Source organism: Nipponia nippon, unplaced genomic scaffold (assembly GCF_047370975.1).
Source record: "Nipponia nippon isolate SJK-2023a ecotype South Korea unplaced genomic scaffold, ASM4737097v1 scaffold_3, whole genome shotgun sequence".
Lineage (NCBI taxonomy): Eukaryota > Metazoa > Chordata > Aves > Pelecaniformes > Threskiornithidae > Nipponia > Nipponia nippon.
The window spans coordinates 73,250,865-73,322,953 of NW_028262347.1; the positions used below are offsets into that span (position 1 = coordinate 73,250,865).

The 72,089-nt window shown below is 38.9% G+C and overlaps 2 protein-coding genes and 1 long non-coding RNA gene across 5 annotated transcripts; 2 read left to right on the forward strand and 1 right to left on the reverse strand.

Moving 5' to 3' along the window:
- Window positions 1-4,776: 4,776 nt before the first annotated feature.
- LOC104017959 (solute carrier organic anion transporter family member 1A2) lies at window positions 4,777-26,695 on the reverse strand. 2 transcript variants are annotated; one of them, XM_009471041.2, is made up of 15 exons: window positions 26,672-26,695; window positions 22,846-22,957; window positions 21,568-21,709; window positions 19,265-19,397; window positions 18,224-18,330; window positions 14,778-14,924; window positions 14,378-14,476; window positions 13,663-13,896; window positions 11,353-11,517; window positions 9,615-9,810; window positions 8,692-8,857; window positions 7,151-7,335; window positions 6,525-6,589; window positions 5,844-5,961; window positions 4,777-4,951 (listed from the first exon to the last, which is right to left on the reverse strand). In XM_009471041.2, exons 2-15 carry the CDS (start codon window positions 22,903-22,905, stop codon window positions 4,792-4,794), a joined length of 1,977 nt encoding a protein of 658 aa, XP_009469316.1. In that variant the 5' UTR covers window positions 22,906-22,957; window positions 26,672-26,695; the 3' UTR covers window positions 4,777-4,791. The 2 variants fall into 2 exon arrangements, with proteins under 2 accessions (XP_009469316.1, XP_087620957.1); XM_087764831.1 differs by lacking the exons at window positions 21,568-21,709; window positions 26,672-26,695.
- Window positions 26,696-28,133: 1,438 nt separating this feature from the next.
- On the forward strand, window positions 28,134-32,998 carry LOC148054699 (uncharacterized). The gene is made up of 4 exons (XR_015706165.1): window positions 28,134-28,165; window positions 31,568-31,626; window positions 32,587-32,660; window positions 32,848-32,998. It is a non-coding gene; the product is annotated as an uncharacterized LOC148054699 (long non-coding RNA).
- Window positions 32,999-41,119: 8,121 nt separating this feature from the next.
- Window positions 41,120-45,166, forward strand: IAPP (islet amyloid polypeptide). 2 transcript variants are annotated; one of them, XM_009471042.2, is made up of 4 exons: window positions 41,120-41,378; window positions 41,793-41,889; window positions 42,038-42,172; window positions 44,706-45,166. In XM_009471042.2, exons 2-4 carry the CDS (start codon window positions 41,810-41,812, stop codon window positions 44,896-44,898), a joined length of 408 nt encoding a protein of 135 aa, XP_009469317.1. In that variant the 5' UTR covers window positions 41,120-41,378; window positions 41,793-41,809; the 3' UTR covers window positions 44,899-45,166. The 2 variants fall into 2 exon arrangements, with proteins under 2 accessions (XP_009469317.1, XP_087623159.1); XM_087767033.1 differs by having other exon boundaries at window positions 41,797-41,889.
- The last annotated feature ends 26,923 nt before the right edge of the window (window positions 45,167-72,089 follow it).

Consider the following 72,089-nt stretch of genomic DNA (forward strand, 5'->3'; position numbering starts at 1 on the left):
ATTAGTTTACTACCTACAGAAGAAAGAAAAATCGTGTGCCAGACAGCATGCAGTTGCCGGCACTCTGGCTTTCCAGAGAGTCGTCTTGAAACAATAGTAACAGCAAAGGTACAGCATGAACTGGACCACTTTGTGTTTCATTAATCTCAAATGAGAAGTTTGGTTTTTTCAAAGCCTGTTTTGGAACCATTTAAATTATAACATTACAAAGCTAGGCAGCCTTTACACAAACACAGGGGGTCAAGGCCTTTTAAAAAGCAAAACCCTTGTAATGAACTACTTCTTTTACACCACCATTTCCCACCTGTAATGGGCTTTCCGCCTTCCAAGTGAGGAGCTTCCTCAAACGCTGCACAGGTGATGAGGATCCTCCGGTAAGCTGCCACCTATGGTCGCGTTTGTATTCCCTAAGCACCTCTTTTGGAAATTAACAGGCATATACCACGCTTCTGGCATGGACCTGCCAAATGGTCTCTTCTCGAAGGGACATTAGGCATTGCAATACCCAAGATTTCACCTTCTAAGGAGATCTACTACTTTTTGTCCTGTAAGAAATTAAGAAATCTATACCCTTGACTCCCTGAACAAAGCAAGAGGGGCAATTACCTAGTAATTTTCCACATTCTCAGAGAAGGTCCTAAACAATGAAAGTTCAAAATCCCAACCAGGAACACTTTATGCCTTATTAAGAAAGGAAAAGACTAACAACAATTCTGTAAAAAAGCAGCAGTAGCCAAGAACTTGTTGCTGGATATATCCAGTTTTTATCGCATGACCAAACTTACATAAACTAATAAGTGATTTGTCTTTTTCGCATGCCAAATCCCATCCCAGGTATGCTCAGGGTGTTCCTCTCTCCACATCCACAGGTTGAATTAGCTCCTTGGATAGCTTGCTTAGATGAGAAGAGTATGTAGGGAGGAGTTATGTGCTAAAACTCAACTTGAGATAGAAAGGATACAGAAACAGCCTATTGTTCACTTTAGATGAAATGACTGAAAAAGAAAGCGAACTTGAACTGCTAATAATACTTGTCCAAAGCTGTAATGTTCATGTATTCAGAAGCTATACATGTTAACATAATACGTTTGTATCAGAAACACAAAGCCAGCATTCATATCATAAATCAGACAGTCATGCCCTCAGCCAAATTATTGTGTAATGATGCAGCCTTGGTCACCACACCTCCCTTATGCCCACTAATTAAAATCAACTTGCCAGGTAACATTTTTTTCCTCCCAAATGACTAATTTCCTCTCAAAAAAAAAAAAATCATAGCTTGAACAATATGCATAATCAGAAATTTTTAATTGTGCATCAAGAATAGGTTTCAATTCTTAAAAGTTAAAAGCAGCAGGGAGGCAATGAAGCTTATAGAAGACAGAATTTTTTAGGATATATATAAAAAACTGTTAATAATGACTTTTAAAATACTGAGATACTTGGCAATAAAGTCGCTGTTGAAATTAAAAGTTGATACAGAGAAAATAATGTAAATAGGAAAAAAAACCATAGCCTGCCTATGCACAGAGATGTGGTTTTTTACAAAGCATTGCCATTTTTGCAGTAAGATACTGAAGACTTTTTTGTTATTTCTTTGAAAATAATGGCTCAGAACCTGATCATGGTCAAAAAAACCCAATGGAACATCAGGGATCATTGCAAAAGGCATTGAGTACAAAATGGTAGATAAATACCTGTGTGCACAGTTTGTGCACCATTGCCTTTAAAATATCTCCAAGATGGTTGCACTGGTCACATTGCCAGAAAAACATCAAGTGTTTGTTTCTCAGTGTCTGGTAGCATCTGTATCCAGGCACCAGCACCTAGCCTTCCACTTGGTAGGTTTAAGGATCAAAATTCAACTCATGGGCACCCTTTACTGAGTTCAAACTTCATTGACAAAGAAACGTGGTTGATTGTACTGTGAAAGCCATCTGCTCAGCTCTCAGGCACTCAGAAAATGAACTTACCACCCATGTTTATTAATTTGATATTGGACTTAATCAACTCATATTCATATGCTACTGCTTTATAAAAAAACTTTACACCTACTGTTACTTCTATTGGTATTATTCCCATTTGTGGCTTGTGCTACCCACAGTGCTTATATAAGTCTTGGTGCTTGAAACATCAGACCAGGATCAGCCCAAACTTTCAAGCACAGTGAATATCATCTGAGTACCTACTGTAACCCACAGAAAGTAGCCTCTGTTCAAATGAGTGTCATAGCAGTGGCAGTTCAGGGCTCAGTCTTGAAATGTCTGATATCACCTACTTAAACAATAAACATCAATAAGCCCACTCATTTTTAAGTTAAGTGCATGCTTAAATGCTTTGCTGAATCAAGGTCAGCATGCTCAAAACTTGGAAGGATCAAGTCTGAAATTTGGCTTTACATTTGAAGGAATAGCTCCAAGAGTATTTTTCTAATCTCCCAATCTAATCCTAGGAATGTCTGTTGTACCAGACATGGCATATCATAAAGGTTTTATGACAATTACTTTGGCATGACCTGCACTCTCTGTTTCCTGATTTTGCTCTGGAGAAGTAATGTTCTCACCATAGGCTTATGCCAAGAAGCCTCTCTACCACGCCATCACCCAGCCAGCTCTCCAGTCAGCACTGTCTGAGTTGATAAACAGACTGAGTAGCAGGCTAATGACTCCAAAGATTTAATGAAGGTAGCCTGTTTCACTGCTACATTCTCAAACAGATGAACTGCAACAATTAAAAAGAAAGTTAATGTATCTACTAAAATGCTAAATTTAAAACTTGGAAGCCTTCCTATCTGCTTCCTTCCATTTCAAAACAGTGACTTAACTAGGTCTGACTCTTTGGCAGTGGTCCATCCAAATGGCACAGATTTGCCTACCTAACAAAGCCCTTTTGTTTGCTACAGCTGTGAAGCTTCAGTGCACTTAACTTTTCACATTTCCCAAGTTACCTTGGCACCAAATTGTGACTAAATGACTCCAAAAGATTTTTAACTCTAGCTTTGGAGGAATATAATATCCACAAGGAAGAATGATGGCTTTCAGTGAGTGCCCCATGGTAGCAAGAACAATGCTGAAAATCAGCTGTGCTTCAAACGTTCACGAAGCTTCTTGAAGACCTGTGGCTTAATAGAGAACTGCACTCTCTGCTCTGTTACAGGCTGCATCATGTTTGTCTTTTCTTCTGTTCCCCTTCCTCACGTTATACCTGTTCAGCTCTATCATCTGATGCAAAGGGAGGAAGGGGCTGTAACATATCTTTTCAAAAGAGTGAATTGTAAGGACCTCCTGCATTTGAAGAAAAAAAAAAATTCTAGAGCTGATTTCCTGATCTCTGGGAAGAAATGGATCTTTTGTCATTGATTCCGTGAGGGCAGGAAGCAATTCCAAGTACATACATGTATGGTGTTAATAACACACCTTAAAGTAAAATAGAATAAGTAAAACTTAACTAACATAACTTTGGGGAAAAATTCTTCCCATTTTTCTGTGGCTGCAGAAGGTCCCAGATGGATAAAATGGGAGTAAGTCTGTGTCATACAGATTAAATGGGTAGGAAACACTTGCAAGTGCTGGACCACTGGTCTATGGTAAAGTTCCAGAAACTCCCTCCATGCCTTATGCAGTAGGGAATAATAATCAGGAGGGTTTTTTTTATTTCCAACAGCTGTAATAAAAGGCCTTGAGAAGTTATTGCATGGCCACCTGCAGACAGACCTAAATGTGAGGCAGTTCCAATCTAGAAGGTAAACATGAATGCACTATACTCAACCAAAGACACCCCTAGTGTGACATATACCCTTATCAGCTGGGTTTTCTGTATGTTTTTTTTCCTGGGACATGCAGGGTCTTTTACTGAGACATTTAAGACATCCTAGGGCAACAGCTCACTGTCAGTGAACCCTGAATGGATACTACATTCATTGCAGCATCACCTCTGAGAGAAATAAAAATTGGATAAAGACCAGGAAGAGCACATGGATGACTGTGGTTATGTACTATTCAAAAAATAATTTGACAAGACAGGAGAAGGTATAGGATTTAGCAGACAGCAATATGATGGGCAAAATACTCACAAGTATCATTCTATCATGCGTAATGTATGAGTTATTCCCCTCTAGAGTGAATGCAAATGAAGTAACAAATCCTGATAACTTTTCCTTGTCCATGCTCTATGTAAACCTTAAAACACCACCATAACACTGCATTTTTTTAAAATTTCATTTTTTCTTTTCTTATTTGTGATTATTACCACAGCACCCAAGCCGTGTCATAGACCAGGTTCCTAATATATTGACCATCTACACTATGCAGAATAACGAACAGTCCCTGCCTGAAAGGACTAAGAGCAAAATTCAATAAATTTATCAAAAAGTCAGGCTCAAAAAAGCTACAAATCCTGTCTACAGTCAATGAGAGAAGCTGTGGCAGAAGCCACTGGAGAATTCCAGGATGAAATCTGGCATCACTGGAGTCAGTTGCAAAACTCTCAACCTTCAGTGAAACCAGGACTGAAAATGTATGTTTCTGCTTCATAGCCCTTTGCTCAGACAACTCAAACCTGGCATTTCATAAGTTTTCGTATTTCTACTCCTTGTTCTTTTGCACCAAACACATTTTTCCTGTAACTTCTGTTCATGAACTGATATTTTTATAATATAATCAGGATATAACTATGTCTAATTCTATTAATCTCTGTCCAAGTGTTCACTAGTTAAAGTATGAAATCTTTCACAAGGATATATCCAAAATTTACACTTCAAGATTTTTTCACAACACATCCTGCTTTGAAATGCTATTTCAATGCTTCTTGTACTTTATCCTGCATTTCTACTGGTGCATTTAATAAGACTTGGCTTTCAGATTTAAGTTTCTTCTTTAAAATAAGGAGAATTAGTGCACTTGGGATATAGGACACTCCACGTAGTATTGCTGGCACGCCAAGATAGAGCCACCTGAAATAAAGGATGAGCTTCATTAAGTATATAATTCGTGAAAAAATAGCAAAACTATGCAGCATACATTGTTTTGCAACAATTGCCCAGCTGCTCTAAAGCTTGTGCCTTGATCCTTTTGGATCTCACAGAAGAGGAATCAATATGAGAACGGAGAAGATGTCAGTGTCAGTGAAATGGCTATTTATATCACCCAACTTCAGGCAACTAATTTAGCCAGCAAAGTTAGCCACCTGGTACCCTTATGGCTTTCTCCACAGGGGAAAGAGAGAGCCCTAAAAAGGGCAGCTCAGACCACCTGAGTAAAACTTCTGGGTATTCATGAGCTAGCACTCTTCCAAATCAGCCTCAACACAGTATTAAAAGGAAGCAGCCTGAGGCCATTAGTTCAACAAGACTTCTCTTCAAAATTCCCACAGTGCTCTTTGAAGGACTACAAGAGCATGAAGCGTAGTATGCTGGGGCAATTTCCAACTTGGGTAACTATATCATCTCTATAAATTTCTCCTATATTTTAATTCAAGTACTATTTCAACCAGTCTCCGTTCAAAGATATTGCATAGTCAGCTGTTAAACATCTGACATTTTTCCCACAAGGGCTTACTAATTTTAATTTTTTTATCAGAAATCAGTTTTTTAAGGTCTGTTCTCATGAAAGGCCATTAGTGAATGTAATTATGGCACCAGAACATTTCTGTTCAAAGGGGCTTCCAACATCTGTGGCAAAGGTTGCACCTGACAAATAAAGCCAATGCCAAAGAAAAATGTTGTGTCAAATCTTTAACACAGGAGCAGTTTGTCTAGTAGGAAAAGATAAAGAGCATTCAATTATATTTCTATGCATGTAATAATACAGTAAGAAGGAGAAATGAAAATAAAGTACAAAATATACCTATATGTGACAATGTTGTACATCCTACACGCTCCTTCTCCGCCACAAGTCATAGTACCCCACTTCAAGCAAGTGGTATCTATCAAAGCTCCAAAATAAATGGGAGATGGAATTCCAGCTAAAAAGGATATTAGCAATGTTTTTGTGAATAGCGTATTTTTTTCTGATTAGCAGATAGACTATAGAACCTATGCTGTTTCTTAGTTACTCCATCCATCCTGTCCTCTTGCAGCATGAACCATGTTCTCTGTATTTCTTATGTTTGCTCTTCTTCCTTACCCACTTACCCTCAACCAAAGGTTTTCTTTCCTGTTGCCTGTTTGAGAATATATACCTGCTACAATATGGACTGTGATTCCTATTCAAAAGTCAACATCTTCTCTCATGACTGAGAGTGAGTGTTGTGTTCAATAAACATATAACAAGAGCAATGAAATGTAAAATGGCTTTCAGATGAACAGCAGATGTAGTCAGCCTATTACCCAGTATAAATAAATGCAAACAGAAAGCTGTTCTCATTTGTCATGCTGCCTAGATCTGTAAAAAATCACAAATTCTTCCTGATCAAAGGCACTCCGTAGAAGTACACTCCTCTGCCATGCCCATAGCCCTAATGTGATCCTTATCTCACTCTAGAACAGACCTAACTGTGCTTCTGAAGTGTGTTAGAGCTTTTCTTACCAAATACTCTTGAAGCTAGTCCATGGATACCCACTCCAAATGACTTTTCTTCAGGCTTTAGAGACCTGTATGATAATTACATTGTACACCAATTAGTAGAGGTGACATTAATAAGAAATGTTTACCTCTGTTTTTTTTAAATCAAACTCTTCATCGTATTAGGCCCAAACCATTCTAATTAGAGCACTAGTTGAAAGAGTTCGTTATCCTCATTAGGTGACATTTACTGAAGTTCCTTAACTAAGACTGCCAATCACAAAAGGAAAAGCTGTTGCCCAGGTATCACCCCTTTGGACTGAGGCCAGTGCAAAGTGCAAGATAGTTGTGCCTTAATCAATGTCATGTTGATGTGATCAATAAACACATGGGTATCACACAGCTCTCAATATGTCAGTGCACTGACTCAGCGGTCCTACGTTAATTCAGGATACAGCTGATAGCCAGAAGCAACAACAGGTTATAAAGTTGATATGACACTAAACCTTCACACAGCATAGAAATGACATAAGATCTCTCTATTCTTCCTCGCTCCATACACAAACTAACATACTTTTAATTCCTGGGGGTGTTTGACCTCAGAATAAAAAGTCCAGTAGGTTTCTTAAGATAAGTACATTTTACTGTACCTTATTAAGACCATATACCCAGGCATGGCTGCTAAGGAAAAAATGGAGCTGCAGACTAATGACAATATTAAAAAATAATGAAGCATCTTGTCACAGTTTTCTTCTCCATCACAGTGGCCCAGAATTGCAGAGACATTTTGAGATGAAAACCCTGAGGCTGCAACACAGGTGCAGTTTTCAAATACCTGTCAAAAGAATATTTTAATCACGCAAACTTGTCAAAACTCACACAGCGAGTGTGAAACTTGCACAGTTGGCACCTAGCTCACTCTCTCCTGAACACGTGTATGTTACACATGTGCAGCACTGCACTACTGCACTGCAGCCTCTCTCCCAGTCTGCCAGGCACAGGTCCAACCATCATTTGTATGTGGCATATGGGGTTAGAGAACGGGAGGGAGCTATGGTCCTCTTATGCAGCTGGGACTATGCTTCCTCAAGGAGGCCATGATCAAGAGAGCCCTCATATTTCTCAGCACAGCCTGGCTATGTGGTTCTTCCAGTGCCAATAGATCTGACCCTCTTTTTCATAACTTAGTATGTGGTCTTCCATATGCCAGAAGAGAAGAAACCAGAGATGTTTGATTGAGGCTGGGTTGCCATATTCTCAGTCAAAGACTTGCTTCTACTGAAATCACTGAGACTATTGCCAGAATAAGGGGTCTCAAATGTCAGCCAAGGGGAGCAAGGGCATCAGTGTCTGGCCCTTACTATCATCTAATACTTCTCTAAAATATTTGTGAAGTACAGAGGCTTTCTAAAATCTGGATGATTTGGGATTTTATTGAACTCATTATTTTTGTTTGTTTTAAGTCTAATTAGAACTTACTTTTTTTAATGGAAAATGTATTATTAATTAAGATAATAAAAGTTCTATAATACCTGGTTACTTGTTTAAATCTACAAGGTAAAAGAGATTATTAAGTCCATGCTACAGAATTTCATTTTGGCTGAAATGTTCTTGTGCACTCAGGTTTCCAACTGGCAATACCTTGAGAATAATTTCTCACTCCATTTTGAGCATTTAAGATTCCTTCAATTATTAGAAGAAAAGGAGGCTTCTTCATTAACTCAGGATATTCTATGATTCTATTGGCAGGAAGATATGCCAGGGGAGGTTTAGGTTGGATATTAGGGAAAGGTTCTTCACCCAGAGGGTTGTGGAGCACTGGAACAGGCTCCCCAGGGAGGCAGTCATGGCGCCAAGCCTGGCAATATTCAAGAAGCATTTAGCCAATGCCCTCAGACATATGGTGTAAATTTTGGGGTTGTCCTATGCAGGGACAGGAGTTGGACTCGATGATCCTTGTGGGTCCCTTCCAACTCAGGACATTCTATGATTATATTCTTTAATTTAAACTTAAACTAGTTTCATATTTAGTTTGGAATTTCTGTTGCCACTCAATCAATTTGTCGAACTATTTATCACCTTATATATCCAATTAAATATACATGTGTGGATATTTCCCACCCTATATTGATATGGATATTTCTCACCTACTATATTTCATAGTTACAGCACAATAAAATGTATGCTTTACCACACTTTTTCCAGTTCCTCTTGAGGCTTTACACCCAGCAAGACAAGGTGTCACATATGTGATTCCATTGTTCCCACAAACAGGGTCCCATATTTTAAGTGGGCAATCACAATCCCTGTTGCAGCCAGCAAGTAGAGTATTTTCTGCATATGAAACTTGCTCTATTCTGAAATACATTTAGAAGATGAATAAATATTTCAGTAATGAAATACCTACAGTAACCCCTGTGATGTTCCAGATTCTGTTCTAGCTGAAGTGTTGATCCAGGACACAATCCTACGTGCTCCTATCCTGGAGTCATGCCTTTCTATCTTTCTATAGGATGTTATGTTATATTAATATTATAAATTCATAGATAGGTATGCATACCCCACAGCATTTTTCTCATCTATGGCATGTATGTTCTTGATTGTCTGTAAGTGTTACATATACCTACATGTGCATTTTACAGACACACAACCCCTCCCAGTGGTTAATGGCAGGCTTCAAATCAAGAAACTGCAGATAAAATATCCTCTGATAACTCAATAGAAACCAAATTCCAGTAAACCAGTGTAAGATAAAGAAAGGGTTTTGTCCCTCTCTAATTCTGAAATTGCATTCATGTATGCCTAATTTGATCAACAACAACTTATTTTTTCCTGCAGTTACATGACTTGAATGTATAATTATATTACTGAAAGAATTAACATGGGCATGCAATTGCATGAGTCTTGATGTAGATATCTTTTTTAATACACTTTATTGTTTAAAACAGGGATAACAGAAGATAGACCTATTGTCTCATGCAAGTAAAAAGCCTTGAGAATTTAGATCATGAAACTAAAATGTTGCAAAACTATGGAGTCCCTGGCTGATTCTTGACAAGAAAAATCATTCCAGTGTCTTAAGATTTAAGTCCTCTTGTGTCTTAAAGAACATACCCTTCATAGGAAACTGTTAGGCCAGCAACTGGTGAAGTATCACAGACAGTCCAATAGGCAGCAAAGTAGAGAAGGTATTCCAGTAAAGATACCCAAAATGCTATGTTCGCAGCCTGATAGATATTTATCTTGAATTTCTTCATGAATAAGCCTCCAAAAAAATACCCAATGCATATAACTGGTAAGTTGTAAACACCTATTTAAACAAATGAAACTTCCATGTTAAAATAAAGGAGGAGACCATCAAAGCTACCCATAAGGGAAGGCTGTGTTTGGCAAAGACTCATTTAGTGCCTGTGACTGAATAATTTAACTACAGTTAGAAATGGGTCTCTACTAGTTCCCTTGCACAGCCAAAACATCTGCCAAAGTCAACAGCAGTTGGCAACTGCATGAAGAGCGAGCTAGAGGGTAAGACTGAAATGATTAATTGGAAAATTGCAATCTAGGGTTCCAATCTAGTTCCAACACACACACACACAGACACAAAAAAAAAAAAGGCAGGGTTTACATTACAGGCTCTCTAGCTGAGAGAGAAACTCAACAGAAAGATAAGCTAGTGGAGGACATTTGGTGCACATTGAGCATGACAAAAAAGAGGAACAGACTTGCAGTTTTGATATGAGATTACTGAATGTGCTCTCACGCTTCTTTGCTGTGTGATACTTTAATGAAGCAAAGACTGACTGAAAGACATTTAGGAAGTATCTGTCTGAACAACAGCCCAGCAGTGCAATGTCAAGGCAACACAGATAAGATGTAGGATAGTTACACGCCTTTGGATGCACAGCTTCAAAACACTGGTAACAGAGAGCAACAGTAATACATATAAGGTCTGGGACATTCCGTGTGGCAGGTTTTAAAGAAAATGGTGCAGCTACTGTGAAATATGAGCACTGAGTTAAGGAACAGAAGTAGATGTACTTTAAGATGTTTCTTCTATAATGATTAGATAAATTTTAGTCTAATTAAGTCACTGCAGTTAAACAAGGGAACTGAGAATTTAAGACATGATAAAGTGGAACCATAGAAAGGCTCCTACAGTTTCAGGACATTTGCTTTGTGCTACAACTACTTGCCATTACCATTTCTCAATGCATGACACCTTCTTGTCCTCACTCATAAAAAAAGACAAGCTGATAAAGAAGAGACAAAAAAAGACAGCTATTCGGTCAGTGCTTTCCTTCCACAGAGTTATGCATATGGAAGTGGATCTGAGGCTTTCAGAAGGCCCAAGACCAATACTTGAGGAGCGGAGATGATGGGAAGTGTTGAAGATCACTGGCAATTTTAGCTGTGCATAGGTTCAACCCATCTGTATCTTAAGAGTTCTAGCGATGTCATTTTCATGAACATGAAATCCACCCTCTGTTTTATAGTAAACTTTTTAATCAAGATAATATAATCAAGATAATTGGGCCCACACTCTCTTGATGCAAATTAGCATATCGTCTTTGAGATCAGTGGTGCAAGTTTTAAATCAGCTGAACTTTCTGGGCCAATTCAAAAGATGGGAAGTAGATTATTAAATTCTGCACAGAAAATCAGGAGATGCTTAGCAGAAAATGCATGATTATTTAGAAATGCTTTGTAGTGTGGAATCTCTCATTTGTAGGAGCATTTGACCTCAGTATGTATATGTATACATGTACACATGAATATATATATATAGAGAGAGAGAATTTGCATAGAGACATCACTACTTGGTAGAACACAGTAAAGCAAAATGCAAACATACCAATTAAAAAGATGGCATCCGATGCAGATTTTCCAAACTGTTGTTCCAAATATTTGGGCATGAAGGATATCATGCCATTGAAGGCACTGAACTGTAACACAGTTATGCATATAAATAACATATAAACTGGGTTGTGAAACAGAGCCTTGAGGAATGGGATGAAATCTGGAATGAAATAATGCAACTAGTTAGTGTGATGCTTTATGAAATGAATCATGCATTTCTTAGTGTGGCTGAGGGAAACAGAAATGGCCCTTAACTGGATCAGGCTAATTCTTATGCTTCGCCAGACACCACAGGCCATAGATTACTTGCTTAGCCCAGGCTACCCCAAACATGTCTCTTCTACACAAAGATAACCACACACACACACACGCACACTAATGCATGCTGCTGCTTATAAAAAAAAAAAAAAATCACAGTAATAATCTTATAATAAAAGTTTCCTGAAACTTTTTAGCTGTATAGTGACTGAAATTTTCACCTACAGATTTGCAGCAGCAGCTACTCCCCATCATTCTTACTCCTTTTTTCTTTCATCCCATGCCCTCAAAGCATTCACCAGAACATCTTTCCTGCACCTGGCATGCAAAGGGAGTACAAGGGAGAAGGGGAAAAAAACACACTAGATAGCCGTGACAACCTGCCCCCAGAGACCTGACTTTGCTTATTGCTACTGTCAGTGATGGGGCAGAAGAGGCCTGAAGAGGGAGGTGACCACAGTTATTCCCACCATACTCTCAAAGTCTGGATCCTCCAGTCTTCAGCCAAGTAAGCATCTGAGAAACTAATTTACACAGGTCTTTTCTCTGCATAATGCCTATTAAGTCAGGATCGGAAGCATAAAAAACCCCCACAATTCCTCTTTGTCTAATGTTCTCTATTAATTAATGTGCTGAGCTATTGTCAAGAAACTCTGCAGAAAAACATAAGCATCTGTAAAACAATGACCATGCTTCATTGAAAGTGGGCACCACTTAGAAAAGATATGTATCTTTCAGAGGTAGGCAAGTATCTTACTAGAAGAGGATCTGTCTGCAAGTCTTGCAAAAATGTGTCAAATACCTGAAACACTATAAATAGGCTGTATGAATTATATATGCCATGCAGTTTATAATCAGACCTTTCTGAGGAAGAGATTAATTTTAACTATAAATACTTCAATTTTCAACTTGAAACCCTTGGGGATATCCAAAAGCCATCTGGACATGGCCCTGGTTAACCGGCTTTAAGGGGCCCTGCTTGAGCAGGGCATTGGACCAGGTGACCTCCAGAGGGCCCTTCCAACCTCAACCGTTCTGTGAAATGAAAAGATACTTAATTCAGGATATTCAGGGACAGTGGACATTCACACCAACACAAGGAGGGAATGATGATGAAGGGACTCTGGAGTACTAGGACCCACAGTCTGAACTAGGAACCTTTCCTCATCAGAGCAGTACTTTATTCCTGGATTCTTTTAAGGCTACATGACAGCAGAGAAAGATGCTGTGTTTATCAAAACGAAATTGTAATATCAGCCAAGATCTGAGTACTCACTCTGAGTGTGGTGCATTTGCAGGACTCAGCTTGAAACACCATGGAGAGGTAGGTGGCACTTGGCACTTACTTTCTGAAAATGAAGATCCTGTCAAGGGGCCCTGAGCTGGGTATACAGAATCATGAGACTACTCTGAAGATCATAGCCTTTGACGTATTTTATTCACTTATGTTTCCAATTAGCACAAAAAATGGAAGAAAAAAATAGCTTCCTACAGATATATAGATCGGAAAGACAACAGATGGGAATGTTGCCAACGGTAACATGAACAAATGTAAGTCAAATAGATCCTTGTTCAACAGCCATTAAATGTTTATGAGACACTTAAGCACCTGTCAATTCCCTTTTATGGCTTTAAGTTGGACTCAAGAAATGCACAAGACTTGTGTTGGTTTTCTGCTTTTCTGCACAGTGAATGTGGGGTACAAGCAACTAATATCTGCAACTTGTCCACAGCTCACTGAGGTGTAATATTCTTAAACAGATTTCAGTACATTAATCCTCTGCCAGGAAGAAAAGCTCCAGTTCTACATACACCTGAAATGCAGGAGGGGGAAAGGAGTGAATTCAGATCCTGGATCTAAGAAATTAGCTTCTTCCTCTGCAAGGAGCCATTCTAAATCCCTGCACAAATCCTTTGTACTACAGAAAGATGAAAAACAGAGTATGCATTTCATACCTTGGACCCATCTTTACTTACAAAAACACACAGACATAGTTCACACCTTAAGGACTAAATTACAAAGGAAATACAATACAATATAACTTACCTTTAGCAATTTCATACATGGTCTCTCTGGCTTCATTTTTATTATTTTCTTGCAATAGTGCTACATTTTTTTTACTCATTTCCTCAGGTTTGTTGGTTTCTCCTTCCTTCACAAGTGACTTGGGCAAAAACCAAAAAGGTATTCCTGCCAGAAGATTCAGTGATGCACAAATCAAAATGCCCAGCCACCATGCTCCAACCCAGCGGGCATCAGTAGCTGTTATAATTATGTCCTCTAAAAAAAGACAAAAAAAAACCCAAAACCAAAACTACACATCTTACATTAGTTCAGAAACATTCTTTGCTGTCATTGTGTGTTTTTCTAGTCATCTCTGACACCTGATATATTAAAAGCATTTTAAAGATTCTTAAAATGAGGCTGATGAAAGAGAATAGTCTCCAGTTTTCTAATGTTGCTCATTTTCTGGCAAATTTCAGTGTTTTGTATTAAATCAATTCTACCCCTTTCCTATGTTAAGGCAGAGGACACAACTGTTCATCAAATAATTTATATGCAGATTCATTTGTGTATGTGTGAATTCAGACCTTTTATTGAATTTAATGTTATACACAGATTTTTCATTCTAAAAGAAACATCAGCAAACTCAGATAAAATGAAGATACCTCATATTAGCAAAGAAACATATTTTAGTGTTGATAAATACACCACCATGCCTACTGATTTATATGTAATATTTTATATATTCATCCTTTACCTGCATCTACTGATCCCAGATCAACAAACAGTTCTGCACAGAATGATGCCAACAAAAAACCAAGGAAGGGGCCGATTACAGTTGCTGTATGTAGACATCCTAAAGTATGAAAAGGAGAAAATATAGTAAATTAGAACCTAGATATAATTATTTTCTTGGAATTGTCATATATGTTTAGAACAGCTCTACTGAATAGACATTTGCACCTAAAAATGGCCTCATTTCAACATGTTCATCTCTAGTTAAATTACAAGTTCTACAGTATTATTATTTTGATAAGACAGTAATGTCTGTCTTCTCTCTTCCTTTATTGGACTGAAGGGAGTCATAATAACCTTCTCGTTTGCTTTTGTTTATGTTTGTTTGGGGGAGGGGAGTTATCACAATAGGGTAGATTTACCGAGGTAGAAGGGTGAATTCTCTGCTTTGGCAAAATCCTCCAAATATGAAATGCCTAAAGGCATGATGGGAGTTTCACCCATTCCTCGTACTATGTTTCCAACCATCACAAATATCCACAGCAAGGACCCAGGCTCTTTTTCACATTCTGTGAATAAAATAAGAAGCCAGAATTAATGTTTTAATTCGAATTATTAATTAAATTCTAGAGATAAAGGCAAAGAATTAACTAAAAGCTTCAACTTTGATGGGTAGGTCTGTCCTGTAAAACAGGGAAATAAGTAGTTGTGATACTCGAAAAGCTCCAGAACAGGAAGAAGCTGTTGCACTTGCTGGAATAGAGTTTAAATCCCATCCCTCTCCATGCCATACCTTGTCCAACCACCTGGCAGTCCAACCACTTCATAAACTAGGCCCTTCCCTTTACTCATTTCCCTCAGCAAAACTCCCATTTTCATGTCAGTGGAGAGAAGACAGTGCCTGAACATCAGTGATGAAGGGATGAAAAATCATGCCTGACTAACCTGATCACCTTCTACAACAAAGTAATGCTTTCTGTTGACATGGGGAGGGCAGTGGTTGTTGTCTACTTGGACTTCAGCAAAGCATTTGCCACTGTTTTCCAAACAAACTGGCAAGATACAGACTGGAGGGACAGTCTGCGAGATGGGTGGGACATTGACTTGTAGGCCACACTCAGAGGGTGGTGATCAATGGCTTTTACTCAGGCTGGCAACCTGCCACAAGTGGGGTCCCCCAGGGACTGATACTGGTCCCCATGCTATTCACTATCTTCATAAATGGTCTGGGTGATGGGATTGAAAGCACTCTCACCAGGTTTTCTGATGACACCAGACTGTGTGGTGAGGTAGACACATCAGGAGGGAGAGCTATCTTACAGAGAGATCTGGACAGTCTGAAAGAGTGGGCTTGCAAGAACAGTATGACCATCTCTCTGAAATTCAGGAGTCTTTTGCAATGATTCAGGTAATTGTTGCATAAAGCTCATACATTGTCATTTGATTATAAGAACATTGTCTGAAATAAACCAGAAGACTTCTTGATTTCACAGTGAGATGACACCATTTTCTTCCAAGAAAGCCATGCCAGTGCAGAAGATGTGGTGTTGTTCTACCTTTGCATGGAATGAGATTTCTGAGTTTTTCAGATTCTTTGCCTTGATTCAGACTGCTAGCTTCTGGTTTACTAATGTCCATAAGCCCCCAGAAAACCACATGGAGAGTAAATGCGTATGTGTCTAAATTATTGGCTGTTTGCTGGTAACTTCAACCGGCACTCTGTACAACAGTCCTCACCAGCTGGAAACCCCAGCTTAGACCCTTACCTCAAAGCTCTGTTCTAGCACTACAGATTTTTGCCTTGCACGTCAATGTCCTCCCTATCCAGAAATTTAATCTGTCCTGTTCCTATATGTTCGGGTATTCAATTTCAGATTTGGGATATCTTGAGGGCAATGCAAATTCTGATTTGGCAAATAATATACAAATTCTACCATAACTGGCACATGTCACCAAACGTTACAGAAAGGTTTTCTACCTCCATCATACCTCTGCAACCTAGAAGGTCAGTATTTCCCTGAGCAGGCCTGCGATCTGTCAGTCTGGGCACTGCTCTGAGGAAGTTTCACTTCTGAGTCACTCACCGTGACCTTTATGCAAGTCTCAATCAAAATCAAGATCCATAACAATATATCTGGCCAGTCTGCTGAATCTCTCTGGGGTTCTAGCTCTCATTTATTCACATCCATCCTCCTACATAACTCAACAGAAGAATACTGTGCTGCAGCACAGTATCCTGTTTGTCCCACATCAGGACAGTTATATCAGGAACTATTATGACCTTTAGTACTTTCTTTCTCTCACTGACCTTGGATTTCTTCATCTGCTTCAGATTCCACTGTTCTCTATGGCCCACTTTGTCATGCTGAGACTTCTCAGTGTCAATTTGTTAACAAATAAAAACCAGCTTTGTTAGCAGCAACTGATGACTTTCTAAATGAAGGCATTACCATTCAGAGATCAAGCCTGGATCTCCTGTATCAATGTCAGATTGCTGTCAGCAAACATGGGTGAAGCAATCCACACACAGATGTGGTCAAATTCAAACCAGTTTTTGCATCACAGAGGAGGTAGACTCATATGTATGAGCATCGCAGTTTTGCTTGTCCATAAACTAATAGAGAAACAATCACCTTACCCAAGTATAGTCATAGGCTTGAGGACTTATGGGTTCTAGTGTGTACATTGAATGGCTGTATAATTTAGATGAAAATGCTTTACCTAGCTATACCTTAATTTGTGCATTTATAAAATGAAGAAAAACAGTATCTGAAATCTTCAAATGAAAGATTAATACCAAGTGCTATTAAGTATAGACTTTTCTCAACTTTTCACTGTAAAGATGGAAAAACTAATGCCTTAAGTGACATGCAGTCTTGGAAAGCTTGGAAGCCACATCTGTTACTAAATGGAGACACAGAAAACTACAGTACAACACTATGATTTGATGTCACTGTGTGCATACAATATTACAGCAGTGTGATTCAGCTTTAGCATATATTGGTGGAACATCATCACAAAATATAACAATGAACTGTGGAATTCATCCACCTAACTTTTGCCATTCACCAATCATCTAAGTTTCCAATTGTCAGTAGGCACATGCAGGAGATTATCTGATCCACCCTAAAGTAAACTATGAATGTCCTTACAGCAAGGGACACACTCTGCAAGAGCTCTGTAGTCTCCTTTGACCAGCTATCAAGGGAGCCTTAAGAGATCATTCAGACTAAATGCTTCCCTTTGAGGTAGCTAACTACTCAGGAGATTAATCCCATCCTCACTGTGAGGATTTTGTGTGTGATTATTTAATAGTTGCCTCTGAGCCTTTTGACTTCATAGTAGTTACTTTATATGCGTACTGCTAGTGCATATACATGTTCCAGTCTCCCAGATAAGTTTCAGCCTAGTTTAAACTATTTTCTCTTTTCTCTAAAAGGAAGTGGCAACTACTTTTTTGCTCTATCTCTATTTCTCATTCTTTTATTTCTTGTGTGGTACAAAAAAGCATCCTGATGCCTTTTACCCATTGTCCACATACGTTTCCCACCTCCTCACAGTATCATAGCATTTCAAGTCAAAAAGAGGAACATTTGTGAGAACAACCTGGTGTTATATTTCCCCAAAGTCGACTGACAGGGATGTTAACTGAGCTGCTCGGATACTGTGAAAACTGCATGAAAAAAAGCTACAGATCTGGAGTCACAGACTAAAGAAACAAGAAGGCTAGGGAATTTCCTGACGTCTAGTTTTTATGCCTGATCAAAAGCAGGACCCTGAAATAATTGCTAATAAAAATAAAATCCTATTTACTTAAACACTATAAAAACTGAAGAAAAAATATTAGTAGACATAGGAAGAGTTATACCTGTTGATGGTTCCTCTGTAGGTAAAGAGAACAAGCTTTGATTAACAAGGCACAGAGGCATGACTGAAAAATTCTCCCGTGGTGAAATACTGCTTTCAATATGATACCTGTTTGAATCAAAGGAAAGCACGTATAGGTTAAGAAGAAATGCATCAGAACCACCTCTTACGTCTGTACTTCAGCAATGAAGCTACCTATAAGAAGAGCGTAGCTATAGGAAGAAAGAAACCCACATCAAAACTTAACTGAGCCTCAGTAACAAATCAGGGTAGGAACAAAGGACCTGTAGCAGGGAATCAACCCAGTGTTTTACCCAGACTGTTATCTATCCTCTAACATAATCTTGTAACAGATGCTTCAGGAGAAGTTGATGAACAACCCTAATGAAATCCTTCATATCATCTTCTCTCCTACTCTTCTTACATTCTAATCCAATTTACACTGAAGCAGAGGGCGCCACCAAGGCTGCCAGAGCCATACCACATTGGACATAACAGGATTAGAAGATCATCTTTGCTCAAAAGCTGTCTCACTGATTAAAATATAGGCAAGCCTAAATGATTATTTTGTTAAGCCAAGCAAAAATAGTGAAAAAGTGGTTAAAGAATCATTATGGTCTGTAAAGGTCTTTTCAACACAGTGATCAGGTATGATCTGTCATCCAGGCTCCAGATCAAAGACATCTTTAAAAATAATCTTGTATTGCCCATCCAAGCAGATAAGAGTTAGTAGTGTAATGTGACAGTGTCACAGGCCACTGTTCTTCAGAGAGTCCACACAAGAGGTAGCACAAGGACGAAGGCGAGGCAAGGCAAGGGGAAGGGAAGGTGCCCAGCAGAGGGGTGACTCTCCTCAGGAAGGGATGACTGACTTTTGAAGCCATCTCACAAGCAAAACAAAAGAAGCTGCTCTACAATTATCATATCATACCCATGCTCAGCAATGTCTCTCTCAATAAGCAATGCCATTTCAGTGGGAGAAGTTATGGATTAAGGCAAGTAAGGATCACAGAAGCTGCTGTAAGCTAAGCAAAATACTCACCTTCCAAATAGGAAATGAGGAAGTGATATCAAAAGACATCCAAATGACAGAACTGTGCAGCCCAAAGCAATTATTCTGGGTCTGTGAAGCTTTGCTCCGAAGTAACTCACAAATGCTATCAGCAGTAAGTTACCTGCAAAAAGAACCTGGTCCTTATTTACAAACCAAGGCATCCTTATATCTTTTGAAGTGCAATAGAAATTTGAGTATAGCTTGTTAGCTCAACGTCTGTTACTTGCTGTCTTGTAAAAACTGTAACTAGACAGGGAACTGCCTAAATGATGCAGTAATTCCCTTCTATCTGTGATCTTTTTCTGGGAGAGTTACACCACGTGGAAAGAACATGAGAACAGAAGGCAGAATGGAAAAGAGATCATGGTGAAAGAGATTATTGACTGCAGCTATGTAAAGAAGAAATTTCCCACTGCTTTACATAGAGACCAGGCCCAGGGGCTGCAGAATAATAGCTGTTTTAGGAAGTTATTCTCCTAGGATACTCTACTTTGCAATGTGTGGGAAAATACAAAAGTATATATCCAAGTGTTTTTGTATTGAAAATAATAAACACAAGATGACATACAGAGAAAAAAGGAATAACAAATTAATATTAATTTCAGTAATAGTTTAAGAGGAATTAAAAAATACAGATTTTTTGTACCTAGTACCATTTAAAAATACAAATGGGCTAAAAATCTTCATTCTCTTCTCCTCCACTTTCACTTCAGAATCAGTTGATGTTCTATACTCTTCATTTATTGCTATGCAACTAAGAAAAGAATCAAGCTTCATGTTATGAATCAGGTCCTATAAAAATAACAATTTAGTAATCGTACGCCTACTGATTTTGTGATCTTTTTGTCAAAAGAACAAAACCATGTCTCTGGGTGATGAAGTTTAGGTTGGATATTAGAAAAAACTTCTTCACCGAAAGGGCAGTCAGGCATTGGAACAGGCTGCCCAGGGAAGTGGTTGAGTCTCCATCCCTGGAGGTATTTAGAAGACGTGTAGACGTGATGCTTAGGGACATGGTTTAGTGGTGGACTTGGCAGTGCTAGGTTAATGGTTGGACTCGATGACCTTAAGGGTCTTTTCCAACCTTAACAATTCTATGATTCTATGAGCATCATGCTCTGAAAGAAGACAACATCTTTTTTATCTATGGTTGCTAGACAGACTGTACTGAACCAGTGGCTGGAATGACACTTAAAGACATCCACTTACATGGTCCTAATAAGTTCCTTATGTCTGCTGCACACACTGACTCTTAATCATTTCAAATATTAATGATTATTCACAGTTATTTTACATCCTTGGAGGTAAGAATGCCACAACTTGTTATAGAAAAGTGCATATAATAGGGTAATTTATTTAAAATAATAAGCCTTTTACATATTACTTCATTAATTTTGGCCATTTCATATTTCTTAAAGTCTCCTCCTTATCAAAAGCAAGAATATATTCTGGGTATTCCTTCTCTATCTTAACTTGGAGCTGCCCCATTAGACTGCTTTGCAGGCAGCAGTGTGGTGTTGCCAAACAGTTTCTTCTTCTTGCACGTGCAGACATAGGAGGCCAGGAAAAGGAGGGGAAAGAGCCTTGTCTTCCCTCCCCACCAGTGTATGTGAGCCTGTACAGACCATTGCCTCAGCTGAGCCAGGGATAATATTCACATTGTGACTTTAAGGGCATAAAACTCATCCTCTTAGGATCTCTATTTAGATGGGTTTGAAGATATCAAGCCTTTTGTTTGGCTTTTGTGGCAATGACAAGACATAAGCCTGTCACTTGACAATAAAACTCACTGATAGGCAAGGTAAGGGTCACTAACAGTAGAATTGGAAACTTTCTTTACAGTTGTACAGGTACAAAATCTTGAAATACTATTGAATTTCAGTAAGGAGACAATCCACTCCAACCAACTTTGAGGTCACAGATTAAAAGAACTGTAAGACACTAAATATGACCTTAAATACAAACAAAGTTCATAAAATCTTTCTGGTTTCTTAGTTGATTCAATACAAAGCTCATAAAGTAGTTCTATTTTGTTAGTTGCTCTGTCATATCTTAAGATAGTGCAGAAATGAGCTGAACCAGCTTTTAATCCTAAACTTCCTCATTTAAGTTGTCCTGTTAGTTTCCAAAACAGTAAATATGTAAGTACCAGCTGAAACAGTAGGATAGATTTGGTCACTATGGGCACATACAGCAAGCAATAAATTGCTGTGGACATAAGAGTCACTAATATATGCTCAGCCAACATATTATACTTTCAAGGAATAAGAAATATTAAAATGAGTGATTACCAATTTCAAAGCTTCCATTAATGATTCCCACTAAAGAAGCTGGAATATTAAATTGTTTCTCTATCTGTGTGTACATGCTGTTCATGTAAGCACCAGACATCGTTTTACCAACAAGTGCAAGTGATAATGCCAGCAGAAATACCTAGGAAGGAAAGAACAGAATGCATAAAGAATTCAAAGTTATATATTTAGGAATATTCCATGGTTATCTTCCCCACCAAAGATGTGCTTCCAGATAAAACAAGTGAACAGTCCTGATCCACTGATACCTGTGTAAATACAAGTTCAAATCCTATCATCTGTCCTTGTCCACAGAGTTATGGCTTCACTATATCAAAAAAGGAAGATTTTGTTCTTCATCTGCTCCCATCGACCAAGACTGGCTTCAGAAACCTTAAGCCCCATTTCCCCAGCCAAACCAGGCGCGGCATAGCCTCTCCCACCGTGTGTCTGCTGCAAGATTGCCATCTGCAGGACTGCATAACGTCTGCAGCCAGACCGGGGTGCAAAGACGTTCGCACTCTTTGCTCATCCAAATGATAAATTACTTGCAGAGCTAAGATCGTTTTCTTTGATCAAATTACTTGATCGAGTATCTGCTCTCCCACCTCAGTAGAGTTCATGAGCCCAGAATAAGTCGTTTCAAACAGAAGTAGTAAATAGTGTGTCCTTTTTACGAGAATCTAGTAGCAAATGACAGTAAAAAAATAAATGAGAATATATGCAGTATTATTCAAATCCTTTTAACTTTAGGGTTCTTAATAAACAGTATTTATGAAAAAAAATCAATAGCATTTTTAAAAACATCTGCTGAAAATGCTGAAAAGCATAAATAATGTATTTGGCCTTTGAAGTACTATTAAAATCAAGCTATTTTATAACCTTTTATAGAGATACTTGGCAACTTGAATAGTCTATTTTTGGTACATCAACAGCCAATTTTTACTGCCATGTCACAATTGGTAAGGCTCATTTCACAGGTTTAAGAAGGAATGGTAAACATGTCAGACTGGGGGGATTACACAAATTCAGAGGTGGAGCTTCAAAGGAGCAATCAACCACACCTCCAACACATCAGAGAGTGTAAAGTTCAGGGACATAAAAAGCAACACATGATTGCTTACAAACTTGCTTGACCTTGGTTAAGGCATTAAGGATAAGGAAAGAAACAGAACTTATTCATTCATTTAGTCTAGATTGTAACTTCTATCAAACCACTATAAGTGCAAGCAATTACAGTTGTGTGTTCATAAAAAAATTGCTAAAATATTTCTGTACCTTCAGCTTGGAAATGCAGCAGGATTTGCCCCCTGCATGTGGCTTCTCATCTTCTTTCATGTTGCCTTTTTTAATTGATCCCAATGTCTGTTTCTGAGTCTGTCCAATGAGCCTATTACAGCGTTGAAAAAGACAAAAGAAAAAAAGAAATATTTTTCTCCCACGTTTGCAAAAAAATCAGGTTCTTTCTAATATAATTGGTATTTGAGCATCTTCCTTAAATAAATGCAAACTGGATTCCAACAAAACTGGATGCCAACAAAAGGTACAAGCCTATAAACTTTATTCTAATCAAGAAAATTTGACACGTGAATGTCAACAATGTAATGGCTAGCTATTTCTCATCGAATACTGAATGCTGTCAGCAGCATAGAACCAGCAAGCAAAGAACAGAGAAAAGAGACATTCTGAGGGCAAGCTAGTTAGTCTGTAATACAGCTTTTCAGTCTTCTTCACAAGCATTTGGTACTGACCACTGTGGGAGACAAGACTATGAAGACCTATACATTTGACTGATGTATACCAGTCTCTGTGGCCCTTATTTACCATGCTTGTCCTTCCTAGTTTAGTTCTGCTCCGCATGTTCTATTGAGCCCTCCCCTCTTCTACTGGCATCAATGTAAATTCGTTAGTTTTAATAGAAATAAAACCAAAACCACCAGATTAACTCAAGTTCTAAATGGCAAGAAACCAGACTCTGTTCTGCTTCCTCTCCCAAGATTTGCAAAAACATCCCTCTGTATTTGTCTACTTACTTTTAGTCATCTCCATCTCGACTTGATGGTTAGAGCTTCTGGTAGTGCTAAGCCACTTTCTTTCTTACACATCTTACATATTTCCCAAAAACATGTTCAAAGAAGGAGCAATATATTCTGGGGACTTGGAGTATACTCACTTGTAAAAGCTCCTACACATCTGAGAGTTAGTACCATGAGTTAAACAGGGAGAATGCCAGTTTAAAGAAGATTTCTCTCTAAGGATTGCCACAAAGGCTTCATTAAATCAAGTTATTCATTACAGTTCCCTCTGCCTAATGGGGTAAGCTGAAGAAAACCAGGGCAAGTCAGAGCCCTACCTTACAGACGGGATGGATATAGGTTAATTTCCTCTTTCGTCTCAGATATACTTTCCAAGTGTGACCTTGTGGCACCTGCTCTTCTCTATGTTTTCCACTTCATGGAGCCATGGCTGGGAAGCAAGTTGTCCTTGACAAGCCCACCAATAGGACTGAATTGCCTTTCACATTCTTCAACCCACCACCCCCCCAGTCAACCTCTTCAAACACTAATTTCTACAGCAATGTTAATCCTCTCAAATGTGTTTCTTAACTAACTTGATTCCTAGCAAATTCATGGGCATTAACTCCTTCTACAGCTACCTCCTCATTTTCAGTCTCTAAAAGCGTAATGCATTATTATAGCATTCCTGGAAATACTTACTTTACAATTAAGTGTAGGTGGTCAGTAACTCGGACAATTAACTATGATATATAGTTTGTATTTCTGCTTTGCTTAAAGATGTTTACACAAACTGTGTTCAATCACCAGTACTAAACCGTGCTCATACAGCTTTGCACTTTCTTTGCAATTTGGCACAGAAATTTATATCCCAGGGAATCATTTACATTTTATCTTAGTACTGCTTTATTCAGACTGTATGCCACCTGTGATGCCAAAAAGAGAGCGACAGAACAAAGATTGCAGTCCCCTATGCCTGTCCTCTTCTGCTCCTAGGAGGCAGCAATGGGATTACTATACCAGTCCCTGCATTTCACTAACATACACAGGGAAGGTCATCTGGCTAATTACAGGTTTTCTCTTCTGGTGCTAAAAGAAACCAGCCAGCAACCTCTGCCCAAGTTTCTCTTGGGGCATCAGAAACATCACACTGCCCCTCATACAATTACAGATGACAAAATGGCAACGTTTGCCTTTACTTAATTGTTATCTTCCCTCAAAGCATAAATTATGGTAGAAAAAATGCATTTCAATCCATTTTTTACTGGGAAGATTATTAAGATTATTAATTGAATAACAAAATAGAATTATTACTTCCAGCTGTGTTCCTGAGGTTTCTTTCCCCAGCTTTAAAATATTTTTGGTGTCACATTTGGTCAAATGGAACTGAAGCCAACACAGATTAACAGCCTAGATTATCAGAGAGATGTAGGTGCGTAACTCATTCAGCTCAGGTGTATTTACACCACACTTTAAATCCAGGTTAGAACTCAGACTACCATTTCTGTGCCTAAAGATGAACCAATAGTGTTCCCACTCTCTTCTCCCATCTCCCTGCTCTCCGCTGTGCATTCCTGTTGCTTTACTTTTCTTCCACTCTTGGGCTCTCCAGGCTCTTCTGCAAACCATTTTAAGTCATTAAAGGCAGAAATTTAATGCAGCAAAAAGATTGCTTCCCAGGTAGTGAACTGATTTGGCCTGCAGAATGGTTCAACAAATGTCAGACCCACACAAGCAAAAGAGCAGGAAAGTGGAGCCAAGAACGTGAGAACAGAGGAGAAGGTGGGGGTGAAAGCGGAGTAGGAAAGGATGGAGAGTGAAACACACCCATCTGAGCACCAGTGATGTGTTATGTCACCTCAAATATTTGTTGAACTATGGTCTCAAGCCCTAACCTAAGCTGCCCAGGCCAGCCCTGAACACAGCTGGCCTCCTAGGATCAGCACAGCTGTAGGGAAATTATCTCCTTCGTTGAACATCAAGCAGTATCTCTTTAGCCAGCAGCAAGAGGAGAGGCAGCTTATGCTACTATGACATTCACGTCGTGACTAAGTTTTGTAACAAACCACTTGAGGAATTTGTGCGGGCCAGGTGAGACTATATATCTATGCAAAAGTTTGCCCTCGGGTTCTGATTGACCTACCAGCTATCATGTAAACACCTACACTTGAATCCTACTCATCAGCCTCCAGCGTCCACTAAAACTTCAGGGAAGAGGTCGGTAAAATCCCTCCTTACAGGATCTTACTGCTTCCACTTCTGCACTGAGTTTGGAACACATTTATGGCAGACTAAGAGGTTAGTTAGCAGTAACATCACAACTGCCTCTTCCAGCCATCTCCACTACCGGACTAAATTTCTACAGGCAACCAGAAAGACAGACAAGTAATCAGAAGACTTGTTTTTAGAAGATAATCACTTTACATAGTATACAAAGAACTAAAGTGCACAGTGTGGACAGTTTTAGTACAGGCTACAGCTGCAAAGCAGATGCATGAAGTACAGCCGATGTAACTCGGGCTGAACAAAGTTGGCTTAAAAACAAAGCAGATACATCCCGCGTGGATCAAAGCAGGCATATTCAGCGTGGCTGACAACAGCAGGCAGGCTAGCATTGAGAGACATGAGTTTGCACCCATTTGTCCTACACAAACCCATAAATACATTTTATAGTTTTAAACCACATTTCACCTTAGCTAACCAATAAAAAAAAGAGAACAAAAGCACACAAATATGTGGATTTAAATGTCTAGGAAGCAATATTCTGCAAGTTGTCTTGCCTGAATCCCAATGGAACATCCTATTTTCAATGTAAAATGAATCTTCCATTTGGGTCAGCTTAGTCATATGGATAAACTGACAAATCCTTGTTTTGTTTACAAACAGGTTTAAAAATCACGAGGTAACCAAGCAGAGGGCAATTATAGTGTCAGAATCTTTAACTCTTTTTTTTTTTTTTGCAGTTGCAAAAAGCATTTTGAAAACTTGTTTTACTAGGCAGAGTTCAAATTGTTACTCAACTACAATTACACTAATGTTAGACTGAGACAAAAGAAAATATTCTCAAGACAAAACAATTAGGTACTTACAGTTTTGAAAAGCTTTTCAGAAGAAATGACTGATATTGTACACTTAAACTTTGACCTTTATTCTAAATTGTTGAAAATTAACCCAAGTATACTTACTGCAGAACTTGTGTTTTTGCCAGATTGTTTCAGCAGTGCATTTTAGAGTACTCACTCAGATGTGGAAGACATGGGCTGAGCTCTTCATTAGAAAAAAGTTAAGCCCATCTTTCTCTTCCCCACCAAAAAAGGTCAAGGGCTACAGCAGTGCCAGATCCCTGAGGATGAAGTACTGACACTCCTGCCCACTGAAGACACCTGGAGAGTGCTCACAAGCAAGAAAGGAATTTCAAGAGTGTACATAACTGTGTAGATTTACAGGTTAGGCAGTGTCCTAGCAAAGGGTGACACAAGGTCAGACTGGAAGAGGCGAATGAATTTGTGTTTCTCACATCTTGAGGGGATGTTTAAGCCCTGAGTTACTGGATGGAAAGCAGCACAGGCATAATCATTGGCCTCCTCTTGCTGTCTTGGAATGATTTGGAAGAAAGTGTAGCCCTTCCCAGTTGGTATAAATCAGTCAGAGGCTCAGCTGTAGGGCAGAACTGGGTCTGAATCAAAAGTGGAGAAAATTACCTCAGCCCCTGAAGCACAGAGGCATAATATCACTGTCTTCAGCATCCCCAGCTGCTGGTCTTTAATGCTTCTTCTCAGTGTAAGTTTAATTACTGACCATATAACTGGGATGCTGTTAATTCTAGAAGGGCGCAAAGACCCTAATAATTAGGCACTGCAACATTCACTAGGAGCACCCTTTCCTTTGGGACTTTTGTTGAATTATGATGGTTGATTATGCAAAAGTGAAAGATAAAAAAGTCGCCTATAGTCACATAGCTGCTGTGGTTGTCTTACAGGCTGGGGTGCTGTTAGTTACTGATTACTGATGTTACAAAACCAGAGAGTAGTTTGACCAAGCGTAAATAGTTCTAGTTAATGTGACAAGAAGAGATTATGTGACTTCGATGAAATAAGGTAGACATCATATCTAAGAATCAGTAAATACACCTTCAAGTACTGGTGCTGAAGCAGGTTTCATCTGTGACCTTAAGTCTCTTGATGACACTTGTGTTTGTCTCCCTCACAGGAATAACTACTAATGTACATGTAAAGCCTAAATGCAAGGTCTAAAAAGTGTGGTGGGGGTGGGATTGGGATTAATGAAAGCCTGGCTTTGAGCACAGCCTCCAGGGCAGTGTTTCTCAGCTTTCTCAGGAAGCACCCAGCCTTCCTGAAAAATCTCCCTGGACTATCACATACCCTGTGTGGTCAGGCTGCTGAGAGTGGGAAGTAACAGACTGGCAAGGTACTTGACATTTTTGTTACACAGTACGCTTTTGCCTCACAAACTTACAACACTGCTGCTGTACTGAAAAACATTTTGTAGACCCCCTGCTGATGCCTTACAGACCACTGGTGGCTGAGGATCCTGGCCTGCTCAGTGCTGCACCACAGCATGAGGTAAGGCATTTTTCCCTGTTATTTCTTATAATAAAAGTTCACAGTTGTAAATTTCTGAGAGCATATCTTCTCAGTTCTCACATACTAGAAAATTTCTCAAGCAAAAATCTATTAACATGCTTCCAATATGTGAAAAGCTTCATTCTCCCTCAGAAAATATACTTTTCACAAGAGCTATAGCGCTGCTTTCTGTTCTCACTTCATGATGGCCTCCAGATCACACCTGATGGCTGTCTGTACTGGGATTTTGCTCATACAGTTGAAGTAGAAATAGAAATTCTGTTTCCATGTTTGATTTCCTTTAACTGAGGTAAAGTCTTATTTCCCACTAAGATATTTTGAAGGTTTTCTTGCATTGTATATTTTCTCCACTTATCTATCGCCACTTGTGGAAAATTAAAGTGTCTTCTGACAAAATAAGAAGAAAATATAAAGACAGTGGTCTGAGTTCTGCCACATGCTGCTTTGTGTTCACAGAAGACAGTACAATGAAAAAGCAATAGCGAACAGACGTAGAAAATGGCTGAGTATAAAGCTGCCTTAACTCCATGTGGCCATCCTTGCTCCCCTTAAAAAAGCAGATGAAGTTGATGAGGGAAGAGGATACTACCTACCAAAACGGCAGTTGTTCAACAGTGTATGTCAACAGCAATGTAGTATTCATTCAGATGTAAAGTGACTTCTCTCCTGTACCCATACCATATGTAACAGCTCTCTGTGTATGACTAAGCCTTGTTCTATGTAGGAGAAGTCTCAGTGTCATTAGAGTATTATCCTTGCTTTTACATTAAAAATATCTTAACTTCAGTATTCTAATTGTAATAGTTCTGGAAATCTGACTGCAGGCATCTAATCAAGAGACTTGGTTAGAATGCACAGGGAATTTGATATATGACATTTATTTTAACTGAATAGAAACTAGAACTGTAGATCTCCAGTTTAGTTGTTTTTTACCCTGTGTTTAGCTATGACAAGGGCTTACCAGTCCTTTCTTCTTTGTCTCTCACCCCATCCATTTTTTTAATATTTCATCTCATAACTATTTCTAGAATATATTCTACATATATTTTATATTTTAATCCATACCTATTTTGGGGGAGGAGACACCATGATGTTGACTACAGAGATCCCCATTTTCAAATCTCCTTATCCATCATAATTATTTAAAAGTGAGCTTCTGAGATGCATGCAAGTATTTTCAGTATCTACAGGAAATAAGCAAACCAGTGAAACAGAAGCAATTGTCTGGCATTTTAACTAATTATTAAACAAATAACCATTAAATAAACTTTGATGAAATAGAAAGTCATAGGCACATCACATACAGGACTGTAATTCTACGATATTGGTAGGATTATTTTGTTCAATAATAATTTCTGCTCAGGGTGAGTAAGGTTGAAGATCGAGATCCAGTAAAGGAATTACAAAAAATGGAAAGCAAAAATTCCAGTCAAATAAATACTTCCTTAGAGCAGGCACTTAACAGTTTGCTTTAAATATTTCTCTCCATATCAGAGAAAAATAACCCAGGTGGCAGTTTAAGCGATTTATACTTTGTGCATACTATCATATGATTTTCTAGCTCCACTTTAGAGAATGTTGCTTTTAAAATTTCCCCTATAATTCATCATCAATAATGTGCACTTTAGAAACTGAAGACAAATAAGTGCCCTCTTTTTTCTTAAAAAGAAAAAATAATAAAGGGGGGGAAGAAGAAGAAAAAAAACATATTATCTTTTTAAAAGTTGAAGTACCTCTTCAGGATGATGGCTTCAATTACTGCATGCATCGGCTTATCTCACTTTTGAGGTTTAAACTCCTGTTTACAAAGATTCACATTGCCCATTATAAAAGATTTACTCTTATACGTGCCACTCAATTTTGATCAATTCGTATTAGCATATTTGCAAAGTGCCTTAAAGTAGGAATCTATATGCTGAACATTTAGAGAAGTCAAAAGAATTTCACTTACTGATGTGCTTAAGTATGAACTGAGTTTATCTTTAAAAGCAAAATGAAGAAATAGATGTTTCAAGGGCATATTCTTTTGGACACATACACACACACGAGTTTTTCCAAGGACTGTCTGCATTCAAACCTCTCTGGTGTTCTATTTTTCTGCAGCACTGTGAGAAAGGAAGTACTATTGGAATTATATCAATCTTTGCTTCATGGAGAAAGGGTCTTAGAAACTTCTGCTTAGAAATGAACAAAGGCTAGTATCCATACTTTGGCTCCACAGTCTTGGAGGAAGGAAAAATGGCTTTTACAGGGATAACAAAAGAAATCATTCCTATGAAAATAGTGGTTCCCAGAAAAAAATACTAGACTTAAAAAATATTTATTTTAAATTTTGGCTGCCTGAGAGTGCTGGAGAACTTTCATATTTTTTTTCAGGCTTTTGGGGAGCTGAAGGATGTTGGGGGAACATTTTTAGGGTAAATGTGTGTTCTTAAAGTAGGTAATTGTGGCCTACTTGCATGGTCTCTGTGCATAAAAAGGTGCCTGAAGGAATACACCCATAAGGCCCATACCTGGGCACTTTAGTGACTTCTGTGAATTTTCAGTGTTTAGATGTGCTTAGGTGACACTGGGAAGCACTTACCATGCAGATCTTGGCCTTTATAACCTGCTTTTGTTACAGCACCCAGCCTTCAGCAGTGGTACTGGGATACTGAATGAAGGTAAGCAGCCATATGCCAATGATGCACGTGAGGCCAGCAACACATACAAATTAAATACCTTTCCAAAAAAATAGGAGTAGAGATATGAAATTAACATATGTTCACAAATGCACAGTTTAATATTCAGTAAATTTATGTAAAATTTAGTGCATATGGAATTCAGTATTTTTCTCTACTGTGATTAATTCCCAGGTAATACAGCATTATTGAGGGTCTATGATGTCTTAGCATATTGAATTCCCATCTTCTGCATGGGATTTCTCCTAAAGGAGAAGCACCAAGTTCACTGCTTCCTGCATTATCAGCCCACTGCTTGAGAAATTGAGACTACAAGTATTTTTTTCTGTCTGGATAGATTTTGTTTGAGGGGCACTCTAATCATTCTAATGCTTCAATATAAGGAAAATACCTTGAGAGAGTCAAGTGTTTGTATAGAATGAGGTATACCCTATTCTTAGCAAGCAGATTTGTTGAAGATCCTCATCTAGAGTCTCACAATAGGTATTAGAGAGAGTCAGATATTTCCAGAGAGTAATTTATCCCATCTTAAGACAGCTGTCTAAAATAAGTGGGAGGAAACAGTCTCTGGAGGTGCTTCTTTCTTCCCTTTGATTTGAAAGTCTAGAGAGCTAGCTTAGTCTAGATAACTAACTTTTAGACAGATAAAAATCAGATCAGATGACACCTGTCCTGGTTATCTCTCCTTATGTCACTCTAGATCTACTCATCTTGGCCAAAGAACAAAAAAGCCTGTCATCCAGCAGCTCCCAGACTAAGGTGAGGAACCCCTTACAATTGCTTATGCAAGGAAATTCAAATGGATAAGTGGTGTTCTTATGGAAATTAGTAGAAGTTCTCAGTAAAAAAATGCAGAGTTGATGTACAATTATTGGTTCTAGTCTAGATGTTATACGTAATGATGAGTTACCTACCAAAAATACAGAAATCACTTCTGGCCTTACTGTAAATACAATATGTGATTTTGGAAACACTGAGGACTAAGTAGCTCTTTCCCAGCACTGCAGTTGTAAACAATCACGAATGGAACTAATTCAGGAAAAGCTGGAAATATGAGCTATGTCTCCACAGAACTGAGCACTACAGCAATCATGGGTTGCACATCCCATAGGACATAGCATGGCAACCCAGATAAGGATGTCGTGACACAGATTAGGTTCATTGTCATTTCCCTCATCAGTTCAGAGCTAGACCACAATCCAAGCAATGTTTAAAACCATTTTTTTTCTCAGTTGTATCCCCTGAGATCTGCTTCTGTACTGCAGGCTTATCAGGACACACAAGGGAGCTTAAAATTTTACCCCTCACTAGTACTGATCAGGATAGTGCCTATGCAGAGCTGTGATAGTTGAATAGCCATGCAGCTCCCAGTCAAATGGAGACTAATGGAGAGAATTTCTCACAAGGACAACACAGAATTTTCTTGTCAGGGTTGTGCCCTGGTCTGGGTACACACTCCAGAAGCTTCACTGCAAAGTTAAACCTTTGAACAGATCAGCAGAACTGAGTCTGGAAACCTTGTAAGACAGGCTTTTTCACAACATTTTTCCTCCTTTCAGCTGCTCATAGAGGTCACAACATCTGCACAGAGCAAAAAACTCTTCTCAAGATATTTTGGGAACCTACCCTCTCAGAAGACAGAGAGGAAGCATGCAAAATAAAGAAAGATGTAACAATTTTACTGATCCTCCTTTAATCAAAATGTATTTATTCTGACAGTGGTTATACTAGACTGAGGTAAATCATGGGGAGTCACAAGGTCTCATTGTACTGGTCAATGAAGGGACTAACAGGTAAGAGCCTCATCTACGCAAGCCAGGTAAGAAAGCACCCATCTGCATTTAACAAAGAAAGTGGGGTGGTGTTTATCCCTGTATATACAGAAATATAGAGAGGCACAACATCTTCTGCCCATTTTGAGCCTGAATTAAGATTTAGTTTGACTATCCAGTAACATTTCCTTTCCTCTCACCTCAACAGAGTGCATGTCAGCTACGGACCAGATGAAGATTCAGATCTGTCTTCCATCCTCGACTCTGACATCAACCCTGTGCATCCCCCTTAACACACCATCATCTCATTTTTTTCCCCTGTAACACAAGAACAGTAAATAGTCATTTACAGCAAACATTTAGATCCATACATTGGAGATAACATTGTCTATGTGCAAAACATTAATTGTTGTCTGTTGTCATAACTATTTATTTATTTAAACTAGTGAGACTGTAATAACAGTTTCTCTCTTAAGAAAGCAGCTTAGCACATTGATTTCCACTTGTATGGGTTTGGGGGTTTTGCTTTTGTTGTAGCAGAACAGGTTCATGTCTTCCAGCCTTGTGGCAAACTTTATGGAAACATAAAATTTTTTATTCTTCGTAAAATTTGCCACAAGGCTGGAAGACATTCTGTTACACAAACTTCTATTTTTAAATGTTAGAAAACATAAATGTTCCAATTGTCAAAACAGATTTTCAGAATAAATTACCTGTGTGTAAAAAAAAAAAAAAAAAAGTTGAAAATCTAATTATATACTTTTGGGCAGTACCTCCTTTTTAAAGTACAAAGCGATTTGTTGTGTTCTCACGATGTCAGTGTTCTACGAATGAGGCATATTGTCTTACGAACATACTTTAAGAGAAGTTGAAGGAACAAATGTACTGTAGGTTGACTGGCAGTTCAAAGGCTTCAAAGTCTCTCAGGAGTCTTTTCCTCTAAAAAAATGACATTAACTATGATTCATCAATCAGTGGTTTATGTAACCTGATAGCATTTCACTTTCGCTATCCATCAAGTCACCAAGCTTTTTGGTGTGTGATAATACAATTTGTGTGCAGAGGTATCATCACACAACAGGCTAGATGAAAAAATGCTTAAAGGTGATACTCCTGGTCTTTCTAGGTATGCTTTACATAGGGACCTCTTCTAAGACAGCTCAGGTGAAGCTGAAGGTATGAAACATCCGAATGGATGCTCCAGGAACATGGGCAAACTTTCAGGAATCAGGCACATAGCTACGCATCTACCCGTAAGCATGGCCTTCTAACTACAAACACCTCATTTTTAAAACATTGGACATTTTCATAGGATCCCCCAAAACAGGTATTCCTGCTCAGAAAGGTTTAAGTTGCATGAAATATACATCCTCTTTTGACAATGGAAATTAAAGAACTGACTTCAAATAACAGTGCATTTAAGACTTTATAATAAAAAATACCTTACCTCTATGGTGACAATTTTTATCATTCTTTTAACAGTTGTTTACTCAACTGCTGTAGACTATTATGAGTATTATAAAAGGCAACAGGATGACATATGACCTAGAGCAGTAGGCTGTAACGATCCATAACATCATGGAGAAGATTATGACTGTTTATGACAACTGCTTATAAAATAATTTAAGAATGTGTTAACCCTTCATTGACATGAAATTATATGAAATATTATGTTAATGTGAAATTATATATGACATATTGCCAACATTCTTCATTTTTAACACAATACCAGTAAGTATGAACAGTGTGGCAATGTGATAGTTCTCTAAAATGAAACTAGCCATTTACAGCCCATGCAAATGCATCAGGAAGGGGTACAAAGCCTCTGTGAAGAGTAATGAAATCAAGGCTACAGTCACTAGAATCATAGTCACTAGCCAGAAGTCTACCCCTCCATCTGGAAATGTGTAGGAATGCTGTAAATCAAGAATAAAGAAAAAAAGATGACCACCAATCTAGACAACAGTTTATGCAATAGAAAAGACTCTGAACCCAAAAGCAGAGCTTAAGATACCCATTCTAAATAAACACTTAGTACATACTCAACAGCCACAGATGTTAAAGATACTTGTCCTGAAGTATGCGCTTCCCTGCTGCCCTGCACAAGGTTCTTTTCTGAATCAAACATTATAAGATGACTTTTCAGCTTTGTCCCATTGAAACTGTAGCATTCATTGGCAGAATACGTGTTAATATGAAATTATTTTATTATGTTAATGACTGAAAGTTTCCAGAGCCTTGGTGTTTTTTTGTCTTGCAATAACACAGTGCCTTCAATTTTCCACTGGGTATTTGGTTCAATAACAGTTTATTGCAAAAAACACCACCTTTTGAATCAGCCATGTCACTTGTAGCTCCTAAAGTATTTGTGAGAGCTCATATCTAAATATTGACTTTTCCATACCATTCATGTTTTCTGTTATCAGGGACGATCTCAGCCAAAAGTGGAGTGGTTGTTAAACGGATGAAAACAGCAATATTTGGCATAAAAGACACTACCATAGCAGAGCAAAAATCCACTAAATTTTTCCAGATACATATGCTGCAATCCTAATGAATTTTTAATGACTTCTTACAGTAGAGAGACAATTTCATGTACTGATTCATGTTCCCTGTGCTTATTGAAATCTTTTCTCATCTCCGAGTAGAATGAAAAGGTCAGGTCTTGCACTCATACATACAATAATCCAAGCATACAGTAAACGCAGCCCTACTGCACTTCTCTATGAAGAAGGGCTATCTTATTTCGCAGCCACATGAGCCGACATACCATAAATAAGTTAATTTATGTTTCATGGTATTGTCAACATAAATCTTTCTACGTAAGCTAGTACACTGCATTTGCCCTTACTGAAAAATTTTTACTAACATGACTGATTCTCAGTTCAGCACAACTCTCCTTTTTAAACGGCAGAGAAAATGCCACTATTAATAGCAGAGCTGTCAAGACAGCATCATCTAAAAGACTCAGAGTGTTTCAAGACAAAGCCAGATTGTCATTCTCTTGCTGCAGTTTGCAGAGGGAAAAAAAAAGCCTGATTATTGAAAGTGAGATAGTTTAAAAGAAAACTTAGTTAAAACTTATGCACTGGATCAGGTAGGAAGGGCTGACATGATTCTGTGTAGATTTATTTTGAAAACCAGCAGTTTCTCTTACTGGTGAATGGTTCCATTTGCTCTGTACTTACTAGCAATTCACCTCCACTGAAGTAAGTCTGGGGAGCACGGAGGGTGGTTCCTGGTCTCACTGTATCTTCTACAGATGTCTGTGCTCTTTATAAGATGCTGGGGTGGGGAAGAGGGGGTGGAGAGTTCTCACAGTTACAGTTAGTAAATCAGAAACAGCACTTCTACACATACCTAATTCCTTAATCTCTTTTTTCCCTTATGGGAGCATTCAGGGAGACCTTATTCTGCACATTCAGTAGCAATATAGTCACTCTGGACTTTTCTGTAAGGAGATACCTATGCAGTGAGCCAGGATGCAAATTTACAATGCACTGACTCTGTAAGGAGATACTCCAAGTAAGTGCCATAGCCTTCCTTTTAGCAAAATTATTTGTTACGCTTTGAAGGACACATATGAGTCCACATGTTATAGGACTCCATATACTGTTGTAGTAGTGGTATATATACATTACAGCAATATATTTGAAAGCTTAATACCTTTTTGTAGATGAATTCTTACAGACAGTGACTTTAGAGAATGATCATAGTAGGACGCAATGGATAGCTTAGGTCACCAGAAAGGAAGATTAGTAGTACTATTTCATATTACTTATTTACCATTAGCATTGTCTAGAGCCCTTTTAAGTGGCATTGATAACCAAAGGAGAGTTCTGCTTTTGCTTATACTTCTGGAAGCAGGTCGCAGAAGAGACAGGGGGAAAGAAAATCAAGAATTTAAACCTTCTGTTGTATTCAAAGGTAAATTGTTGGATGCAAGCCAGTAGAAGCCATGCAATTAACACTCTATAAACTGTAAGTAGGAATGGCGTTAGGAACTATAACTTATCAGTCACTGTGCTGTCAACTCTGACTTTTCTGATCTAAACATGGGGTTTACTCCTCTTGCTTGGGAGATTCCCAGCTATAGGAACTGATTCAGCACAAATTCTGCTGAGCTCATGCTCAGAGCAATCATTAGCAATAGCCCTTTGAGGCTACATCATTGTTCTGTCAATGGTGTGAGCTGAGTAGCATAATACATCATAAAAGTCAGATTTAAGATATTGTTAACTATCCAAAGGACTTCTTTCCACTTGCTAGTCAATTCCATGGATGGCCACCCTTCACTTCTGAATCACCTGTTTTTTCTACCAGGGGAGAAATTATGAGCTTTGCTCCTATTACCTCTTCTGCTGCTTCTTCCGCATTTCTTCCATGGGTTTAATATCAATTTGGGGATCAATAAGAAGAGCTCTTTGAGTTTCCATCAGTGCTGAAATGGCTCACACCAAATAGGAGTAACAAAGAAAGTTGTGCTAGCAAAAGCATATTTCAACAAAGCAATATTTGAACAAAGCAGATATACATAGCTTAAGTTCTAACAGTAGCAAATTAAAATTCCACACACCAAATAATACAAACATTGTAGTATTCATCAATGTAGTACCAAGCAAGAAATACTGGGAAGAGAGCATTATAGCCAAAATTCTCAAACTTTGGCATCCAAACGTAAAAATTTAGGGAACAATCCAGGTTTCTAATCATAGGTGTCTAGTGTAATTTTAGACTCCCTCTGATGTTCCACCTAGTCTAGAGTTGCCACAACAGTGTCCTGCTAGCCAGGTTCACGCATGTCAGTCCTGGATATCCTAGGACATCTAGAATAATAGCAGAAAACTATGTTTAGGCACCTGATTTACTCCTCTAATTTCAGATTTGGCCATTTGAACAGAAGGCACTTTTTCAGAGGTGCTGATGCTATCAATGAAATCTCTTTTTTATACTTTACTCTTGCTTCGAAGCTTGATTCAGACTTATTTAACAGGAATCAAAGGCTAATAAAATCATTATAAAAATGAAATAATTTTGTCAGATCACATGAAACATTCTTCTCAACTCATATAACAGCTACAAGGAGTGACACATGCACCATTCTGTTTCATTACTGGTAATATTTACACTGATGCATATTAATGCTGTTATTGTTATGATTTCTGGTTTATTAAAAAAATTGAAATATGCTCATTTCAGGTTAATGCCTAAAGCTTTTCCTTTTCTGTTTTGATACAACAGGAAAACTAAACCATGAGTTACTCACACACTTAGAGTTCCTGGTAACTGAACAAGAATGTAATTTACGGGAGACATTTACCTTACACAGCAGAACAGCATCTGGTAAAGTGCGTGCAACAGGTAATATGTTTTTTGTCACTCTCACAAATGGGAAAGAGACATCCATTATCAAAAGTTTTAATGTGTTATTAATGTTATTAAGCAAATGTGGAACTCAGAAATTGGAAAGAACCCATTAAAAGTGGGAAAGAGCTGTCTAGCGGGTGTCAAGAGTAGCCTAAGAAAAAGGTAAATATGAGAAAGAGAGGGAGACAACCTTAAATGTTAGGAACTGAGCACATAAGAGAGTTAAAGGACCCTGATGGAATTAATTTCCCATACATTTAGACACTTGCAGTGTAAACATCTATATCTGAGCAAGTCACCCAAGGCTGTTTTTATAGTCAAAAGGGAGGAACAGGCACAAATCATCTGAGGTATTTTAGACTTCTATGTTATAAACAGGCACTAGAATTCTCTCTCTATTCATCTCACGTTTAGTCAGATAAATCCCACTCCCCAGAACCTAAGAGCAGCAGGCACTTGAGATAAGACTGGTTCCCTGTTCCTCTGCTGCCAGTACATACAGTGCAGCGCATGTTCATCATCTTGCAACTCAAGACATTTATGTAGGTAGTTTCCAGAAGGAACCAGGGCATTGGCGTACCATATCTTCTGGATTCTTTGTAAACCTCAGCTCTGGTGTCCCCTAACCCTCATATAGGCACCATAGTTCAGACAAATCTTTTCGTACAGACTTAAACTCCAGTATAAATATGTAACATTACCATGTAACTACTCAGGATAGAATTGGTCATAGGTTTCTTTACTGAGAACACTTGATTTCTTCCTTAGGCTGATAACATTTGTTATGCATAATAATTAAGGTTTTTTTTCCCTAAGATCAGGGTTAAGGAACTTTGTCAGTGATAAAAATAGTTTTCTAACTAACTGCTTCATTGAATGGTACTAACTGCACAGTACTTAGTGCCAGGTTCTTGAAACTTGAGTTATGAATAGTCCTGCTGTCAGAGAGATTCCACGATTTCATATTCCACTCTTGTTTGTGTGGGAAAACACTACTTCTGCTTAAGAGAAGTTGTAACAAAAGCCACAATACCTTAATTTTGTTAACATTACATCTGAATAATAGCCGGATAGACTTCTTGCTGACTCTGCCAAAATGCTATGTGGCTCGGGAGGCAGACAATGGTCCTGGGACGTCATGAGCCCAGTTTTATTTCTACATTACACTCAAGAGTCAGCCTTTCTGTTCTTCCGTCAAAGCATTAGAAGCTGCCCAAGGCCACTTGCAGGACAGCTGGAATTAGGATTTCAGAACAATATTTCTTTGAAAAGCCTGTTTCACTTTTCTTCTGTCAACCTATAGCTTGATTCAAGCTTGACATAACAACCATTCATTTAGATGCCTTAAAATTTAACTGATTCTGAATATCCAGTCCAATCTTCTAACGCCTCAGCTACAAACTGCATCTGATCTATCCACTGCTTTTCAGGACTTGAAACAAAATGAGCTTGCCTTTTCACAAGAGCTGAGCACCACTGAGTGCCAGCGTGACCTGGATCTCTTCCCACCATAGAAGTGCACCAAGGCATTTGAGTTCAATGTTCAAGCTGTGAATATTGGCTGGTGTCAATCACCAGCCAGATTATTTGCATAATTGTTTTTTTAGAACAATTCTATCTCTGTAAAATGAATCTAAGCATGCCTTCATTTCAGGGGATTGAAATTGCTACAGTGAAAAGAACACCAGAATGTTATTTCATTTCAGTAAATTGCTACGGTGAAAATAACATCAGAAGATTCTTTGGAGAGATAAACTGGTTTCAGATGTTGCACAGAACATATTGGCATGGTGAAGATAAACTGACACTGTACTTACTTCTCTCACACTGGGACTGTCCATCCAGGGAGGATGACGGGAACCTGGAGAAAAAAAAGTATATGATCGTATCATTAAAAACAGAGAGCAAAATATCCAGAAGCAGCATCCCATTTAAAAACAAAACCAAAACATTTTGTCACTTGCTAGAATCTTACTGGCAGATTAGCTGTAGCATCAGGTTACAGCTACTATCCCAGCTAAACATTCCTTCTGTATTCAACTCAAGTAGCACAGATGCCTGAAGAGAGCCAGCACTAGAACTTTAGCCATTTCAGTGAAAATCTGGTGTTACAGACTAAACCACCAAAGAAGGCGGCTTCCAGATAAGGCAATGTATTTGGCATTGAAGCAGTCATGAATTAATTCATATTCTGTGGGGATATGGAAGATGCACATGATAACTTCTTATCACAGAAAACTTTGCCTGAGCTTTTGTGTCAGCATCTTAACCTCCATAAATAATAAACTTCCATAACTGTTTTCCAAAGGCATTTGGGCACCAAAAGACAACTGATGAGACAGAAAAAAAAATTTAAAAAAAAAGTAATTTGCCTAATTCCCACTGAATTTGGGAAATAATGGTTCTAATCTGTATCCTTGGAAATACGCAATCAGGTAATTTATTAACACTGGGTTTAGTCTATTAAAAGCTGTATATTTTTCCCTGAACCACACTCTGTGCACACTATAGAAATAAATTTGCACAGGCAGCCTTTATTCTGGCATTTCCTAGCTTTTTAATCCTAGTCTTTGCCTTCTTAAGAATATTAATTGACACAGTTTTCACGCATGGCATAAAGAATCTACCAGTGTTAGTAAAACATAAGATTTTACATTAATAATGACAGAATTTTCATTCGTATTTATACTTCACTGAAAAATGTACATGATTTCTACCTTGTTACCCTGAATGATCACCCTATCTGTCAATTTAAATAATTTTCACTCTTTTCTTATTCCTCATAGAGCTTTTATCCCTTCAAATATTTCTTCTGTTTTGATCATTATATACTTCTACAACATACCTCCACAACTTTAACTATTCTGTCTTTTCTAAGAAGATATCTGTTTTCTTATATTTCAATTACTGCTGATCTAGTGCTTCATTTATTCTGGCTTTCTTTATAACTTTTGTTACCTTATTGAGCCCTTGAAAACACCCACAGGGAATATTACCTCAGCATCTTATCAAAAGTGTAAAATTGAGGCTACGGTTCTGATGTGTAATATGCTATTACAGTATCTTCACGAGGGCATCCTGCATACACTAGCTTAATATTTACTGATGTGCTAATGTAATAATGACCTATCTACCTCTACTCCTCTCTGGGGTACTTTCTATCTATAGGGATGGGAATTAATGACAGTCTCTCTGTGCTGCCTGATGTCAGAGCTGAGAAAGGTGTGAAGGGTATATAAGAGCTGTATTACTTGTCGGCAAGGAAGGGGGAAAAGGGATACTCCAGAGCTAGATGCAAGCGTGGAATTGTTGCGTGCACCCTCCTTGCTAACACAGGCGTGCTTCTTCTGTTAGCTCCCTGACCACTAAAAGGTAAACAATTTCCCTTTTTTTTTTTTTACTGAAGATGCAGTGCAACAGATGTGCTTTCAAGAAAGCACAATGTTTCTCATTATTAATCAACAGCATTTTTCAGAAACAGGCTAAGATAACTTCCAGGTAAATTGCACCTGGGACCAGAATTTGAGACTGGGACATGTCAGGAAATGCAAACCGGAGATAAGGGAAAGGATTGAAACTACTAGATGGAAAATGAACATTTACTGTTGAGAGTTACCTGTCTGAAACTGCGTTGTGTCACTAAACTTCATTTGAAGGATCATTTTTTCATTCTAGCCTATGAAAAAGACTAGCTGCTGTTGATTTAGGACAGAATGGGCATCAGTAATAGGATATGCTGAAGAGTACTTGGGTTTGCTTTCAGTTTTGAATCATTATTCTTTTCAGAAAGTTTGGAAGCAAAGATGTGCAACCTAAAGCTGTCAGTTTTCTTCATTGCACTTTCTGTCACTCTGAGCTGTTTGGAAGCTACATCTATTGAGAAGTGAGTAATAAATAATCAGTTATTTCTTTTTTGGGGAAAAAGTGTTCAGATTATTGCCTGAATTGCTTTTGCTTTCATGTCTCAAATAATGTGAGAAAAAAAATATAGAGCTATTCAGTTTCACAGGGTATTTTATTTTTATTTAAAGATTACTATCTGTGGCTGATGATCTATCTGATGGTACTTCCAAGAGACAAGGATGGATATTGCCAGCAATGTCACGGAATACACTCTCAGGACTTAGTGAGGAAATGCCAGAACAACCAGCAGCAAAGACAAAAAGGTATTGATTTTCCTTGTTTCTTCTAGTCATATCAGTTAGGATTAAATTATGAAGTAAACTTCGTGCCAGTGATATTCTGTTACTTGAGACTCTGTGTCTGTTGTTTATTCTCAAAAAGAGCTTAAAATACCCTTTGTCTTGTAAATAGAGCCATTCTGTAAGCATAAAGATCAAAGCATTCAGGGTAGAAAGTGAAATCCAGAGACAGAAGCTGCAGATCATTTAACCACTTTACAATTATAATGCTTTCATAAATGAAATAGGCTACAAATATTACATTACCTTGAGAAGAAAGGTGTATTTTGAAAAGGCATTCTTATTTAAATTTGTCACATTTCCAAGCCTGAAGGGAAAAAAAAAGAAAATGTACCCTTCTTAATAACACTAATGCTCTGCTAGAATGGAATTATTTTATAATATAACTATTTCCTGTAAGTAAGTAATATTTCATTACAGAGTTAAATATCAATTTAATCATGGGAAGAAGGAAAAGAAGCAATTGGCTCTGACAGAATTTAACTAGCCTGAAATGCATTCATGTTTATAAATCCATAAATCCAATTTCAGGTAACTTTTTTATGAATAAAATAGCATTTCAAAAAGTATTTGCAATTTGTACTAAAAGATAAAAAGCGCTAAACTATTCTAACTGCTCATCAGGCTTTTGAATGAGTTTCTTTCAATGACAATTCTCTTATGGATAGATTCAGTAAATACATGTGTCTGTATAGTTGCCTGTTCCTTTCTGAATTTATTCAGAAAAATGTCATTATTACATGACAATTGTTATCTTCCAGAATATTTTGATAATGGAGACTAAGTTCCCACATTTTTACAGCTGTTACTTTAAAAAAAAAAAAAAATGTAATACTCAAACACAAGGCATCACCTTTATAAGTGTGGTGTGCCTTATCGGCTTTTCTGGGGCTTTGGTTTACAATCTCTTACTAGGTGAACTGTCTCACTGAAGCACATATTCAATTAAAGGTTACAGATCAGAGAGCTAACAGGTATAATGGGTTCAGTCAGGCTAGACATCAGCTAGAAATCTAGTAGCTTCCTGGAAGGACTGGAGTTTTAAACCTGAAGTGCCAGGGTCTGATTTTGTACCTTTAATGAAAAAGAATTCTGCCTCCACAAACAAATTAGGATTTCCTTGAGAATCAGTTGCTATTTGAACCTCATATGTTAAGGGCTTGATTAAATTCTTTTAAAATCAATATAAATACCCATTGAAACCTAAGAGAAGCTATATCAAGACCTATTTGACCATTTCCTTTAAATACAATTACATATTTACAATATTAATTGCTTAGAAATTGCTGCCTATTGGCCGATGAAGAGCCAGTATAATACAGACACTTCTCTCACAATTGCTATTCCATGTGGATTCTTAGACTAATACAAGTAACTCTAAAAGAATAGATGACATTTCAGATAACAGATTTAGTCAATCAATAGGAAAATGTACTCATTGATAATTGCTCAGAGTTTGAAACCAGGAAATTGTCACTCTTCACAGTAAATTTTTGCTGCAAACTGTTGTCTACCTCATGCCACATCAACATGAAGCAGCCCGAGAAAATTAACAATAACTCAATAAGCAATCTCAGCAAGCAAGTATTTCTGTCTGGAGGAACAACATAGTGGTCTAAGAAACAAGTTTGAAAACCCAAGCTCTCTCAAGATAACCGTTGTATTGTGATTAAAAAAAATAAATTATTGTCATGCTACTTAAGTTCTACACAGAGTTCTGTGAATGGTCTGTTGGTTCAGAGCATAAAATGTTCTTTTTAGACATGGATTCTTCCATGGACACTCTTTAAAGTCTCATCCAGAAACTTATTATCTACCACAACAGCACTTTCAAGTTGCTGGTGTTTCAACAAAGATGTGGCAGCTTTTCAGTAGTGAAGAAATCTCTGTTTAGACAGAGCTAAATCTTAAGTGGTACTGAAGTCAGCAGAAGTTGGCAGCGCCTGCCACTTCTCATGATACATGGTGCAGCTGGGAGAAAGAGTCTTTGGGGGCAATCCACTTGATGTGGACTGGAAGATTACTGTTCGCTTCAGTGAGAGCAGGATACAATTCTGTGGGAAGAAGAGAACTAAATAAATGTTAGCGATTGTCATTACGTTAGTAATCCTCATGATATCAGCAAGAGCTCTGAATAGATTTAGAAGTTCAGCTTAAAGCTAAACATTTAGTCATTGTTTTCACTTACTGTCTTAACTATACTATCATTACAGGTTTTCTAGATGTCATAAACTGCTATGCAGAATATCAATAAAAATGACACATGACTGTTAAGGTCTTTGCATTTAAATAACCCTCATCATTAAAACTGATAATAGCATACAGCGCAAGATTTTTTTTCAGGCACAAAGTAGGTGGTAGGAAGATTGTAATGTTCCTGTATTTGTGCACATATTAAAAGAACTCCCACATTAGCACAGCTCAAATGCCTATTAGAAGTGGCACACTTGACTGCTCATCACTTGATGTAATCTTGGCTCTTTTTGTTTTACCTTAGTAGTCACCACCTAGAGAAACGGAAATGCAACACCGCTACATGTGTGACGCAACGCTTGGCTGACTTTTTAGTTCGTTCCAGCAACAACATCGGAGCAATTTATTCACCTACGAATGTGGGGTCCAATACATACGGGAAGAGGGACACAGCTGGGCTTTTAAGCAGAGAACCCCAAAACAATGCACAGCTTTAGGGTGTTAAAATGACTACTGATACAGTTTTCATTAGGAGCTCAGTCTTTAATGTATCAATAATCTTTTGGTCATTTGTTATTTTACAGTCTTAACAGTGCCTTGTTTTCTGTGTGCGCGTGTGTGTCAGTATGTGATTTATGTTCATTATTTCACTATGCATGTACAATGACATGCATAGGCTATTGTTTCAACTCCATTAAGAACTCCAGAAATCTGCTTGTCAAATTCCTTTGTAAAAAATAAATATATATCTCACAATAATAAATGGAAAAGTAATTGCAACAGGGTTATTATTATTATTATTATTATTATTATTATTAAAATTATTAAAAAGATAACCATGATGTGTATGTCTTTATAGTCACAGTTTGGTAAGAGAAAGAAATCATCTTAATTAAGACCAACAAAAATCAGAATGCTAACAGAAGTTAAGTCCTAATGAGAGTAAAACAGAAGAATCTTTGAAACATCTACAGTGTCTTCTTTTGCACAACTGAAGGAACAACTAGATGAGACAAGATGGCTGCATTGTGCACATGATTATACCAGTTAACTGACTGGTCTCTTTCCACCTTAACATGCATTAAGCAGGTAGAAGTGGTCTTGCAGCACAGATTTCCGTATGTATGGAGCACGCAATTTTAAGAATTTACAGTTCTTACTTTAAGATGGTATCAGTAAAACGTAAGCATAATGAGCATAACTGCTTTTAAATATGAATAAAAGAAAATTCAGTTAACAAGCTAGCAGAAACACCTGTCCTTGGGTATTCCTTTCCTTGAACTAGAGTAACAAAGGGAAGAGGCAAAACCAATGAGCAGTTCAGGCATCAAAACACCATAGAAACAGGGTAAGTTTGCCTGCTGGCATACTTATATTGCTACCAAAATCCAAGAAAACTAGTTTAGAGATGGGCGGACCTTAATGGAAATTTGACAGTGTTATTTTCTCCTACCTCAGCCCAGTATCAGTGCAGGCTTAATAAACGTGCTTGTTCCTTTAAATTGTTAAGCAAACTTTCATAGAAGTGACATCCTATGTCACAGCAATGGTTGTTTTGTCCATCATTTTCTCAGTGAAGTGTTCTCTATCATCTGAAAAACATGACTGTCCAATTATGAAAAACATTCAGCAGAAGCTTAGTGTTGGAGAAGCACATGAAATCTTAATAATTGCCTTTGGTTGATTTGTTTCTGTTACAAAGAATGCCTCAAAATAGAAACATTTTTGCTAAATTTAATGTTAAGTGGCACATTCCTTTCATTTCACAAATAATACATGGGAATAAAAATTACTGCACAGAATTTTTGCTGTAAAAGTGTTACTGATTACTCTGTTGAGAAAAGTTTCAGTCTTCATTGATGTTCTAATGGATATTTATTCTGAAAGTTATTGACAAAACCATTCAGCTGGTATTAAACTTGTCTAATATTTCTGCCAGTGTGAAATGGTTTCCATTCAAGTTACTTCTGAGATATATTATACACTCATTGTGGGCTTAATTTGTTTTTCAGCTAGAATATTTACTTTTCAGAAAAGAAACAAGAATTTAGGATGACAGGAGAGCTCTGAAGTGTCACTGTGGTGGTGTTTGTAGAGGAGTAACCAAGTGAAGTCTTCACTGTGGGTGGATGCTGATTTCTAGGCTGATCCCAACCTGAAATACGTACAATGATTTACGCATCAGCTTTTGCTCTTTAAGCTACCATTTGACAATCAAAACCAAGCACAGACTGTCTATGCCCGGGTTCAGTGGAACTGTGTACGTTATCTTCTGCCGTATGTACTCCTGAACCTGATGGATTTGATACTAACATCTGTTTAATATGTTTGCCCCATTTGGCAAATACTGAAAAATGTTACTCACCTCCCAAATCAGCAAAACAACAGAGGGGGATAAGAGATACATCAATAACTCAGAGGGAACCATCTCACCTATCTTTAGCTGCTTTTTGTCTAACCAGTTGTCAGTGCTCACCTGCTATTTGGTGGAGAAAGATAGCTACTTCCAACTCATCCCAGCTTAGATATCTGTTTTAGGATGGGATGAATCACATTCTTGAAGTGCCTCTATTTCTTCATTGACGATAGAGAGTGTCTAGACAATTAACTGAAAATGGGCATTAACTTTAAGATAATTAGAGTTAGGTGACACAAATCCCACCTGCAGTTGGTATGAACTGTTCAACCTAAAAGAAAAGGTTCGGTATTAAAAAAAAAACCAAACCAAACCCCAGCCCACACCTCAGGCTCCAAATCATCAGAGTGATCAACTCTCATATTCTGAACTACATTAGTTAATTCATCAGTTGGAGCATCTTGCTTACACTCTTATCTCTGCTTACACTGAGACGTGTTTCCCTGTATATACCTTTGAGAACACAAATCTGCTACCCTTCCTCCTGCTGTGTAGTTACCACTGACTGCAGTTAGATCTCTTAGAGAAGAAGGATCTAGTCATAGTAAGCCTGAATACAAGCACAATCCTAAGAGAACGAGCCAGGAAAAGAGTGGATTTAAAATTAAAATTAAAAAAAGAAGCATTAGAACATTAATTCATCAGAACCAAACAGCAGAACTTCAGACATTTCAGAATATGAAGACTGCTAGGTGAAGCCTAGTTAAATAACTAAAATTAAGTGCCTCTATGCATTTTTAAAAGTCCCATTATGTATCTATCTGCATCTTTAGGGACGTAAATATTTTTTGAGAATCAGGTCTTACATAGCTTTAGTTCTTTTCCAACTCATCTGGATGCCCTACATCTTTCAGAGAACATTCAAGAAAACAAAAAATACAAAAGAGGAAAATCAAGAATGTAGACAATGTGATAAACACAGCTATATTCCCTTTAAAAATAAAAATACTACATCTCCGCTTTTTAGTGTCTTCTATTAAGTTGTCTTTAAAAAGAACAGGATAGGCACATAATATTGAATTTCACTAAATGAGAGGGGGAAGAATAAAAGTCATCAAACAAGCAAAAGGAATGTTAAAAAAGAAAAAGATGACATGAACATGAAAAATGTTTTAAATGGAGAGTGGGCCCTAGGGTCTAATATTTCTCAGGAACTATGACAGCTTCATAGAAGACAGAATTTATATTTTTTCATGATGAATAGCATTGAGGTAAGAAATTGATTTCACTTTCAAAAGCTTGGCCTAAAACTAAGAAAGCACACAATATTCATGCAACATAAAATGTACTTTTATGGAATAGTAAATTTTAAATGAATAATTTCAATTTCTAGTAAGAAAATATAAATATTTTTCAAATAAATAAGATTCTTGTTGAGAGCTTTAAACACTAGGTTGGCAAAGCTTCCATTTACTTTCAACAGGATAATACCATTAGCAAGTCTGGATCTTACTGAATGGCTTTCTAAAACTGTTTGAAATTTAATACATTGATACTATGAATAAAATCCATGTCCTGTGCTGCACTATTGCGTATCTTCAGTAGCTGCCATCTTCGCTTTCTAGAATTATGCTGGGTTTGAGTCAATTAGCTCACAAATATAGTTTGACAGGTATGGTAGACTCTTTGTTCAGAGTTACAAGGTTAAGTAATTTTTTTGTCTAGCTTCATTATCATATAGAAAAGGGATTGCTCTACACTGCTTTTGCAATGCAACCAGCGAAAAGCTGTGGTTAGGTATGGCACATCTCCTTGTTGTATATAGAATATAAAAATAATGGTTGAAGTAACATGAAATAGAATCTGTTTCAATCATCTTACTGTTATCTCTATTTTTTCACACTCAAAAAAAAAATCCTATACTGAAAAATAAAATATTTTTGTGAAGCTGTGTAAGCTTCAATAACCAGACTCAAACTCAGACCTGAAATCCACAATTTAAACTAAGCTTCAATTTAGGAACAAAGCCCCCCAAAATCTGGATTCTCTACAGACCAATTTTTCTGAAAATTTTAGACAAATTGGTTTCCAGCTTGAATTGCTGGAATTGAATACTATATATCCTTAATTAGATCCAGTTAAGATCCAGTTAAGAAGTATTTCTCTAACTAAAACCTATCTTCATATCAGAATGTTAAAAAAATTCTTAACTAGGAATCATATATGCCATCAAAAGTTGAAAGTCATGACATCAGAAGCTCGCTAAAGAATGAGACAATAGTCATAAGACAATAGGTAAAACTGCCGCTCATTTGGCAACAAATTTTCTCCTTGAATGCTAAAACATCTGAACAAAAAGAACACATTCATATGCATTTTAATCCTAACAATAGGGCTGACTTGAGTAACAATCATGCCACAAAGTCACTATTTCCTATAAATGCTTTTATAAATACAAAATCTGTTTAATTATTCAGATGAAGAATCTTAGAGCCGCCCCTACTTTAACAACATTTTTCCTCTACGTTAAAAGACTCTTTTTGATCCAGCATTAGAGACAGTGAAACTGTTTCTTATATGCTATTTTATAATATCCTTAATATAAATGATTACTGCACAGGTAGCTTGAGATCTGCTGTGGAACAACTGGTAACACCAACGGTGATAGAAACTGATTGAATTTAATTTCTTTAGTCCCAAATTTTGATTAGTGCATCATCTATGTGGTGGATTGCTTTTTTCTGTTTTTCAAAAGGAATTCAAATACTGGGATGTATTAAAATAATCAGAGTTGTATTAAGTATGTAAGTATTAAATAATTCACATGTGTGAATTGAAATAGTTGGAATCATTTTGGAATGAAATGCTACTCAATATGATTAAAATATGATTAAAACCAGAACCTGTTTATTATTTACACTGTCAACAGAAACAGATCACTTTATTCAAACAGAATCAGTCCTTATTCATTAAGCAGTCCCTTTGGAAGGGGTCAAAGGGGGACTTGCCTCCGCTAAGGGAAATGTGTAAAAATTTAAGCAGCCTGTCATTGTCAGTCCAGCACTGAAGAAGCTGAGGTACTTAACTGTCAGAATATGGGTCATTTTTAAACATCATTCTTGGATGAGCTCATTACTTGTGTTGCATATGGAACTAGCCACATAACAGAAGAGGTATTTTTTTTAAGAAAGTTTTTTGTGTTTTTTTACAGGGGGAAGGGAGAAAGGGGTCATAAAAACTGAAGGAGGAGACCAATAATGTCAAGGTTGCAAAATACTTCAGTCCTTTTTCCAGGATCAATAAGCAATTGGTAGCCATTTTTTATTTCTAAATTATCTGCTGTGTTACTATACAGGAACGAGAGAGCAAAAACTAAGATCTTGGGACAGTATATTCTTTCTTTCAGAGAAAATACAGATTTGAAGCAGCCTGAGAGAGTGGGAGATGGTCGAGTGGATCTTAGGAGGAAAGATTGCCTCACTGCTCCAAGCACTACTTCAGATTTCAGGATGACCACGTAGTGGTATTAGAGAGATCAGAAGTCACTACCTCCACTGTAACAAAGATTTTTCACACCCAGAGCAAGTTAGCAGGACCAGCACTTTCTGGTCCTGTTCCGGATGCAGTGCCTTGAAAGATGCTGCTAGAGCAAGCGGCTGTCTCCTGTTCTTCTTGGGAGCTGCTGACTTCTTAACCAACCTCAAAAATCAGGCTGGCTCCCCAGCACTTGCATGCAGCACTTCTCCTCAGTCTGGTTTTGTTAAAGTGGCATCCTGCAGATTTCCAGGAGGAGGCATCGGGACTGCTCACAACTGCGGGAGGCAGCGTTCAGCGCGCACGACGGGCTCGCACAGCCTGCGTCGGGGGAAGCCGCAGCACAAGTCATCGGTACTTTGCCTAGCTTCTCCTTTGGTTTTCTGAGGTTATCCCTGCATATCCTTCCTTCTGGAGGAGGACTTACTGAGCGAGGACTTTTAAAAACATTATTCTTGAGTTCATAGTTACTTGCTGTTAACTTTTTTTTTTTTTAGAAACCTTTTCCCCGAATCAAAAAGCAAGTGCTGTCACTAAATTTTCCTACAGTTTTTTTCCTGGTGTTACGGTAGGACTTTCCCAAGACCCTTTGCATGCACTCCACTTGCTAACATGCAGCTTACACATTGAGGACAAAGCCAGACCATATATAAGCATGTTTGGAATAGACCTAATAAAAGTGTCGTTAGATGAACCCAGAGAATGTAAACAGTAAAGAAAGCTAGCATAGCGCTACAATTTATTTCTGGAAGAGAAAAAGGTTGTGTTTTTTTCATTACTCATGCAATGCTTTCCCAATTCAAATCCAGGCAAATGAAGCACAGCATTGATGGCATCAATACCAGTTCTGTAAGCATGAACACACTGAGTGAGCCCAATGTAGCGTAAAGCTAGGAGGCCACGATATCTGGAACTGAATGATTGCGGGAGAAGTCTGCTTCATCCTAATATTCTTCCTCTTCATTCCACACCTTAGTAATATAACTTCTGTGAATCACCACTCATAGCTGTGAACAAAAGTAATTAAAAACCCAATTCTTTCCACATTTTTGACATTAAACAATTGGCATTGGAGATGAATGACTCTACAGAATGATTTCCATCACCATCACCCTCAGTATCACTTTCAGCTGGATCAGTCTTAATGTCTGAAGAGAAGCTACCTACACAACTAGCCATTGCCCAGTTCAAGAGTAATCTGCAGGATAGTTAAGACAGTGTTTTTTCCAGAAGAGTATGCTGCAAAACTGATTCCATAAAAATCAAGAAAGAAATCACTGTCCCTAGAAAGGTATACATGTGTTCAGGTCTCATTCCAGCAGACACAATAATTTTACTATATTTTTCCCATCCCTTACAGGATGCTGAACTAAATGCAGGGGCCCAGCTGTCATCTTCTTGCACTTCCCTAATTTCACCACTTTTTTGCACTCCAGAATCCTCAGCAAAGATACCACCTCACAGATCATCATAACTAGGGTTTGTGCTACAGAACTTCCCAATAGTTTTTCCAGCAAGATCACACCCACCAGAAGGGATGTTTCCCCTCTCACTCCAGAGCACAACACAGGAGAACCTGGACTGCAAATGTCTTCCTCTGTCCTCTTGGAAGTACAGGCTGAGACTCCAGGAATTGCTGCTTGTACTGGGGGTCCTGTCACAGGCAAACCTCCTCCTTTTTTAGGCACTGCTACTTTCCAGCCTGGCTGTTGCTCCCTGTTTGTTTTTTTTTTTCCCTTTCTTGTCTTGGGAAAGTTTGAAGGGGAGAAGGAAGGAAGGAGGGGGGGGGGGGGGGGAAATCAAACCAAAAAACCCCCAAATATCAGTGAATAACTAAGTATTGCTTTGAAAACAGTACAGCACAATCAGCATAACCAGCCAGAGGAAACGATACTTGAATGTTTTTCGCGGTTGTAGACAGACACAGCTTCAAACAAACAACAGACTCTCAGTCACAAGGAGAGGCTGACTTGAACATACGACCCAAGCAGCTATGCAGAAACAACATGGACTCATCTAATGACCACACAAGACAACACAGGACAGGAGAAGAATTTTCCAACACTAAGGTAAAAAACAAAACCTTGAAACAAAATGGTGGATACGTTTTTGTTCCTTAAAAAAAATTTTTTGCCCAAAAGTCACAGAGACTTTCAGAGACCTGTGTCAAAGTCTTCAATCTTAACAAATCTGTACTCTCCTTCAGAAACATTCCACCACATATTCAGGTAGCTATTTCATAATACATTTAGCAAACTAGAAGGCACATCTCATTTCTGATGTGATTTTTCAGAAAAGTAACATTTATGTTAAGTTCACTGTCAAGTCGTGCAGTACAAAACCTGGCTAGAATAAGAAACACTAGTAAACTAGGAAATAACTTCTGAGTCAACTTCAAAACCCCAAAACAGTGGGGTTTCAGATCACTTACATTACTAATAAGAGCAAAACTGACACTTTGTGAAAGTTCTGCTGCAAGGCAGCAGCAACGAACCTTGGCAAACAGACTGTTTCAGTGACACTCTGTATACGTGTGTGTGCATGCACATGTGCAAACGCAGCACAGGGCAAAATCCTGCAGCTTTAGGTAAATAGGAACTTCCTCTTTGGTTTTCCTTTGTGGGATAACACACTGAAGTTCCCAGCTTCTGCTGAACTTCAACGCATTAATCCAACTGTTTATTATAGTATTGCCAGAACCAATATCAATAGTAATGTTTACCTTTTTGACAAATTCTTTTTGTCAAAATTCTTTTTGATGAATGTCAAAAGAGTTTGAAATCAGCACACGTTATTACATGGTCTGGGAAATGGGGAAGAATTAATTAAGAAGCATAATTTATTAATATTTTGTTTGTTGGCCTTGCAGGCAAAGTAGGAAAAATAATGAGGATAGCATGATGAAACTCAGGAGGCACCTAATCAGCAGCCTGGAAAAAAAAAAAAGTCTCAGAGACACAAGTGAAAATAGAGAAGAGCTAAGGTAAAGGGGACACTATAGGTGGTAGAGCTAACTTTTGCATCTTTTGAGACCAAAATGCATCCCAAGGATTCACACCAGCACAAGAACTTAACACTTTTGTCTGACTCTCAGGACTCAAAGAAGATCATAAGCTTTGGACAGGTCTTCTACACAGGAGCTAGTTTCATCCTAGAGGTGAAAATCTTAGTTTCTTCATTTAAGCATCATATTAAGTAACAAGTTTTACTGAGTAAAGACTGCAGGATTTAGCCTCCTGCTACTACGTGTCTGTGGAAAGAATCAAGATTATGCATGTTTTAAGAAATTCTTTCCTGTACCCTCTATTCAGAAACGCAAGCAAGAGACTCCAGTGAGATCAATCAATGGTCATAAATTTTACTGCTCATGTATTACACTGTATTTATTCATATATCCTGAAAGGGACTGGAGATTGGGTATGTGACTAATGCTAAGGCTATAAATTGCTCAGAGAAGAAATCTAAACATAACTGTGAACTTCCTCCTCATCCAAACACATCCATCACATTCTAATAATATGAAGTGCAGTTCTAATCAAAAGTGATCTGATGTATTTTTTTTAATCCAGATATCTGCATCCATAGCATATTCACTGACAAAAATAAGATTCTTGAGTTTGTTGGGTTGTATTACTAGAGAATTAAAGAACTACAGAAGTAGCACAAATCACTGTGACAGCGGCTTTTCTTGTGTTTGCCATATCCTATAGAATTTTTTTTCCCTCAAAGTTTTCATAATGTCTTATAACTGAAATCAAAATATCCATCAAATGAGCTGGCACAGACTATGAACTTGTTCTTTTACATGCTGGGTGCCATTCTATGCCTCAGCATCTCTCTCTGAAATATCTCTTTGAAAAACACCTGATGTTTCAAACTGAGAAAGATAAGCTGGAGACAGGACCTAAAGAAATTGTGTACCTGCCTCATTGTTTTCCATTGTGTTTCACTCTCAAACCTAATAAACACTGCTCATAAAAGAACAGTTAACTATTTCACCGTGGCTGTAAGCAGGCAAGGACATAGACATAAGAGTTACAATGGTGATCTGCCAATCTGTTGATAAAGCCATTTCCTTTGGGCAACATGTTTTGCTACCACTAGCAGCTTCGATTGTCAGAGTACTGTGGAATTCTCCTTTGCAAAACAGGAAGTTTGATACTCAAATCCATGTGAGTCTTCAGAGATGCCACTGGACCAGATCAACTTTTCAAAGAAAACCTGATTAACAAAATCACGTACATCACATACCAGGTGCAGTTTAAATACAAAGCAAGTCCAAATAAAGCCCAAGTGCACAGGCATAAGATAAAGCATGAATATTTTTTCTAAGGATATATCACTCATTACCACCCAGTAACATTTTCTGTTTAATCTTTTATTGCATCTACTTGTGTCAGTCACTTATATGTACAGTCTCTAAGCCTGTGTGCTTTTTCCCCACCTTCTATGTAATGCTTTTACTTTTCTTATGTAATGCTTTCACTTTTCAATGCATTAAAGGGTATTGTTGCAGCCTACTGCAACACTACACTCCAATTGCACTTATCTTTCCGCAATATGCAACAAATAGTATTGACAGCCTCCCTCTGCCCACCCGCACACAACTCTTCCCCTAAACATTGCTTTCCAGGAGATTTGATCTCCACATCCTGAGTTTCCTGCAATCTGTCTTCCCCCTGCTCAATTGCTTTTAACCAGTGCTCTCACTCATTTCTCTTCTTAGAAAAGACAGCCTAGGAAGAGGTTAGTCTCAGCAACACCCCTGCACATAGACAGGACATCTTATACTATACAACCTGACACATTCTAGTACCAAAGGTACTAAAAGGAATAGAAAGAGAAGGACTTCTATGAGGGTAGAAGGAATAACAGCAAGTTCTCTCCCCATTTATTTTTTTTTTAACAGTGTCATTCTGAACAGCAACATACAGGAGAAAGTTGAGAACAGGGCAGTACACCTTGTGGGTAGAACACTGGCACACTTGAGATGAGACACTTGGGTAGGTCACAGCAGCAGCTCTACTGCTTCTGAGCTCCCCTTTTTTCCCCAAGTGTTACAGAGCAGAGGAAAGTAGCTCTCAATCAACAGTAGGGCCAGTCAGGCTCCACTGCACATATTGTCTCTAGATCTGAGTGTAATCAAAAAGGACATGGCTGTAAGTTATAACACAACGAAGGGGGCAGAAGCCAAAAGGGGCAGCACAAATCCTAGTGCAATGGAGGCTTCCTATCAAGAGGACACCAGCCAGTGGTGTCAGCGTGAGGACTCACAGCACAAAGAAGAACGCAGTGAGGGAGAGGAAGAGGCAGTGGCAAATGAAATCCAGCCTGGTCACAGGACCTTTTCTTCAGGTACAGGATTCCTCCTTCAGCTCTATTGCGAAGACCCCTTCCCCATGTCCTTAGCCCCTCTCACCTCCTGCCTCTTATCATGGCTGCTGCTCAGCCTGCCCAGACCTACACGGTACCAAATCCTTCCAAACCTTTGGTTCCCCAGCTGCGGTATGGCCCCTGCTCTCCAGTCCCTCCAGCCTCTTGGCCCCCATGCTGTTCTAGAGGCTGATGGCAACTATCCTGCTATGCTGTATCTCAGCACAAATATGGTACTTGAAAAATACAGATCAGTGCCACCTGGCATAGGATTCTGCTGGAATCAGTTGCTGATCAATCAGTTACTGCCCAAGGAATCAAAAGAAAACAGAAGTGGCGAAACTGGCTGGACATTTGAATACAATTACACAGCTGAAGCCATACACAAATAAAACTGTTATACCCCAAAGGAAAAAAAAAAATTACTAGTTTTCTAGTGAAGCACAGAATAGCATCAATTTCCACAAATGAGACTTAGTCATAATCGGACAGGGAATGATTGCTCTGAGTCTATGTTATGACAAGAACATTAAAGTCACTTCTGATGGCAAGGCAGAAGGGACGCAGTACCCTCATCACATCCCCACTACCAGAACTGATCTCTTCCTCCTTTCTACCTCCACATCATCAGCACACAGCCAGTTCCTCACTGGCAAGCCATGGGGTATTGATTACCATCCACACTCACCCTTGCTGCAGGCTGCACCTGACAGATGAGCGAGGGCTGCCCGTCTAAGAGCTGCAGCCCCGCACTGATTACCGACAGCCCCAGCACTGCCGAGAGTACTTCACTCCTCCCACACTCAAGTCCACTCTCTCCAGCAGAGCAGCAACATCCAAGTTCAGTGTTCAAGCTGCTCTTCTCTCTTTCAAAGAAAACTCAGAGATAAAAGCAGCTGTGAGCCAGGAAGGCAGCCAAGTTTGTTTGCCCTTGAAAGGAGGTGGTCACACGTAGTGAAAGAGAAAATGAGCAGAGAACTCCTAAGGAAATATATTCACACCCTAGTATCTTCTCTAGGCTTAAGTCAAAAACTCCACAAGTTGGGCAGCAAGATACCACTTTCACAATCCCAAGGTAAAATTTTTGTGCTTCTTCAACACAAATAAAAGAAACCCTAACATAAGGGCATACACATTGCCAAGGAGGAAACACATTGATGAGCTCTCACTAACATAAGGTGTAAAAGAGTCAAGTAGTTCTTTTACTTAGTGCCAGAAATGCCCTAGGAATTACTGTAGTGGCAACTTCTATAAGCAACAGGGTCAGCAAAGAAGGCAAACATCTGTGCTTAAAATAAGTAAGTTTCAGAGACAGATACTGAGATCATGAATGAGTTAATACATACATACATATATGTATACATTTGGCCCAATTGCAGTAACACCCATAGGTGACTCTTGCAAGTCAGCAGAATGACATTTCCAGAGAATTAAACCTTTGGAAAATGGAGAAGACAAGGGCAAAATACTTGGAGAGCAGGAAAAATGTTTTCTCCCTGAGGTCACCCCCAAAGTGGGGAAAATGGAGTAAGAGAAGCCTGGTTACCCACCACTTTCACTTGAAAATTTCAGCTGACAGCATTACTGTAGGCTGTAAAGGGAGTGAAAGAGAGGGACGCCTTCACACTGTGAACCCTCTGGCCAGAAAAAACTTCCAGGTAGATGACAAAGCAGAGAGTAAAGCACGCTTTAATTCACAGCGTGCATGCAGTTCATCTGTCGGGATACAAAGATCCCCACTCTCCTTTGGCTCTTTCCTTCTGCCAGGAGAGCAGTCTGGAACTGCCCTCACTGCTTCTGCAGACACAGGCCTTGGGTGTCGGCAACAGGACTGAGGTTCACCCTCTCGCTCTGAGTGATGAACCACTCCACATGGGGTCACCAGTTTCAGTACATGGTTGCCACGTGTCATGCTCAGCACCTTTGTAATGAAAAAGGGAAAGACAACCTCAAGGATCCTGGACCAATGCTCTGGCTGCCAGCACATCTTGAAGTCCATTATCTGTACTACTACTGCAATTGAGACTGACAAGATTAAACAAATACAGACATATGTAAGGCATTTAGTGAACTCATAAATACACATGAGCCTATTCCTTTTTTATATTAGTTCCTGATCTTGCACTGAACTTCTGTTTTCTCTGTTATCCACTATCTCAACAACCAACCAACCAACCCCACTCAGACAATCAAGAAAGCTATGCTACCCAGTAGGGAGCTGCTAAGATGGTTGTGAATGTGGAGAAGTTCTTCTTTATTACCACTGTGGCTCTGTTCTTCAAAGAGATACTCTTCCAAGCCTTCCATTTCTGTTCAGTCAAACTGAACCATTGAGTAAGGTTTTCTCACCAAACTAAGAATATAGTTAATAACAGATTTGCTACAGATTAACAAACTGGCTCCCTAGATTAAATATCAGCAACAAGAATCAACATAACTGATTAATAAGGGTCAAGGTGTTTTAAATACAGGGCAAACAATAACTCTACAGTTGTTCGTATCTCATGGCTACAGGTTTCAGAAGAACATGAACCAGCACAATTAGTGGAAAGGCTGCACTGGGGGACAGCAGGTAGGAAATATTGCTACTGCTGTTAAGTGCCTTTAGCCACTGAGTAATGTAATCACTGCAGTGATGCTCCTTTGTTTTGTAAAATACATAAAAAAGTAGCAAAACACTACCAAAACAAAAATAAAAGCCTAAGTGAATGGAAAAGAACAGTGGAAAGGGCTGAAGAATCCTGTAACTCAATACTGTGGTGTGCATCATTTATGGGGGATGTGAGGAATGAAAATAACTGTTAATATTATTTATGTTTTTAGCTTACATCAGACATAGGAAAAAAGGCAAAAAAGAAAAAAAAAGCACTAGACAATGAAATGTTAATAGAAGTTATATATAGCTCTTAATTAAAAGAAGACAATCATATGAAAAGTAGGTGAGCTAGACAAAAGAGAAATTAATGTAGGGGGAAAAAAAGAAAAAAGAAAATAAGCTGAAATTGAGAATTGTAATATAATCCTTCAGTGCACTGTCTGGAGAACAGAAAGATACGCCAGAGGCTTTATACCCTGAATGGCCAGGTGAAAGGTAAGAAAAGTTAGACTGGAAGAGACATGCAGAGGATATAGAAAGTGCTAATCAGAAAGCTCACGAGCAATTAACTGAGGCAAAGAAATGCACTCACGTAGACCACACTAAGCCCTGGAAACCAGAAAAAAATGGGACAAGTAGCATTCCAGCCAGACAGGGTTCTGAAATAATTTCTACCGTGCCACAGAGTACATATTCCCCTGCAAACATAAATAGTAATGATGGGAGCTAAAGAGCTCTATGCTATCAGGAACATAGTTCTGAACATGATGGCTCTTGTTTTGGGGAAAATAACAAAAGAAACCAGCCAACAGCACAAGTAAAGGCAAAAAGTTCCTCCACAAAAGTGCCCAAGGCAATTGGAAGGGAACATACCTGTTCCTTAAATCTAAAATGCTCACAACCCCCATGTTGAAGTATATACTTCTACAGAAAGGGATTTACATTACAAGAATGCCAGCAGAGTTTTATCTTACGACTCAGGCCATTTGAGTGAAAATTTAGTCAATTACTCGTGATAGAAATAGCTTCATAATTTTTTTGTTTCAGGGACTGATTTAGTTCACTACGGAAATTTAACGAGCAACATTAACTTCCAGAGGAAATACAAAATTAAAACTGTGCAGTCTCTTTTCTAGTTCATGATGGTATCTGTTAAACTCATTGTCTTAGGAGATTCATTCTCTTTTTCCAGTTGAGGGATTTACAACGTGGTAAAATCTTCAGGGTTTCTTCCCAACCCCTAGTGCTTCAGCTCAGGCAAAAAAATGGCATCTGTTGTACTCTGAGGTCTTTTGCAGGACTTAAGTTAGCTCAGCAAGTCCTTCAGGAGGAATTCTATCAATTTTATTCCTCTTTGTGTATCTGTAATTAATGCCATGAATTTTCATTAAAAGGCTATGGTTACCATTTACTTGGCAACGAGCTTAATTAAAAATAGAAACTTAACAGTAAAATTCAAGAATGTAGGGGAGTAAGCTGCTGTCGTTACATCTTTGTAGCATGGAAATGACACTTTCACAATAATGCTGTGCTCTTAGGATGCAGATGGAAGCAACAATGAGTGGCCATTTTCATCACAAATAAAAGTAAATTGTAAAAGTTAATTTTTAGTGATATTAAAACATTGTGATACCATTCTCTTTTTTACTTCACTCTGAACAATTGGTATTTATTGATATTACTACAATAAGCTCTTTCAAAAAGCAAAGGCCTCTGAAAATAGAACTAATTGCACTGGACGCATAAATTGGGAATTAACTTTTGAGATAATTTAAACCATGGCCAGGTAGTAAACTTCCTCAAAGATGATTATTTCAATGCTTAATGCATCTTAGGCTTTCCAGTTGCATATGGACTTCACACATTCATAGTACGTGTTGAACTTCTGTTCTATTCTGTCTAAATGGAAAATGTTCTACATCTTGCCATAAAACACGATAATGGACCATGGTCACTGTGACCGATAATTTAAAATTAAATTTCTCCTGCTCCAAAATATAGACACTGAGACTGTACTTTTAATTACTTGGCAGTAATATTAACTACCCACATTTGAAGTGTCAGTGCTCACGACAGCTTTATTGGGGCACTCAATGAAAAAGTGAGCAACGACAAAGGCTAATTGGCTTTGCTTCCTCTAGAAGGACAAACTGAGCTGAAAAATTCTGGATACCACTGAAGTCAGAACTGAAATTCACAGGAGCTGTGGATGCTTAGCACCTCTCAAAAATGGGTCATTTGTTAAAGCTTGCATATCACATTAGAAATAATGAATCCACCCCATTTAAAACAAGAAACAAGAACTAGTTTATCTTTAAAGTGCCCCCCCCAAAACATTTTTAAAAATCATTGCATTCAAAGCAATCAGAGAGAGCTCTGCTGAACAGAAAGCAATAACCCACATACTCAAATCAACATGTGCTTACATACTTTTCTGATAAGTCTGTATTCCTCCCCTATTCGTTCTGCATTCAGTTCTGCCTCAGCTACAACCCTACTCTCACTGATGTTCCTTGTCCTTCCTCAACCCTAACGTTGCTCCGTGTTGTGTACACTTTTCCCACCTTTGTTGAATTCTGCACGTGATCCCATCTTTCCCTTTTTAGCCAGGTAAGAAATAAGATGTACAGAACAACTGCTAAGTTTTATCTTCCACGCCCTTTCTAGACTGAAGCTGTTTTAAGGGGAGGTAGGAATAATGGTACAAGAAAAGGCAAGAACTACTCATCCCATCAAGAATCTCATGAAGTGCTATTGAAACCAAAAATTGCCACCGAACACGTGAAACACTTGTATGTCAGGTGAGATACATGATAGCTGGCAGTGTAATTTTGATTACATATTAATGACTTTTTTTTTTTTAAACACAAAATACCTTTCATTCAAGCAACGTACGTTTGATACCTTTCACTGACTCATCTGAATATGAATATGCTTTCTCCATACTCACATGTGCAGACAGACACATATAGACATGCAAAGATTGAGAACACTTCTAAAGTTATTTCTATAGCTCATTAACTGACTGAATTTGCTGGAAAAGACAAGAAAATACTAGTCAGAACAAAATTCTGGAACTGAACAGCCATGCAGGCAATATAACCTCCAAACAAAACTTGCAATAACACCATCAGCAATAGCTAGCCCTAAAACCAGATCAACTAGCAAAAACTAAGTCCCGATTCACTGAAGGGAAAGACTCATTCCTCTCTGTTTGTTCTTACAATAGTTCAGGGGGTAGGCTGAGAATCTCTGAGCTTTCTTTCTATGTATGTGGGTGTCAGTCTCTTTGTGGGTGTTGGTCTCTTCTCCCAAGCAACAAGCGATAGGACTAGAGGAAATGGCCTCAAGCTGTGCCAGGGGAGGTTTAGATTGGATATTAGGAAAATATTTTTCACCAAAAGGGTTGTCAAGCACTGGAACAGACTGCCCAGGGAACTGGTTGCATCACCGTCCTTGAAGGTACTTAAAAGACGGGTAGATGTGGTGCTTAGGGACATGGTTTAGTGGTGGACTTGGCAGTGCTAGGTTAATGGTTGGACTCGATGATCTTAAAGGTCTCTTCCAAAATAAATGACTCTATGATTCTATCATTCCTGCAGAATCCTTTCAACAGTCAGGTTTATACTCACATTTCTCCAGTTTTCTCCAATTATAAGTTGAGTAACCAACACGCATAACATTCACATAAATACCTACCTGCCCTTTTATTAACCACACTTAAACATCAGCAGATCCAGCTGAATTTTGCCCCGCTATGGATTTCTCTCTACATGATTGTTATCAGTGTGAACTTTACAGGGCTTCTTATAAAATTAGGGCTGAGGGCTCTTTTTGGTCCACAAGAACAGAACATGAAGAAAAGTTAGAAGCAACAAAAAATTAAGGACATTTTGCTTCGACCCTTCCTGCCAATCACAGTAAATTCTGCTTCATCGGCGTTCCCTCCTCTTTTTCTCCTGAAAAAAATGAAAGAGCTACATGATGCATCAGCACTCCCACAAACTGTCATTCTGACAGTCTAGCGTCACTTATAGCTAGAAATACTCTTTCCTGCCTCAGATTTTGAGCAGGATTCATGCAGCCAAACAGGCTGCAGGACAGTAAGAAACAAATTTTCATCACTGAATTTATTATACCGTTTGTTTGATCATCAGTTATCTTTGAGTAGCCTCTCTTCACCAGAGATACACCTGGAATTGTAACCCTCAAGTCCATACGGGCAGCAATAAACAATCATTGGATTTATGATTTTTCTGACACTCTTCAGATGTTCAGAACCAATATCACTATCTTTCATTTATTCATTTATCAGCAGTATTATCTGACTATATGGCTTATTTTCTAAGACAAACTATTTAAAAAATATTTCTATGAATGTATGCTGTGGTAAATAACATTTCTAAATTGACCTAGATGTAACATGTATAGTGTGATGTATCTTTCACAAAATGTGATTAATTCCTCCTCAGAAAAATGTGTTTATTAGCAAGGGCCTTATGATGCCCAAGAAAGTCAACAAGAGTCTTTCTCTTGATTTAAAGCACACAATTCTCTTACCATTTTCTACACTAAAAAGGACACTGCTTGCTGTGTCAACATAGCAAACGTCCAACAAGAAATACTGGAGTATATGAAATAGCATATTTATTTGTAAAAATACCTTTAAGGAGAAAGATTTGTTTATGGATGAGAAAAGAAAAGACAAAGGGACTTTATTTGTGGTAACTTTAAAGGGTACTGTACCTAAATAAGGTAAACACTGTCAGAATCAGGCTGCAAAAGATGTGTTATTTAGCGTCCTTGCATTTTTTTAAATCATATCTTAAAAAAAAGGAAAATTACAGATCATTTTAAATGAGAAATCCACTCCTTGACTTTGTAAACTAAGATGCCTTCCAGCCAAAGGAACTGTGCTGATTTATACTCCTGGCTCAGTCCTTACTTTTGTCACCAGTAAAATCACAGGGATTCTGTATTTACTTAAGAATGTTTTCCAAAACTTTTAAAAGCAAATACAAAAAATGGCTGTAACTTGAAAGATGTTTTCCAAATGTGGATTTTCAAAGGTAACGTCCTTATTATTCATACTTACATAAGGCCACATTTTCTGATCCCAGTAAGGTGATTGTTAAGGTCATGGTTATTCTGTCAAACAAGGTTTTGATTTTAAACCTTGAACAACATATTTATAATTTTATGAATTCCGCCCAGAAGATAGGGTCATGCTGACCTTTTCAGATAAATTATATGACAAAGGAGAAACCAATTCTGATAGCTTCCTGCTATTAGAAAAAAATTCATGTTCCAAAAACTTGCGATCAAGTTGAGCCTCTGATGCATCAGCAGAGTTAAATGACAGCATCTGTGTTAAAATGAATCATCAAAAGGGACTAATGAAAAAAACATTGCAGAAGAGTTTCTCCCTCTGCAAATGATTCATAAATCTAATCCTAGGGAAGACAGAAAGAAAGGGAGGGGGATGGGGGGGGGGGATAAAGGTAGAAATTCGTGCAGTTGGAAAGTAAAAGGCCAGAAGACAAGAAGTATGCTTTTCTTTGAGTATCACTGTTAACTTTTTGATGGGTAGTTGTATATTGGCTATACCTGCTTAGAAGATGAAATATTGCTTACTGTGGTGATTATTGCAGAGCTTTATGATAAATTCATTTAACATGCACAAATTTTTCCTCCACTTCAATGCTATTCACTGACCAGTCTAAGCAGAACTCATTTAAGATGCCAGACCTCTAAAATAGTCTTCCTACAAACGCCAAAGAAACACCTGCAATTTTCCTTTATGTCAGACCTGCCAGAGACTTAAGACAGGAAATATTCAGTCCTCATCGTGTCAAAATTACGATCACCATTCCTCTGCCATTATTCATATCAGAATTAATAAGGCACACCTACAATAACACAATAACTAGCAAGTGCAAGGGAAGCAGAATCTGGCCATTAAGGTCTAACTTTTAACGAATCTCAGAGTTTAAAGCAGAACTTGCAAGCTACTAGAAAGAGGACATATTTGACTTGCTGGGTGAAATACACACTGGTATCAGACAATTCTTGGGTACAAAATTCTAAACCTGCCTCATTTTAATAAATAAACGAAATGTTATTTCTAAAGATTTTCATGAAGATGCTAAGTGTAATTTTCCTTTCAGCCTCAGTCTTGTGCTGTTGGAATTATGATTTGTCAGACTCACTAAAACATTTTTTAAAATAATAGCCTTAAAATGTTGTGGGGTTTTGTTGTCTGTTTGTTTTTTCACTTTGTGTGTGAGAGTATACAATTTGTCTTTTGGGATATCTATGCTAAAGACAAAGATACCACAAGTAATTTACAGCCCATCGAAAACCATGTAAGTAAAGCCACCGGGTAGTTCCTATAATTGATAGTTAAACCACTAGATTTTCTAAGCCCACTGTTCTGAAGAAGTAATGGCTGTACCAGAATTTATCTCTAGCTGCAAAGCTCTCTTGATCAATATGTCTGCTGAGTAATCTCTGAGTCTGCATGTGTAAAAAAAACCCCAGTAATTATACACCTTATTCAATTTATATTCATGAAGGGTAACTTCTGGGGTTATTCTATTCTCCTGCAAGAACGAGATTTGAGCTGCACATGACACTTGCATAAGTCTCATATCCTATGTTAAAATATTTCTCCATTGCTCAGTATTTATACTGTCATTGCTGTAGGAAATCATAGTCAGAGGAGAAACATCAACCTTCAGGTAGGAAGAACAAATGTCATTGAAGTTTTGCATATTAAAATATAGTCCCATGTATCTTCTTAGGAGTATAACAGCACTTTCCTCTTCCTAGTAACATTCATTCAGTCTGGCTTGAATTTCGCATCAGCCAGTGCTGCTTTTTCAGGTGCAAGCTTTCTATTTATCCAGAGATATATGTTGACAAAGAGATCTGTTTGATAAAGACATGCACTGTTTGATAAAGACATGCAGAGCTATCAGACCATGCAAAACTTGATGATATTCCAGTAATAATTTTGGTTTGTGCAGTTCAAGAGGTGACCCCATAAAGTAAAGAAGAATGTGGCCTGTAATGGTCCTGTGAGAAAACTACAGTCACTACAGAACATTTCTATCATCTCTGCAAACAGCCAGAAGCATGTGGTACCAATTTCATGAAGTCCTCAGTTACAGTAAGTTGAGATAGGCTTACCACTTCTGTACAGATGAAAAGAAAGTCACACTCAAAAGTAACAGGATATTGTCTTTGTTCCATTCCTTAGCCTGAATGATCAAGGATTATCAAGCTCCATTTCCAGAACTACAAATCATAGCATGACTTCTTGCCATCACTTGCCTACCTGTGAAACACATAAAGCATTTTGAGATCCTGAGATGAAAGAAGCCTCAACACACCATAGAAATAACTGACACAGAACACTGTAAAAAATGGAAGAATAAACGGGTTAAGTAAATGCATTTAATCTATTTTATAGTCATGATGCTATTAAATACTCTGGTTTAGACTCCAACCTCTTACTCTGGAAGTTTCTGAACCAAAGGCTGTGACAGCCTGGAAGAATATTCCAGAGGAAGGTCACTCCATGTCCTTTCTCTAAGTTGATGTAATCGTCAGAGACTAGATGACAGTCTGGAAGAGCCTTTGATCCAACCTCGTATGACTGTTCTTATGCACACATGGAAGAAGTATACTGTATTTCATTTCTATTGCACTGTATTTTTTTAAACTTATGGAAAAACTACAGTCAGAGTTTTATAAGTATCCATATATAGAATTACCTGTATATATCCCACTTTGCCATACGTTACAGATACCATCACAAAGCATAGTGTTCTATGTTGTAGTAAGAAGCCACGTAACGTAACAAACTTAAGATTTTAGACTTTTAAAATACTACATAGAAATCATGCACTGAATGAAATTCTTAATGGCAAGGCATCTGTGACAGAAAAGCAGGAAATAAATCTAATGTACAATATGCGCTACAGTTGTTCATCATAAGCCCCTGGAGAAATGACAGAAACATAAAGCAGTTCTCAAAAGAAGTTTCTGTCTCGGTTCTGATGGTTTCATTTATCAACAAACAAGTTTAGCTCCATGACAAGTCTACATTAAGGGAACTATTAAGCTAAATGTGACCAAATGTTATTTGTTTTACCTATCAAAACTTATTACTGTCAGAACCACTGCCAACATCATAGGCTCGGAAAAAGAGACTTAAAAGCTGGTTATTTTAAACTATTCTTTTAAAAACAGTTAACACACAGCATGGATAGAAGTTTTTTCCCTTACCTTGTGCTACCATGACAAGCCAGCAAATAGAACAAAACCTCAAAAAAATAAAAGGTTAAATCTTTATCACAGATGAAAATCACCTGGGGAGAATTATATGTACATAACTAAATCACCAGTGAACACCTTATATATATATCTGTGGATATGCTGAGCTGCCACATCAACATAGGGCCATTGCTAGGACCAGCTGGGGAGATACTGTCAGGATGGATAGCTAATACTGATCTGCAGACATAAGATGTGTGAAACACCTGGTTTAGTATTATCCAGAAAATTAACTTACATGTTATTTATCATTTCTTCCAGACTGCAGAGGGTAAAAATCTTGGCCCACAGGCAGAGGGACAAGGGGCATCTCTGACTGCATCTAAACTACCAGTTGCCTCCTGGGTTGATGCTAGCAGACTTTGCAGGGAGAAGGCAGCAAAACCATTTGGAGGGCGGCTTCTAACATCTTTTGGCAGCAGTCCCTGCAGCAAACTACCCCCAGCATTGCACCTGGGCTTGATCTCAGCAGGAACTTGTTGCCTAACTCCAGGAAGCAGCCCAGAAGAAAACTGACTTCTACACAATGAGGATGACCAGACACCAGGAGATGGATAAGAGGTGCAAAGCACTGGAAATGAACAAAAGCATGCAGATAAAAACATTTCTGTCAGGCACTAACAGGCCTTAATTCCTCTGATTGGCCTCACCTGGGACCCCCCACCCCCTCTGCCTGGGAGCCCTACTAAACCTCTGGCTGGGCTTTGGTGTACATGTATCTGTCTCTGGATGGGTCTTGGGCCTCCCCTGTAATTGTGTCTCCTTGTAGGATTCCCTAGATGGAACTGGCTCATCACAAGCCATAATTCGGGCTGCTGACAACCGCCTAGCCAGGACTTTCCCTCCATGCTCAGCCCCATGGGGCTGTGCCAGTTGGTGAGGGGCGCAGTTGGGTCACCCCAGCTCCAGGCTTTTCCCCCCTCTGAGGGCAGCTCTGCTTCCACAGCTCTTTCATGGGTCGCTCCAGCTGGTGGAGCTGAGTGCCTGGCCCTCAGGTGCATGGCCCAAGGGCCATGGGCCTGGCTCACAGGGACCCCGGGGTTCCTTGGTCAGCTTTCCTGTCCCACATACCCCGCTGAAGCTCCTCAGGGGAGGCTCGGTTCCCGCCCCCTGCCTGGCTTCAGGGACCTTGGCCCAGCTTCCTGGCTCTGACCCGGCACACCCCAAGGGCTGGGGAGGCTGTGGAGAGCGCCAGGAGGCCTTCATGGCCTGTGGGTCCTGATGCCTCATTTCATCTCACGCTGGGGCCTCCAGCCTTGCCTGTGCCGTGCTGTAGGTGCGCCTGTGCCCAGCCTAATCTCTGTCCTGCCTCCTAGACACACTGCAGACCCATGCCATTGTTCTGCCTTCTGCTGCTCCCCAGCAGCCTCCCTGGCTGGGCCCATCCCCTGCTCCAGGCTGCCCCGTGGGGCCTGCTGCTCCCACCGGTCTGCCAAGCTGCTGGGGTCCATGCTGGGGCAGCTCCCTGCCTGCCGTGCCCCAGACAGCCAGGGTCTCCCTGATCCCCAGCTATGGCTGTGGGGGTAAGGAGTCCTCCGTAGGCCTATGGCTCAGGATCCTAATTAGAAGGAAACACGGGTTGAAATATCAAAGCTTCTTGCAGGAGACAAACTGTTTTTGACTCATCTGGCCCTTAACGCCTTTTGAAACGTGAGCTCAGCCCAAACCCAGGGTCAGACACAAGGGCAGGTTTACTTAGGAAAAGATGAGCTGCAGCTATTTCTCCTGTTAGTTTTGTGGAAAGCAACCCTCATTTCCACAACATTCAGTAAAACACCTCTTAAACAGCATCTATAAATTTTGAAATGTTTGGAGGACAAAAAATCCCTGTGTCGGTAATTTAGCTCAATTATCTTCACAGCATGGGCTGCCACAGGGCTGAGTCCTGCCAAGGACCCTGTGTCCTCCGCTGCCCTGCAAGCGAGACTGCTTTCCTCACAAGGTCTCATTCAGTGCTTTGCTCCTGCTCTGCCAACAAAGTATTTCTATCAGCTTTGAAAGGACTGGATTTTTTTTTAATACGTTCAGAGAAAGTATTGTTCTGGGAACATAATTTCTAAGTGTTCAGGACACCAGAAAGCAACCAGACGAAGTGATGCTTGCCATCTAGATGATGCTAGATAGCAGGGGAGGGAGGGACAAGCAAATATATAAAAATAAATCTATGGGGAAAAATAAATGTTCTATCCTGAAAGCAAATCACTTCCCAAAGCTGAATTGCGAGCCAGACAATTTGCTGAGGTGGCTCTGTGCTTGACCTAGCCAGAGCTGGCTTCTCCTCATCGACGGCGCTCTGTCCAGGGGCAGTGCAGGTGACAAAGAGAAGTGGGTGGCTAGCAAGGGAGCAGTGTCACGGCCCCCAATACTGTAAATTTCTCTGGCAGAACTAATCCAGGCTGGCACAGGCAAGCACAATTAATGGGAAGTGACACAACTGTGATCTGATAATGAGGTAACAGAATAGAACTGTCAGAGTCCTTCCCGGGGCAATGATAAATGATGTCATCGCTATTTCAGGATGTTTCAGGTGGAAAGCAAGCTTTAACCTCACAAATTACAGAAGGAGAATGAAAAGGTATTATACCCAAGAATAACAAAAAAATATTAGGTTACCATTATATTGAATACATTTGGGCTTACATTCTTGCTATATACCACCTCATCGTGCATACTGAAAATCTGTGCTCTTTTCCCTTGGGTGGATCCTGCCTGAGCCCACAGGCCTTGCTCAGTATCTAGGTTCATATCCATCCCAACTATTACTTTGCTCTCCACATGGTTCATTCACAATGGGTGGGTTACAGTCCTTAAATGTTATTCATGGGATTCCACATTTCTGGGTTTTTCAAATCTCTAGCACACACTTTCCTGTCTGTTTTCTATTCCCTAGGCAAGGATGACAATTTATATATCCATTTCATAGCTTAATACATCAGTCCAGACTACCAGCAAAGCCTCTAGACCTCCAGCTCATCCCTGCTCTGCCAAGCCAAGATGTTTCTGTTGTGCAGCTGGCTGGGCAGCCAAATGCATGAATTACTGGTGACAACTAAAAGGTATGCGTTAGGCCCCACAGTTGAAAGGTAAATTACAGGTCTAGCAGGGCTCACGTCCTGTTAAAGAGTTACGATTGCTCTCTTGGGAGAGGGCCCAAGGCAGCGTAGACTAGACCAAGCACTGATGAGGGTGCCTACATAGGGGCAGACACAGGTTCACACACCTCTTGCAACTCTTCTTGATCCTCATTAAGCAATGACAGAAATTTAGGAATTGCAGCTCCCATTGTCAGAATTCACACACTATCCAAGAGCTCATGAATTCCCTTGAATCAGACAACCCAGAAACTGTGGGGGACAAACACTTAACCATTGTGGCATACCACAAATACAAGAAAAGGTAATAAGAGGGGAAGATCACAAATGATACAGCAGTGAGCCTAGTATATTTTCGTTATACAGGTTTCCAATTTCCAGAATGTCTGATAGACTATAAGAAACTACATTGGCTTCCTTTAGCAGTCAGTAGGTCCAATTATACTGATCATATGTCTTTTCTCACATGTTTATAAATTCTGAATTTGCTTAGGTATTTGCTGTTGTCCACTTAATCTTAAAGAAATGGGGAGCTGCCAAGATTTCATTTTTAAAAGCTAGCATTTACACAAGCCAATGAAATAATAACCCAGTCACACATAGGGTGTTACTTTAATATTTTATTTGGCAAATACATCAATCCCAGAACAAATCATACTATTAATGAGGTAAAATATTCCCCATGCAGATTAGCAGTCCCTTCACACCAGGTTAAAAAAAAGTACATTGTCCCCTTGCAAGAAAGAGTGTTGCAAAATGGTACAACAACTTGCATGGTGTTTCTCCAAATTAGCTACTCACATACAAGTGCTTTGCAAATAAACAAATCATTAAAAGGACTTCATACAGCATGCACAGGACTATACAGGATATTACTAATTTCCCTTCTCGCTGAACACCAGGGTGTTAGGCCTAACTGAAGCATTTTCTGACTGTGAATTAACTAAAGAGATCATCAGAATCACAGGTCCTCTCAGCCACGTCAAGACTCAGGAAAAGTGAGACTTGGGCTCCTGTTCTCCCATCGCATGCCCCTCACTGCAGTGTTGACACTTTGCAGTCACTGTAATTTCCACTGTTTTCTTTATCTCACGGGCACTTGTGAGCGCAGCACAACTGATCAACGCACCTCCAACTCACCAGCTAGGTGTAGTTATGCTCTGAGCCAAGCAGAGTCGATGAAATAGTGCTGTAGTCAGAGCTCTTCCCATAATACATAATTTAGGGCAGAGGAGTGCCTCTGCCACGTGAGTTAACGAGCAGCTATGCATTTACCACTCGACTGCCACCTGTCCCCAGCCTCCAGCTTGACGGAAGAATCCCACCCGCCGGGTTTGCCTTTAGCCCTGCACGCACCGTGCAGGGCGCAGCAAGCTGCAACCAGGCGCGTGCCGCCGCACCTTTCCCCGCCGCGCTGCAACCGTGGCCAGCGAGGCTGGGCCTGCAGCCTCCCCAAAGGGCACGTGAACCTGCATGGGACTACTTGTGAATGAAGTGCTCTTTAGGGACCCACATCTTTTCTGCTTTCATCTAACAAAGGAAAACATAAAGATTAATGTTCCAGAAACAGCCATACCAAAATAAACCTCTCAGAGATTCCTGGTAATAATGTTTACTCATCCTCACAGAAATGAAAGCAGAACCCAGTCAACATGTTTTCACTGGCAAGTTCCTGAATGTTTTTGCTAATTGCTGTACTTTCAACTAATACAAATATTATGACAACACAAAACATTCATTTAGCTGGTATTTAATTATCTGTGAATTTATTTGCAAGTCCAACGTGTCAAAATTGCAATGCTTGGCACACAGATGCTTCTTAAGAGAAAATCCTAGTAGCAATCATTTCAGAAGTGAATCTCCGAGTATCTTGTTTCAGAACACATCGAAATCAGCTAAAACGTTTACTGTGTCTGAAGGCACTGGAATGCCAATAGAACGCACAGGCATATGACGAAGGCCTTTCCAGGCAGCCTAGCGATGCTGACCCGCGCTGCGGTGCAGGTACGGCCTGCCCTTCCCTCCGGCCGTGCTGTGCTGCGCTGCACTGCACTGCGCTGTGCTGTGCTGTGCTGTGCTGTGCTGCACGCAGCCCTCGGCCACAGGCCGAACTCAGCCGGCTAATTGCAATTAAGGAGCCTGTCAGCCAGCTAATTGCAATCAAGGAGCCTGTCGCCGGCTCCCACTCGGTAGCGGCGATTACACCACCTGCGTGGCCTTGCCTTTATCTAAGAGTGCAGCAACGAGTTCTCGTGTGAACGTCCTTCTTGTTTGACAGCAGAAATGATGAATAGAAATGTTTTCTTCCAGGAAAATCCTATAAGAGCTCAGAAGACCGCAGCGCCGGGTAACCTTTGCACCGACGGGAGGCCCGCCCGATGCTGCACGGCCTGAGGC

Coding starts and splice junctions, on each gene's coding strand:
- LOC104017959 (XM_009471041.2), bottom strand. CDS start 22,905: ATGAAAGAAGATGAGAAGCCACATGCAGGGGGCAAATCCTGCTGCATT. Junction 14,925..18,223: donor TACAGAGGAACCATCAACAG/GTATAACTCTTC, acceptor TTTTATTCACAG/AATGTGAAAAAGAGCCTGGG. Junction 8,858..9,614: donor CTAACAGTTTCCTATGAAGG/GTATGTTCTTTA, acceptor AATGTATTTCAG/AATAGAGCAAGTTTCATATG.
- IAPP (XM_009471042.2), top strand. CDS start 41,810: ATGTGCAACCTAAAGCTGTCAGTTTTCTTCATTGCACTTTCTGTCACT. Junction 41,890..42,037: donor GAAGCTACATCTATTGAGAA/GTGAGTAATAAA, acceptor TTTTATTTAAAG/ATTACTATCTGTGGCTGATG. Junction 42,173..44,705: donor CCAGCAGCAAAGACAAAAAG/GTATTGATTTTC, acceptor GTTTTACCTTAG/TAGTCACCACCTAGAGAAAC.